This window comes from Notamacropus eugenii, chromosome 3, assembly GCF_028372415.1.
Source record: "Notamacropus eugenii isolate mMacEug1 chromosome 3, mMacEug1.pri_v2, whole genome shotgun sequence".
Taxonomy (NCBI): domain Eukaryota; kingdom Metazoa; phylum Chordata; class Mammalia; order Diprotodontia; family Macropodidae; genus Notamacropus; species Notamacropus eugenii.
This window is the reverse complement of record NC_092874.1, coordinates 21,921,188-21,993,276: the sequence shown is the minus strand read 5'-3', so window position 1 is coordinate 21,993,276 and position 72,089 is coordinate 21,921,188. Positions and strand designations below refer to the sequence as shown.

At 43.1% G+C, this 72,089-nt stretch overlaps 1 protein-coding gene and 1 long non-coding RNA gene across 2 annotated transcripts; both read right to left on the bottom strand.

Moving 5' to 3' along the window:
* Positions 1-2,907: 2,907 nt before the first annotated feature.
* Positions 2,908-9,592, bottom strand: LOC140532532 (uncharacterized). The gene is made up of 3 exons (XR_011976561.1): positions 9,173-9,592; positions 8,981-9,068; positions 2,908-4,377 (listed from the first exon to the last, which is right to left on the bottom strand). It is a non-coding gene; the product is annotated as an uncharacterized lncRNA (long non-coding RNA).
* Positions 9,593-29,507: 19,915 nt separating this feature from the next.
* On the bottom strand, positions 29,508-64,016 carry ABHD5 (abhydrolase domain containing 5, lysophosphatidic acid acyltransferase). Its single transcript, XM_072651088.1, has 7 exons — positions 63,725-64,016; positions 49,597-49,682; positions 44,781-45,153; positions 36,316-36,470; positions 35,394-35,505; positions 33,143-33,329; positions 29,508-32,103 (listed from the first exon to the last, which is right to left on the bottom strand). Exons 1-7 carry the CDS (start codon positions 63,763-63,765, stop codon positions 32,014-32,016), a joined length of 1,044 nt encoding a protein of 347 aa, XP_072507189.1. The 5' UTR covers positions 63,766-64,016; the 3' UTR covers positions 29,508-32,013.
* Positions 64,017-72,089: the final 8,073 nt, after the last annotated feature.

The following is a 72,089-nucleotide window of genomic DNA, read 5'->3' as shown; positions in this document are numbered from 1 at the left end:
TAATTCTTCTCCAAAGCCCCTTTGGCCCTAGCAACTGATTCCCAAAAATCTGCCATTTTCCACAATCTCTTGAGTGGTCCAACAATCACATGTACCTTCTCTTTCAGTCTCCCCAGGATGCAGCATTTCTGGGATGATTTCATGAATATGTCAAGGTCAAGAGGTGGGTCCCTACTTATCTTGGGTAGCTTCTCTCAATGTGACAATTTTATTTTGTTCTTTCTAGTCTAAGTGGCATTCTCCTTGACCAAGAAAACCTAGGGAGGGTAGAGTTGCTCAAATCTTATTTCATTTCTGTTATCAGGAAGCTTTCTCCCATCTGCCAAGTAGCTATCCTTTGTTCCTCTTCTTTTCTCCAGTAACTAAAAAACCTATCATATTTTATCCTATCCAGCATTAACTCACTTCAAGCTTTACTATCCCTGTCCCTACTCTTACAGGACCGCATATCACAATTTTGTATTTATTCTCATTTACTACCTGCCTTTTGGAAATCTACATTCATTGGTGAGTTCCCTGTGCATCTTCATCAGTGTCTCCAGTACAGAGCACTGGCTCTGGAGTCAGAGGAACTTAGCTCAAGTCCCACCTCTACTGCTTGCTCCCTGTGGGAATCTGATTAAATCCTTAACCTCTCTAGGCCTCAGTTTCTTCATCTGTAAAATAAGGGAAATTAATTAGGTGGCCTCTGATATCCCTTCCAGCCTTAGATCTCTGATCTTAATACAATTCTTCCCTTGACTATTTCCCTTTTGTGTCTTCAAAATTTCATTCCTAAACAGCAACTGTCCCTTGAAATTTTCATTCTTCAAATGATCTGTTCCTTTTCTGAAATCCTACAGATTGGATCACTTACTTATACACTGACTCGTGTCCCTAAAGACACAACAGGTGATGAAATAACTATAATGTCATGTTTGTGGTTCTTACCTTCCTCAACTAGACTGTCAGCTCCTCAAGGGCAAGGGCCATGCCCTCTGCTGCTTCTTTATTGTCCACAGTGCTCAGCATGGTGCTGAAAACTTAACAGATTCTCATTAAATGTTTTTGCACTCCAGTTAAAAAAAAGCAAAACTTTTTTTTGTTGTTCCCCTTTCCTCAGAAAGAAAGAAGGAAAGGAAAAAAAGGAAGGGAGGAAGAAAGGAAGGAAGGAAGGGAGAAGGAAGAAAGAAAGAAATGGAAAAAGAAAGAAAGAAAGAAAGAAAGAAAGAAAGAAAGAAAGAAAGAAAGAAAGAAAGAAAGAAAGAAAGAAAGGAAGGAAGGAAGGAAGGAAGGAAGGAAGAAAGGAAGAAAGAGGAAGGAAGGAAGGAGTGAAAGAGGAGGAAGAAGGAAGGAAGAGAGAAAGGGAGGAGGGAGGAAAAGAGGGAGGAAGGAAAGAAGGACCTAAAGAGGTGAAATTGCTTTGGCCGAGCTGAAGAACAGGCAGTGTGAAGCTGGACCTCTTTTTCTCTAATCTGACGTCCATATGTCCGACCCCAAGTCCCATGCCTTCACACTACACCATAATGCCACAGATTAAAATAATTCTAAAAAAACCGATGTACATATGTATGAATGTTTGTATGTTTGTATTGCCAAGGGCATATTTCATAGCTTCTCCTTTCCAGATTGGGTAAGAAAAGCTCCCAGACCTCAGGAGCTATGCGCTCCCCCCTTCCTTTTCTATCCCCACTTTCCTTTTGTCTTAGAATATTATGCTCAGTCTCTGAACTCCCATCTATTCCCACTTCAAACTTGATTCCTTTTTCTCATATCACAGAGAAAAAGCACCTTTCAACATTTCCATCCACTTGCTAATTAGCAAGAGCTTATCATCTTTCTCCAGAGGTCATTCACCCAAAAGTACTAGTAAAGACCATGGCTCTCCAAAGCCCCTAGTGCGTTGAGTTCTTGGCCTCTCTAACAGCCCCTGAGCATGCAGCCCAGACTACCTGGCATCTCATCTCCTCTTACCTGAATTCTCAGATAAGTAATACCAAGTTGCTCTATTTTCCATCAATTTTCAGAACTGAGGGGGGCCTTATACTTTCTATTCCTTGAATCTGGAATAATATCTAGCCTCAAATTCATTAAGCATTCTCTCTCCCTTTTCATAAACACCAAAACTCTCTCCCTTTCCATGAAAGTTTCTCTGATCATGTGAGAGTAACTTACTCATATGGGCCTCAGTCTGTGACTGTCAATTTGTACAACAAAGAGGTGCTGGTTACTCATTGGGCTCCCTCTTATTATTATGTCATTATGTGGTAGCAATGATTAAAATATTTAGTATTGGCCTACTATGTGCTAGTTACCAAGGACAGTGGGGATCTAAAACGACAAATGAAACTAGTCCTTTCCTTCATGGAGCCTGCATCCCACCTGGGGATGGGGAGGGTATGACCTCGGGGCTGAGGTGAATTGGGATGTTGGCAGGGGAGGCTTATAGCAAGGAGGTCAGTTTGGCTGAGCAAAGACTAAGAGTGAATAGTATATAATTATCATGGAAACCAGGCTGGGCCCAGTCGTGAAGGGGATGAGGCCACAGTGGAGTGGTTCATGTCATGTCCTTCAAAAATCTTAACCTCTCCAAAGCAAAGCACTTCCTGTATTGGTACAAATCTCCTAGTAAAATGGGGAACAGCTCCTTGTGGATGCACCTAATGTCAAAAGTTCCCAGCACAATAGATGTCTCTTGTAATTCATTTTGCATAGTACTCACTCCTTTGTAACACATGGCCCAGGCTTGATGCCTTAAATAGTCAGGATCCCAGGGACATATGGTTGTCAATAACTGAAATCCTTCCCCCTGCCACCCTCCCAGATTCCTGTCTAGGACCATGTGTCACTCAAACTCTGGCTTGGCTCCCACCTACTTGGCTGCCCAGACCAAAATGTTATTTCAGTTACCTCCACTCAAAGTCAAAGTCATGGTTAGACAACAGTTTAATTAGCTTGGGTAAAAAGTGTAATAAAATGCAAAGGAAAAAGACATATGTATTGCAAAGCACAACATTCTTCTGTATCCCAGATCTAATCTCCACGCCCCCACCAAGACAAGAAAACTGTCATTAGGCTCAGCATCAGTTTCTCCTGGGTGCAGCCTTCTAGACTTGGTCTGGACCATGAGATCTCTGGCATCAGTTTCTGGTCCCAATCATTCTGGCTGCCAGCTGCTTTGTGGGCCACAGCCCACACTCATCAGGACAACAGTGGCTTCAGGTCTAGAAGGCTCTTTTGTATGGCTTTGTGATCACTTTGGCTACAAGAGTCAATTTGCTCTGCAAGCTCTGCTCATATTTCATTGAACAGCACCATGGTAGGGATGCTGGCGTGGCTGTGGCATCTGTCTCTCATTTCTGCCCATCTCTTTACATATAAAAACCTGCACCCATCCAGTATCAGGCACCCTCCTTTGCCAGCTGGGTCACCCCCGACACCAGATGCTAGACATCTCAGGAAGCTAAGTGGGCAGCCAAGCTATGGCAGGACGTCCCAGGGCTAAGATGGCCCTTTTACACATTCAGTCATTCAACTATCATCCATCAAGCACCTACTATGTGCAGAGCACTGTGGAAAGATACGAGACAAATAGAGCATGGTTCCTGCCCACAAGGAGTTTAGCAGAGATAAGACACATGTGAAGAGTTTTTGTTGTTCAGTTGTTTTAGTCAGGTCTGACTCTCTGTGACTCCATTTGGGGTTCTCTTGGCAAAGTTTCCTGGAGTGGCTGGCCATTTCCTTCTCCAACTCATTTTTACAGATGAGGAAACTGAGGCAAACAGGGTGAAGTGATTTGCCCAGGGTCACATGGCTAGTAAGTGTCTGATGCCAGATTTGAACTCAGGAAGAGGAGTCTTCCTGACTCCCAGGCCAGGTGCTCTGTGCACTACGGTGCCCCCTACCTGCCCTACATAGAGAATAATAATATAAATTAAGAATCTGACAAGTGTGTGAGACAGCAGAATTTATATTCTTCTAATGGTTACAAAGCCCTTTGTGTAGATTATTTTACTGACACATCCACTGCATAAGGCAGCTAGTAGAGTTGTTGCTGTTGTCTTAGCTTTCATTTTTTTCTTTTGAGTTCCAAACTCTCTCTCCTCCTCTCTCCCTCCCGTTAGTAAAGCCTCTTTTACAGATGAGAAAACAGCATGAAGGGGAGGGGACTGACTTACAGTCACACAGCAAAGTGAAACTTGGCCCTAAGAGCTGTGACTTGAGAGTCGGTGATACTTCCACTACCATACGATTCCCTCCCATAACCTGGAAGCTCACAGGAAGGAGAGCTTGCATCCAGCTGGGAACATCATATAATCGAAGAGGACTGAGGCATACACTGGAGCATCAATCAATCCATCAGCACCTATTCTTGTGCCAGAGGAGCTGACATTGTATCTGAGAGAGACAACATAGACACATATAAATATATATGAAATGAATACAAGGCACTTTGGAAGGAAGACCCCTCCAGAAGATCTGAGTTCAAATCCTACCTCAAAAACTTGCTAGCAGCATGACCCTGCTCTAGTCACTCCTCTCTGGGCCTTCTTGGTGGTCTCTAAGGACCCTTCCAGTGCTAGAGCTGAGATTTTGTGCATTAGACACTGGGAGCTTGGAAATAAAATCCAGCCAAACACCAAGTCTGGCCACTGTTTGGTGACTAACTCGGAGCTCTCACTGGGTCCAGAGTAGTGGGGGTGGGGGGTGGGGGCGGCAGGGGACATGAACTGAGCTGTGCTTTGGGACAATAACTTTGGCAGAGTGTGGAAGCTGGGTGGAAGTGGGTGGAGCCTGAGGCCAATAGTCTTGCATTACATATCTGTCACCACACAGTTTTCAGACTCATCCAGAACCCTTGAATAGGCAGCCAAGAGCTCTGAGAAAAGAAGGTGGGGTCCCACGTCTTCCTATGTTTTTCATGAGAAGACTAGCTCTGGCAAAATCTACGGACCACTTCTCGGAATAACGTTTTTAAATGCATGGGGTTACAAAGGAACCCAACTGTAGAGGAAAACAATCATCAACATCTTTTCAAAACAAGTTCACTGACCCCAGAAAAAGAACCCCTGTTACAGACCATTAAGTATAAAGAAATAATACAGGATGGTGGCTTATCCCAGGACCATTTCTATTGACCCTCTTGAAAAAGGAGAAGAATGAGATCATTAGAATAATAAACAATAACTTCTATTTATGATACTTTGATTTTGCAAACACTTTCCGTACTTTATTTCATTTGATCCCAGAACCTGAGCTAGAAGGGACCTTGGAGGCCGACTGGTCCCACAGACATGAACAAGAGTCTCTTCTACAAAGGACCGTTCAGACTTTGCTTTGCAGACCTCTAAATGAGGGGGGCTCCCTGCACGAAGCCCACTCAGATGTTGGACAGCTCTCATTGTCTCTTTGTAACTTTCACCCACTGCTCCTGGTTCTGGCCCCCTACACACCCCCAGCCAGGCATAACCAGTCCAATCTCTCCTACACAAGACAGCCCTTCAGAGGCTTAATCCTAACTGTCATGTTCCACCCCCACCCCCACCATACACATTTCTGATCCTCAGAACTAAAGTGAGTATTTCTTCAAAACTACCAGGATCTGTGGTTACATCAGCAGGGGCTTCAAATCTGTCTTCGCGTGCTCCAAGTCCAAGAGCAGAAGGGTAGAAATGGACCCCAGGACTCTTGTTTTCCCCTCCCATGGTCCCCTAAGCCCTGTATATAGGTCACTATTAGATCTTGGCTCCAATGAGTCACCACTCTACCTCTGCAGTCACTGAATAAGGAACACAGGCCATTAAGAAATGGAACTAATTAGCTAAGTGGGAGGCACAAAGAAATTCCATATTCAATAGTTCAGTACTAATAAATCATAGATGATTTCTCTCTCTCTCTCTCTCTCTCTCTCTCTCTCTCTCTCTCTGTCTCTCTCTGTCTCTCTCTGTCTCTCTCTGTCTCTCTCTGTCTCTCCTCTCTCTCTCTCTCTCTCTCTCTCTCTCTCCCCCCCCCCCCCTTCTTCCCTCCCTCTGACTCCCGATTTCCTCTGTGTCTGTCTCTGCCTATAACCCATCTGGGAGGCAAGGGCACAAGATCTAGGACAGGGTTATTTGGGAGATCTGATCTGATCTGAACTACTATTACTAATGTAATAGTAAGGCAGGGAGCCCTCCCCGCCAAAGCTTGCTCACTGCTCTGAGCTCTCACTGGGTGGTACCTGACAGGATTCATTCATCTCAGTGGTAAATATCCAGACTCTAAGAGCTGGCCAACTGGACCTGTAATGTGCCGCTTTCTCCTTGCTCCAACATGGAGAAATGCTTTGATGCTCATTCCCAGACAGGCCAGCCGGGTGCTCTCACCCTCTGCCAGCCCACTAGAGCTGTTCACATATACAAAATATGCCTCAGTGTCTTGAGGTCTCTGGAAATGAAATGAGATGGTTTTTCTGTAACAGAAAAGCACTGGATTTGGCATCAAAGAACCGGGGTTTGAATTAGGGTGCAGTTACTGCCTGTGTGACCTTGAGCAAGTCATTTATCCTCGTCTGTGAAATGGAGGACAGTAATACAGCACCCTCTCTCTGGAAATTTCCCCAGCTCAGCACCTGTATGGGGGTGGTGCTCAGGGGGTGGTTCCTACTACTTCTCTCTCAGGGTTCCAGGGATAACTCTAAGGAACTGGGTTTCTAGTGCTCTCTCTTGAGCCCCTCCTGGTCTGCTTCCCATCAATAAGTAGTGAGACATAATTAGCTTTTCTCTTTTCCTTTTTTGAGAAAAAACATTTACTAAGGCTATAAAGGAAGAGAATTTGGTACAAAATCATTTCTCCACTCCAAAAACGAAAGTCTGGGGCACAGTTCCCACAAATCTCCAGAGTACCCAGGGAGAGTAGGCATAAATTTAAAGTAGTGAGGCACACACATACAAAAGCAAAAGGTAATTAACAACTGCTGGGTACTGGAAGTACTTTTCTCCCTTTATAGAATCCTCATGAATTTCTCTGCTGGACCTCAAGGGTAAATGCTTCTGTAGCCAACACTTCTCTCCAGGGCCAGGAATCTGTTCCCTACCTTAGCTGGCTGTCCTTCTGCACCTGAAATACTCCACGTTTGACCATCTTTATCCTCAGTGTGTCTCCTTTTGCTCATAGCCTCTCTAATAACATGGTCAATGGCAGGGTGTAGAGGAGAGTTTTCTCTCTCTCCTTCCCCCAAAAGCAAATCCCTCTTAGGGGCTTGATCCTCCAGTTCCTAAAGTGGAGGTCTTTCACCACTAGCCTGGTTTACCCCTTGACTGGCCATCTTTTATACATAGAATAAATAGTTGGGACAGATCTTCTCAGTTAATCACATCGATTTCTGTTTATACCCAAGAGGTTCACACCTTATAAAGAACTCACAGAGCATAAACCATCTTATTTACACATTTAAAACTTCAACACATCTCTTGCCTGATTATACTTCGTTGAGTTTTGAAGGGACACCCTCCCTTACAATAAGATCATAGATTTTGGATGGGAAGGGACCCTTAGGGTCATCCCAATGCCTTCACCGTTCATTACCTTCTTACAAACTATCTTGGGTCCATTTTTTCTCTACCTGTATATCTTATTTTCTCCAGCTCCATTGTAAGCTTGTTAAGGGTAGAGATTGCTTTAACTTTTGTCTTTGCATCTCCAATGCTTCATATACAGTAGACACAATAAATGTTTGTTGCTTGGCTGATCTAGTTCAACACCCTCATTTTTAGTTGAAGAAACTGAGACCCTGTATGTGTAGAACCCATATAAGACTGCATGCGTCTCAGGGAGGGAGGGGGAAGGGAAAGGGAGAAAATTTAAGACTTATGGAAGTGATTGTTGAAAACTGGAAACAAATAAATTAATTTTTAAAAAAATAAAGAAATAAAGAAACTGAGACCCTGAGAGATGAGTGACTTGCCCATCATGGCATAGCTAGTGATTGCTGGAGTTGGAATTGGAATCTGTATCCTGTGACTCCAAGACTGGTGCTCTTTCCATTACACCAGGCTAGACTAGATGATGTCAAAAGTCTCTTCCTGAGATTCTAGGATCACAAAACAGACAATCAACATGACCTGGAACTGGCAAGAAGAGAGACCCCCCCCAAGAATGTCTTGAAGGCACCATTTGGTTTTTGTCTTTATGTCTCCTGTGTATGGCACCTAGTAGATGGTTAGAAAATGCCCATTAAATTGAATGTCACTGGTGAAAGAAATATCATTGCTGCCATTTCCTTTTCTTTTTCCTTTTGGTGGAAAGAGTATTACCACTAAGCTGTCAAGGCTTTCTCATCACTGCCCAAACAGCCCAGCAAGAACTTCCTTGCAGGTATGAGGAGGACTGAGAAGTGAAATGGGGTGAGAAAGTACAACTTTGCAGGTGGGGAAGGACTATGGGCAGTGGAGCTGGTAAGGCAGCTCAGAGACCCAGGGCTCCCCCTGCTGCCCCTAGCTGGCCATGTGGCCTGACCAAGAAAGGTTTAAGGATGGGGGCCAACTGAGGAAGAGGAGAGAGCAGGGAGGACTCACTAACTGACTGGTTGCTGTTGCCAATGCATTCCCACCCATTCCTACCCCCACAGCCGGAGACTTTTGCTTCAACCTCAGCAAACATATTAATTTGATACTTCCTTTGTGGGTCTCTCCAGTTCTAGAGAGAATGCAAAGGAATTGTGCAAGCCTCTGGGGCCTTGAAATGGAACTTGTGTCTCAAAGGTGAAGAGAGAACAGGGCAGAAGGGGAAAGGGACTAAAAGGAGGGAGAACCTCATAGTGGTGGGATGGGTGTCGGGGTGGTGGGTCAAAGTGAGGGAAAGGACCTGAGTGATGAATGAAATTAGCTTTCACGGTACCAGACCATTTGAACTAGAAAGATCCCTGATTCTGGAGCCAGAAGACCTATGTTCAAATCTTCCCTCTGATGCTTACTGCCCTTGTGACCTTAGGTAAAAAAGCCTCCCTGAACCCCAGTTTCCTTACCTGTAAAATTAGGAAAAGGTGGAATGAGATGGCCTCTAGGTTCCTGCCAGCTCCAGGTCTCTGATCCCATAATCCCATCAAAATGTCCCTGAACATTGAGAGACAACGGGAGGAAATAAAGAAGACATGCTGACCTTGGGTCAGGAAGCTGGAGGTTCCAATCATGCTTTTGAGGGGCATGAGTTGGATTACCTGGGGAGAAGTCACTGACCCTCTCTGAGCTCCAGTTTCCTCATCTGTAAAATAGAGGTATTAACAGCCCCAGTCTCCTAGAGTTGTGAGGATCAAATGAGGAGATATGCGAGGATCGATTTGCAAGCCTTCCACATGTGTTAGAAGAATCAAATGGTCTCAGACCTGAGGAGAGAAGAGCCCGAGCTCTAGGAAAGGGAACAGAGGTGCCAATGGGTCTTTACTGTATACCAGGAGCACCTTTCATTCATTGGCTGTGTTTCTACAGAGCTGCATGGGAAGAATGCTGGACAGTCACAGGATAACAGATTTTGAGACAGAGGGACCTCAGAGGACAGCCTCTGGCTTCCCTCAGGCTCACCTTGACTGCCTCTTGTAGGGATCTTGATCCCTCCCACAGCCCCCAGGAATAACAGGTGTGTGTATACACATATATACACATGCAAAAATATATGTATTATATATTGTAAATGCATTATACACAATACTTATACTGTATAATTATAGATTATATGTAACACATGCATATAACATATCATATACACAATATATTATAAAATATATAATACACACACACACACATAAACTCAGGTCATAGGACCATTGATCTAGAACTGAAGAGCACCTTTAAGGTCACTGAGTTGAAACCCCTCATTTTATAGATTAGGGTGCAGAGGCTCATAGAGGTTAAATGACTTGCCTGGGGTCACCTAGCTAGTCAGTGTCTGGAGACTTGGAACAACAGGATACAGGGTTCCTTCCACTGTGACCCAGCTGGGCGGCGTCGGTTCTCACTGTTCCTACTAACCCACTTGTGTTCCTAACTTGGAGAGCTTTTCCTCTTTCTTCCCCCCACCCACACCGATTACTCAACAGTGACTTGGCCAAATTCTGCCATCAGTCATTAGGGCACAGCTCCTACTCGAGTCTGAGGTCAAGATTTCTCCAAGAAGCTGACCAAAGGGACCAACTCATCCACTAGACAGAGTCTGGGCATCCATATTTGTAACATCCAGGAATCTGGGGTCCCAGTAGACCTTTTACCCTCATGCTTATTTCTCCTTTTGAATAGTTCCACATTCCCAGTCCCTTCCCCCACCAATGCATAATAAAGTTAAAGGAAGGGGAGAAAAAGGACCTTTCTGGTAAATCCCTTCAGTTCTCCTGATTAACATGCAGAACTAGCTGCTTTTTTGGCAGGGACCCGGTGGTGATAAAACCGGAGGCTTCTTAACACAACATATATTTAATCTGACGACTTCGCTTCCACACAAAATGGAATCAGATATTTTAAGGGAATTGACAGGGGCTCTCAGATGGAGCTGTGAACAAATGCTGTGACAGTTCCATGTTGGGTGCCAAGGTGATATTAAATAAGGGAGGGCAAAGGGTAGAATTCAGGGAATTAGTTTATCATGAAATGGGGGTTAACCATTTATTGGCAGTCACTAAGTGACCTTTGAGGCTGTGACGTGGAAGGGTGATTAACCTTAATCTCCTTGGTCTGGGAGGGCAGGAAGAACAATGGGTGTAAAGTGCAGAGGCAAAGGTTTCATTTCCCAAGAGTGGCTGGAAGTCTCCCCTAAGGTGCTGGCATCCACAGGAACACTTTCTCCAGACAGTGGCTTTACAATCTTCTGCTGTCCAACTCCAGGGGAAGGGGGAATCTCTGATTTTATCTGTTATCAGAGTAGGAGGGAGGTTAATACCTCTGTAAGACAATCATGTGATATACTGGGAAGTGTGTTGGCCTGAAAGTCAGGAAGGCTGTTCGACCCCTCCACACCTGCTTCCTCATCTAGAAAATTGAAGTGTTTGTCTAGATGATTTTCAAGGTCTTCTCCAGTTTTAAGAGTTTCATGCCAGTTGCCATATCATATGGGTCAATCAAATCAGTTAGATCAGTGTTTGCAAATGGAGATGCTTCTAGCTCCTACTTGACTGAGTTTTGTGGATTAAATTAAATAATATGAGTAAATCCTTGTGCAAACCTTCCTGAAGGTTCCACATTAACCATTCTTATTATTATTGGTTGATGGTGATCATAGGATCACAGATCTGCATCTCCCAGAACTCTAGGGAGCCACACCCTCATTTTACAGATGAGGAAAATTAGGCTGGACAAAGGTTAATGGATTAAGTGTCAAAGACAGGATTTGAACCCAGGTCCTCTGGTTTGAGGGCCAGAGCTTTTTCCACCCTGCCTGACTGCTTCTCATCATCCAACTGTCTTTAGGGTGCTCAGAATGGCACCAGGATGATGGTTTACAGCAATGACCACTGCAAAGACATGAGCCATTGGATGGGTGCTAGGCCCAGTGTTTTGTCCTGTAGCCACCACATGGGACTTTGGACTCCTTACAGCAGGGATGCCCACCACCACACCCCTCCATTATGTCAAGCGGAGGGCATCAGAGCAGGACACACTTATTTTTTTACTAACCCTGAGATTTTATTAGTACAGGGAATTCCCCCTGGGGAGTTAGCAAACCAGCATGGATTAGCAAACACCAAGACGTTTTTTACCTTAAGGGACTGAGGAAGTAGAAAGATTTGCCTGGAGGTCGGCCTGTCACCTCAGGGCCAATTGTATCCTGTCTCCATGTAGGTGCCTCTATAAGAGAAAAAACAAATTGATAAGGATGTTTTGCCTCACCAAGAATAGTCTTCCAAGATCTTAACCCATAATCCTACCTCCAGTGACCAAAGTCTAGGAGGTTGTTTCTTGCTGGGTTTTCACCCTCAGACATTCCAGGATAAGGTCAAGATAGAGCTAGCTGAAATCTTGGCCCATCAGATCACAGATCTGGGATCCTTCTGTGTGATGGTCTTCCACAGTTGGTCTGAAAAATCATGTCTCCTTTTTTATTTGTTTCCTGGCATTGGCCTGGGACAGAATTGCAAGTGGGAGAACCACCAAGCATAGGAATGATGTGGCTCCATAGGCAAAGAGCCCAAAGGAGCCACAAGATCCTCCCTCGAGATTCAGAATTGAACCCAGGTGCTGTGATCAAAGTGTAGGCTCCACAAAGAATATGGAGAATTGAAGTCAAAGGGAAAAACAGGATTGTAGAAGGCCTTGGCTACGAGGCAATTGCATGGCCCAGAGGGTACACAGCTGAATTGTGAGTTTGAATCCTGCCTTCCCACCCTTTTCACTCAGCTGTACAATGAGAGGTTGGAATGAGATGACCTCTAAGCTCCCTTCCAATTCTAGATTCTACAGTTCTAAGAGAAGCACAAAGTGAGGTCTAAAGGAAGGAATAAGAATGATTTCTAACCAGCAGCCTCCAGGAAGGCTGCAGGGAAGACGTGCTGTTTGAGCTGTGTGAATGGATTTCATTTCAACAAAACTGAAGGAGGAAGGGGGAAAGGGGATAGAATGAGTCAAGGGAAGGGAATGAGCATTTGTTAAGTACCTACTATGTGACAGGAATGATCTCATTTGATCCTCCCCAGCATCCTTGGGAAGTAGGTGTCAGTATTGCTCCCATTTTACAGATGAGGAAACTGAGGCAAGCCAAGGTTTAAATGACATCTCCAAGATCACATAGTCAGTAAAGATCTGAAGGAGAACTTGATTTCAAGGCTTCCTGATGTGAGGAACACTTCTCTAACCACTGCACCAGTTGGCTTTCTACCAGTTGGCAACTACAGTCTTAATAGAGCAGAGGTTAAGTGAGAGCTACTAAGTCTTTTTATTTGAATGAAATGAATGAATGGATAGATGAATAAATGAATGGGAAAAGCATTTATTAAGCACATACTACATGCCAAGCTCTGTGCTAAGCCAAGGACACAGAGGGGTCTGAGAACATGGAGGTGAGCCATACAATAAGCCTGGATCTGGAATCAGAAGGTTTGGGTTCAGATTTTGTCTCTGCAAATAACACCTACATGCCTTTGGACTTTGCTCACTTTGTTCAGAGTGGCCAGACTAGGTGAGCTGCTAAGGCTGTTCATTCTCTCCAGTTTTTCCTGTATACAGTTGGTTGTCTCCCACATTACTGCCTTTTGCCTTTCTTGGTTCCTTTGGTACTTAGCACAGTGCCTCACACATAGTAAGTGCTTCATAAATGCTCCTACTTGTCCCTTGCAGCATTAATCCCAAGATCCTATTAGGGCATTTCCAGGTGCCAGGGTCTCCTTCAGAGCTAACCATAAGGCAGAAGAGGAGACAGGAAGGTAGGAAGCAGAAACTTCTGCTCCGTTAGACTTGGCCAGGACCACTGCTCTGAGGCTTCTGGGGGACTCACAAAACAGAGGGTGGGAAGCTCTAGCACTCAGACGCTCATGAAGAAGAATGCCTTCATGAGATTGAAAACTGCCAGGGAACCTCAGAGAGTACCTCCCACCCCTCATTTTACAGATGAGACCCAGGGGGAGGGAGCAGCTTGGATTTTGTAGGTCTAACCTCCTCCTCTCCCCATCATCAAGAAGACATCTTGTCCAACCCTCTCATTTTTACAGATGGGGAAATTGAGGCTTAGGAAGGTTGAGTTACTTGCCTAAGGTCAGTAAGTGTCAGATGTGGGATCTGAACCCAAGTCCTCTGACATGGGCTGATTTTACTGCATCTGTTTCCAATTGGTCCTCACTTAAATCCTTTACCTCTCTAATGATCCAGAGCACCCAATTCCCTCCAGCAAATCACTCATAATTTAGAAAGTAGGTATTTTCACTGTTATTTTAATGACCATGAGGAGTTCCCAGGAAAGGTGGGTCCTGTTCTTCAGAATCACTTATTATCCAGGCAGGTGACAACAGCCTTTGTATGTACCATAGCCTAGCAGTCTCAGCTGTCATAGAAGGCCTGTGACTTTGATGAGCTGGCCCATGTCATGACCTCATGCCTCATAAAGTGTCTCCAACTCCAGAGTTGAGGGACATCCTTCCCTGAGCCCAGGAGGTAAAGTGTCTTCCTGGGTAGTTCACTAAGTCTGCCTCAAAATCCAGTCTTGTTTTGACAAAGAGTGCACTCCTAGCCTTTACCTGGGGCTGAATGGGGAGTGGGGAAGAAACAGACTTGACCCAAGAGAACTAAATGACTTACCCAACATGTAGGTGCCTGCTGCAAACCACTTGGCTTAGCAAAGTGGTGCAGGAGGGAGAAGACCTGGATTTAAACCTCACCATGTCACTCGATATCTGCGTGACATCGACCAAGTCATCTTTCCTCTCCTAGCCTCAGTGTCCTTATCTAGTAAGAAGGCATCTGAGGTCCCTTCCAGCTCTAAATCTATGATCCTAGAAATTCAACAAGAAATCTCTCTGCCAAATGAATGTAAATTCATCGATCAAAAAGCAGCTCTTCTCTCTCTTTTTTGGCTAACAAATTCCTGAATGTGGCTGTTTTAAGGGGGAGCTGTCAAACTGATGGGTGTGTGTCTCTGACACCGATGAATTCATATCTCTCGCAGTTCCTCCTACACAGAGAGAGAGAGAGAGAGAGAGAGAGAGAGAGAGAAGGAGAGAGAGAGAGAGAGGGAGAGAGAGAGAGAGGAGAGATGGAGGGAGGGAGGAAGAAAAAAGAAAGAAAGGAAAGAAAGAAAGAAGGAGGGAGGGAGGAAGGAAGGAAAGAAGGAAGGAAGGGAGGAAGGAAGGAAGGAAAATTAGTACTCCATGTCATTTGTCATTGTCAGCTTCTATAGAGGAAAGCGATAAGGAAATGTCAAAATGGTCTAAAGAGGTGGCTGGAGGCAGGCCAGAAGAAAACCTTTTTGCACCCACCCCCTGGTCCCACCCCAATTAAGAAATGTTGCAGCTCCTGCTTCCTGGCCAACATTGCTATGAAAAGAAAGACAGCACAGTTTCCCGTCAAACCAGACGTCTCCTCTGCCAGGATCTGAAAGCCTCCAGTTGTGGGGACAAAGCTGCCTAATCATCAGCCATCACCTTTCAGGGAAACAGAAATAGTTGCTGAGTCAGCTCTAGTCCCCACTAGAGCCCTGGGCTTGTTACTGTTATTAAAATGCTATAAAATGCAAGCTATTAGTCAGTGCTGAGCTCCCTATCACTAGAGGCCTCCAAGATAAAGCAGAATGATTGACCACGCAATCCATCAACAAACATTTACCAAGTACCTGCTGTGTGCCAAGCATGGTGCTAAGTGCTGAAGACACAAACACACACACATGTGTATACATGCATGTAAAATATGTGTGTACACACATAATGACTACATGCATACATACAGATGCACGTAACAATAGGAGACACCACCTAGGGGAATCAAGGAAAAGTCTCTTACAGGAATGGGCTAGAGCTTGAGCTAAGCCTTCAAGGGGACCAGAGACTAGAAAGGAGGGCATTCTAGACAGAGAGGACTGCCTATGCAGGGGATGGAGTGTCATTTTAATGGAACAGCAAGCGGACCAGTTTGGCTGAAACACATAGTGTGTGAGGAAGAGTCAAGTGAAAATAAGTCTGGGAAGACAGTTTGAAGCCAGATTGTGAAGGGGTTTAAATGCCAAACAGAGGAGTTTGTATTTTATCCTAGAGGTAATTGGTAGCCACTGGAGTTTCTTAACAAAAGAATGTGAAAGTTCTATGCTTTAAGAATATCAATTTCATGAATGTGTGGAGGATAAATTGTACAACGGATAGACTGAATACAGAGAGACCAGATTTAAAAACAGAACAAAACTACTGTCGCTGGTAAAGATGGCAAAGATAAAAATAGTCAGTGTTGCAGGGGTTGCTGAAACATAGGCGCACTAATACTCTGTTGATGGAACTGTGGGTTGAGCTAACCATTCTGGAAAGCAACTTGGGATTATTTCTAAAAAGGGCCCAAAATGTCCACATCCTTTGACTACGAGATCCCACTGATAAGTATGTTCCCCCAAAGAGGTTAAAGATGGAAAGGTGTATTATACACCAAAACATTCACAGCAGAACATTTCATGATAGCAAAGAATCAGATGCAAAGTATATGCTCATCAACTGGAGAGTTGCTGCACAAATTTGGCGATGTAATGGAACATACTATACTGAAAGAAACAACAAGTATGAAGAATTTAGAGAAGCAGGTAGAGATTTAGTTGAACAGATGCAAAGGTAAGTGAGCAGAACCAGGAAAACAATGTACATCATGACTGCAGAACGCAAATGTTAAAAACAAGCCAGAAACCTCAACTGAAAACTGTGTACTTGTAATGTCCAAAGAAGGGGTGAAACAACGTGCCTTTTCCTTTCAGTGATGAAGGACTTAGAATGCTGTCCATGGTAAGCTGACTGATGGGCTTATCACTTCTGCTAAACTGCTTTGTTTTTCTCTTTGTTCTTTGTTACAAAATATGGTTTGCACAATAATGGGGGACAAAGGGCTATGTTTGGAAAAGAAAGTGATATAAGAACAAAAGATATCAATTAAAAGAAAATTTATGAAGATTGTTGCAATAGTCCAGGTGAGGGGTGATGAGAGCTTGAAACAGGGTTGTTTGATTTCTAACTCAAAATATTAGTAAATGGAAGTTTCCACTTTGCATTGGGAATAGTGCACTAAGTGGGAGGAGACCACAGGAAGGTGAAGTAAGGCTGCCGGTAAAGGATCAAACTGTTGTGGCAATCAGAGGAACTGAACTGCCCCCTCCCTCTACCAGGCTTTGATCACTTTTCAAAATTTGTCTGAGGAAAATGGGAATTTGGGCAGTTAACAGCTCTACCCTCCCTCTTCCAACGTTGCTAAGTTCCTCCTCACCTTTTGGGTAATTGGCAAGATTCTGGTTCTAGTTCCTAAGGAAATAGTGGCAACTGGGAGGAATTCCCTTGCCCCAACCTCTCAGGGCTATCTGGGGGACTCCCAGTTGAGGGTGTGCGAAGCAAGCTGACAAATCTCTTGGCTATTCTTGTCAGACTTCGGAAAGTGACTAGTAAAAGGACTGAAAAAAAATGTGTTGATTAGTCCCCAGGCACATTGCTTAGGGCAATCTCAGCGAGAATCAATTGCATTCCTTTTATGAAATAATAAACCCCACCAACAGATGACAACTCCAACAGACGGCAACTGAAGCTTGCCAGAAAAGCCGAAAACATCCATTTGAAAGGCAGAGGAAAAATAGCAGCTATGGGAGCCGAAAGGAATGAGTTAGTCTTGGCTGCTTGCTGGCAGGCCAAGCAATGAGAGAAGGTTCAGTTGCAAGGCCAAGAGTGTAAGTTGCTCAGGGTATGTTCTTCTACTAGTGAGATAACCCATGAGAAAGAGACTCCAGATCCCTACCAAGATGGTTTATTGGGATGTGGTTGCTGGCCACATGGGCCACAGCTGGGCATACTACAGCTTCCTGGAGTCACAGGTGAGAGCAGAGTGCCAGGTGGACTCCAAAGTTGGGTGAATAGCCCCAAATGAATGGAGTGTAGAGATGGGGAGGTGGTAGGGTGAGATCAAGCTAAAAGAGGGGAGAGGTCCTTGAATGCCAAGCTAAGGAATTTAAATTTTATCCTAAAGGTAACAGGGAGCCACTGAAAGATTTTGAACAGAGAAGTGACATGGGCAGGTCTATGGCTCATCCTTCTGTTCTCATCTATCCTACCCCTCTACTCAGGTTCCAAAACCCCACCACCTTCCAGGTCCTGACCCTTCATAGTTTTCTCTCTTGATAAGCTGAAAAGAAATAGCACTCCCAGGGTTTTTAGTGATTTAGGCCCTCCTTAGAAGGCGGCAAGTCCAATTCTTGCCAGAATGCCTGTTACATTTGACCAATAACATTGGCAGGTTATGCAAAATAATCAGATTATCAGCTGTAGTAAGAAGGCAGTGAGGAAAAGGGCCCCAGCAGGAGACTTGCGCTGATGCAACCAGTTGTACCCACCCCCTCAAGGGCAGTGTCAAGAAAAGCTGTGATCTTTCCCCAACTTCCCTTCCTGCTGCCTATTAACAGACATTCCAATATTCTCTGATGCTACCTTTCCCAAATGTTTCCAGTAAACTTGAATTTGCCTCAAATAAAAAGAGGCCAGGATTTAGAAAGAAAGAAATATAAATGTGAATTCAACCAGAGAGCCCAACCTATATCTAAGTATTAGGGATTTTCCTAACTGGGGGTTTGGAGCAATTGTGATAGTATTATTTTCATTTCTATCAATTCCTTACTAAAATGACAGAGAAGGAAACTATATAGACCTGATGGGCCATTGTATTGCCCCAGACTCAAAATAAACAGGGTATTACATAACAATCAGCCACTTCCCCAATTTTTCTATGTAAAAAATGCTTAAGCAATTCTTGATGCTACAAGGTGCTGAGAAACACTAACAAAAAAGGCCGTTGTGAGGTCTGGTCTAAGGCCCAGTTCAGAAGACTCATACGGGTCCTCCTACTTTTCCCATAGCATCTAGGAGATGGATCAGCTCATGTCTTCCATTACATTCAATTATCATGTGTTGGTATGATTTAAGGCTATAAAGAATCCACTTGTCCAGACGGAACGTGGCAGGGCCAGTTAAATGGTGGCCACGAGAATACATTTCATAAAGTGTAGTCTTGTAGCTGCAAGAACCCTTTGTATTACGGATAAAAGAATATATTTGTGACATGGGATTTTTACAATTACACATGCCATCCTTCCTGTTTGGATGAACTGACCTGGCTTGCCACGTGACATATCAAAAAAAAAGCCATAAACGTCTAAACAAAAGCCTTACTGACTTTTACCCAAATTGCCTCCAGGCCATTTCTCTTGGCAGTGGTCAAACTATTTCCCTGAAGTCTGAGGGAGGAGGTTCTCAAAGCCACTGCAGCTGGCATTAATCATTGTTAATGAGGTATTTAATTGATCATCCTGACCCTGATCTCTTTATGGGGCACAAATTAACCACACCTATAAGGAATCCTTTTGTAATATCCCTGACAAAGTGGTCAAGGGGCCTCTGCTTGAGTACCTCTAAAGAAGCAGGAACCCCCAACTTCTTTGAGTGGCCCATCCCTCTGTGGGATAACTTTCACTGGGAGGTGGTTTTTTCTCATTTTTTTCTTCATATTTGACACAATTTTTCATCAAAAGTAATGTCATTCTTCAGGTTGTAGTCTGCTTAGATTAATTTAACCAATAAATATGATGGCAAGGACCATTATGACTTCTGCATACATTTCTTTCCAGTCTCCGTGTTTGGCATTTTATTACGAAAATGAACCCTGGATAGGCCTCGATTTCCTTATCCATAAAATGAAACATTAGACTGCAGGCAGTATGGAGTTAGGAAGGTTTGGGTTCAAATCTTGATTCAGACACTTGCCAGCTGCGTAACCCTGGGCCTCAGTTTCCTCATCTGTGAAAATGAGAGCATTGCCCTAGACGGCCAAGTTCTCTTCTGATTCTAGAACTAGGATGGATGGTCAGTTTTCCCATTTGTAAATGGAGATCATGGTAACAGTGAGCACTTCACAACGTTGTTGGGAGGATCAGATGAAATGAAGGCTGTCCATCATTTTGCACAAACATTCCATAAACAGGAGCTGTCATCAGCAGATAAGCCCACACCCCTTCCTGTTCACACCCAAGATCTTATCTCCTGGCTCTGATGTTCTGTGACTTCACTTAGCTGGCTACTCCATTTCCTTCTGCTCCTTTTTCTTCATCGACTTTATAGTTCTCCTATAAAGCTCTAGTTAAGCAATCCAGGTCACTAGAGAAGAGACAAACCTGATGCATATCCTCTGTCCTTAGTAGGGCTATGGTAAAGAGCCCTTGGATTTTTCCAGAAACTTTTAAAAAAATAAAAATCCTGAAATTCAGGTCTGTAAGCATTTATTAAGTGCCTACTGTTTACAAAGTGTGAATCAGAGGAAGTTTTACAGAGGAGATGGTTATCAGAGTCGAATTTTCATAGATGGGCAGGATTTTTAAAGGGAGGTTTTCCCATGGTTTTTTTCCCCTAACCTTATTTAGGCCACAGAGGAGTTATACCTCAGATGATGGGTGGCTGTGAAAATAACAGGCTGGGGACCTAGGCAGTCTAGGAAACCTAGGTTGGGCTAGGAGAGCTAATGGAGAGTCCTGCTTCTCTTGGGCCTAAAGGCCCGCAAAGTACAGCTGACCTGGCTGATGGTCTCTTCTTATTGCAGTATTGGGGAGGTCTAATTTCATTATGGTCAAGAATCCTTGGGAATGCAGACTCCCACCCAAAGTGTCAGACTAGCAACTTCCAAGGGTGGGGAACTCAAGGCTTTGAGGTCACATGTGGCCTTCTAGGTCCTTGGGTGAGGCCTTTCGAAAGAGTCCAAGTTTTACAGAACAAATTCCTTTATTACAGGGATTTCTTCTGTGAAGTTTGGATTCAAAGGGAGGCATTTGAGGACCTTGGAGCCATGAGTGTGTAACTTATGGTTGGGAGCCAGTGATCCACTGAGGATCTGGGTTCATTCACATGACCTGACAAGGTATCTCTGAGTGCAGTCTGTGTGCGTGCAAAACAACCTAGCTTGGGTTATGACACCCCCTGTTGCTGCCATCTCTTGGATTGCCTAAATGGTCATCTGCTTTGGGGGACCTGAGGTCTTAATAAGTAAGAGATAGTTGCTATGGGCAGCCCCTCCTTCTCTAGATTGGGGTTAGTCAAGGTTGCGCAGTCCACCATTCCCTGCCCGCAAAGGCCAATTCCAGATAAAGGAAGCTTATGTTTCACTTTCATTATGTGCTTAGGTCTGATGAGGTTATCTCCCAATCATGCCACTAGTTTAAGGCGAAGGTCAGCTCCACTCCCTGTGGTTCCCATGTGGTCCCCAGTTTATGGAGGGACTTGGGAAGCAGGGACTGTGACTTTCTTAACCATTCTCTCAGGTGTCTGGCCCTGGCCAAAGGCCACCTTTGTTCTCTGGCATTGTACCCTTCCAAAGTGGCCTCTGCTGGCCAGGTGACTCCACAGTGCTACAGGCAGAAGTGATTTTTGGAAGATGCCGGGCCGCTCCCTCCTTTCCCATGGGTCCTTTGTCCCATGGTTCATAAATGTCTGGTGACCTCCTGCGATAGTTCACAGAATTAAGAGCTAGAAGAGACTTGACCTTCAAGATCATTTAGCCTAAACCTCTCATTTTATGAATGAGGAAACTGAGTCAGCAGGGAAGTGAGTTGCCCAAGATTTTCCAGGTAGCCTGTGATATCAGAGCTCATGTCCTCAAATTCCCAATGGACATTCCTCATAAGGCTGGAGACCCAGAATGAGCTGATTTTTCTTTTTGTGGGTGAATTTGGGTCAAATGAAGTTGACCCACCCCCACCCCACCAAATCTCTCTTCTGCCTCCTCTTCTTCAACATGAGGTCCTTTAGTCAGTGACTCAGAGCCAGGCACTGTGACACCTCAACCCAGGTTTATCCTTCTCAGCTATGCTTACAACCCAAATCACTTTTTCCTCCTCTCTTCCCTAAGAAAAGTCTCACATAAGTGGGGAAAACCTCAACTAGAACAAGGCAAGCTGATACACCTGAGGCTCACGTCCTGGTGAAGTGACTTAACATCAAGAAGTAGGTATTTAGCAGAGGTCTGACACAAATCAGTCTTTAAGTGGCATAATCTCAGGCAGTGACATGAAGCAACATGAGAAACTTTCAACAGTATTTTAGGGGATAGGGGATCCTTTGAAGATCCTGGCTCAGTGTATTTTAGAATCTATCACCACAGTTTGTAGATAACAAATTGCCTTGTCTCTCCTTAAAAGGTTCCAGACCACAAGTCCAGCCATTTGTCAGCTGATCAACCAGGTGAGCCTGAGCTCTTTGCCTACAGGTATATGAGGAACATGACCCAGGGATGCCCCAGGGTCCTGGGAATGGAGGTCTAGCTCCAGGCCCACCTACTTCTGATAATCTGAGGCCCTGACAGAGGGAGGAGATGAAGTAGAAGGCCACAGGTCATCCCTAACCGAACTCCAAAGCACCCATCTTCTCCCACATTCAATCTTTCCCCAAAACTACTTATACAAAGCAACATTGATTGCCCACTTGAGAACAGGGATCAGAAAGATGGAAGCCCACATCTATCTATAGCAAGGCTCTCTGACTGAGTTGGCACCAGGCCTGCCCTTATCAGTGATCCTGTTGGCCCTTCCAACTTCTGGGCAGGGGCCACCAAGAAAGTTTGTCCTTCTTCAGCAATCTGCTTATCAAGGGCATCTCCCAGCCTGGTGTTGGGGACAGAATACTGATCTTGAAGAGTGGAAGGACCATCTCCAGCACTAGTTAGCTGTGTGACCTTGGACAAAATCCTTTCCAACTTTCTGGGCCTCAGTTTCCTCATTTGTAAAATGAAGGGGTTGGCCCTAATAGCCTCTGAGGTTCCCTCAAGATCTACAACCCTTCATTCTTCATGATGACATCCTATTTATTACTCTGGGGAAATAGAAATGGTTGCAATCTTAAGTAAATTCAATAATCCTTTTCTTAAGTATTTGTTATATCTGAGGCCCTGTACAAGGCATGGGGGAGGCAGAGGTTCAAAGACTAAAAATGGACAAATCCCTATTGCTCAAGAACTTGGGCTCCCACTTGGGCGAGGGTGGGAAATGAGAAATAAAACCTACGCAAATAAAACCTGGGCAAGTCATCCCATCCAGGACCTCTTTCCTCCTTGGTAGAACAGGGAAAATAGCACATACCTTACACATGTATGAGAATTAGAGGGAATAACATCCGTAAAGCACCTCGAACACCCAAGGTGTTCTCTCCTCCTCCTTTCTCTCTGTCTCTCACCAAGAAGTTATGTGACTTGTCCAGGATCACACAACCAGGGTATGTTAGTGTGCTTGAAACAGGTCCATGGGACCCTGGCTTTGGAGCTGCAGGGGACTCAGAATCCATCTACTCCAATTCCCTTCCTTCCCCCCCATTTCAAAAATGAAGGAACTGAGGCTCAGAGACAAGTGACCTGTCTAAGATCACATAGGCCACAAGTAGGAGTTCAGGATCTGAACTCAGGTCCTCTGACTCCAAGTGTAATGACCACACCTCTCCTATACTCTCTCCTGCCCTACAACCCCGAGTAAGATTGTTAATGCCAAATTGACCATTTATACCTCAGAAATCAGCAAATGCTACAAATCAGGTTTCTTGTTTTCTTGATTGTCTAGACTTAAGAATGGGATGGAGAAAATGTCAATAAGGGATATGATAGGTGGACATATGGACAGGTAGATGAAAGACAGAGAAGGACAGATGGATGGACAGACAGACCTAAATACAAGTTGTAGAAGAGATTCAAGGCTTCATTCACAGTCCTTGATTTCTGTTTTCATGTTCATATATATCAAGTTTGTAATAAATAATAAGGGAAATATTTTTAAAAGAGGAAAGTACTGTGGATTTGCATCTGAGAACCTAGGTTTTCAGTCTAGGACCTAGCTGAGACTGAGCCATGAAATCCGAGACAAGTCACTTAACCAGTTTGGTCCTTAGTTTCCCCATCTATAACATGAGGAGGATCAAATCATCTTTAATGTTCCTTTCAACTTGAAATCCTATAATCTTTTTGAATGATTAGTTTTTTAATTGAAATTGTTCTAACATACCCCACACACTTCTCTCCCCTTCTGAGCATAATTAACCCATCTCTGATGACCCAAGAACATCATTAAATTCAATTATTGTACCACATTGTCACTGTAACAAATCCCTACACCGAGGCTTACAGTCTACGCTGTTTTGGGTGTTATGGTTCTATCGGTTTCCTTGTTTTTTTCTTCACTGAGTTTGATTAGGTCTTGCTGTAACCAGTATTTCTGCTTTTCCTTCTGTCTCCTTCCCCTTCCCCCCTCGCCAAATTTGCTGCTTTCTATTAAGACACAAAGGTTAAGTGACTTCTCTGTGGTCACACCACTAAGCATTGTAGCTAGAATTTCCACCTAGCCCTCTTGTCCTTGGATATTCAGCGACCTGGATCCAGCTGGCTTCCTTGATTGAGGCCTGTGCTTTCACCTAGAGGCCTTCCCAGGAAGCCTGCCCATTTTTGGCCTCTCTCTATGTCTCTGCATCAGCCCCAGGTCCAGCTTGCTTTCCTGTCCTGTCCTTGTTCCTGACTCTTCTCCAAAGGGCCTCACAGCAGCCAGGCAATCCTGGACACTTCTCTAATCAATTCACTATCCCACTGGCCAGAGCAGTTTTTCATCTCTTCAAACTTCCTGTGGCATTCCTTTCTCTGACCCTTTCAGCTGACAACCTCTCCTCATATTTTACTGAAAAATGGAGGCCATTCAATGTGAGCTCCATCTTCTCTGCCCTTTCTCAGATGCCTTCCTCCGCTACTCAATGTTCCTTCCCTCCTGTCTCAAATGAAGAGGTGATCTTTCTCTACTCTACCTCTCCATGTAACCTTGAGACTACCCTTCTAGGAATCCCCACACCATCACGTATCTTCAGTCTCTTCCTGTCTACAGTATGGTTTCCTGCTGCTTACCAACATACCCATGTCTCCCCCACCCTAAAAATAAAGATTTAAAAAAATAAAAATACAGACATAAATGAACAAATAAATAAACCTCACTTAATCTGACTACCCCTGCTAGCCATGGTCTTCTATCTGTTCTCCCTTTTAAGGCTAAACTCCTCGGAAATCCTTAAGACGGGTCCTATGACTTCCTCCCTTTTCCAAACTCCCTACAATCTGGTTTCTAATCTCATCATTCCATCCAAAGTGCTCCCTCCAAAGCTGCCCATTCTCTCGGAACTGCCAGATCCAATTCATCCTTGACCTCTCCGTAGGCTTTGAGGCTGGGGCTCACCCCCTTCTCTCTGGGTTTTCATGTCACTGATCTTCCCTATCTCCTACCTAACCACCACTCCTCAATCTTCAGAGCTTCATCCAGGCCCACGAGCCATGGGTGTTCCCCAAGGTTATGTGGCAGGCCCTCTTTTGATATTATTTCACATGGTGATTCATCAACTCCCAGATTCAATGATCTCTGTACTAATAATTCTCAGATATACTTCTCCAGTCCTAAGCACTCTCTTGACCTATCTGCCTATCAGACACTTTATACTTAACATGTCATAAACTAGACAGACTCATCTTTCCTCCCTCTTTCTAATTTCCCTGTCCAAGACACCACTGTCCTCCTAGTCATTTCAGCTCAGTCTAGGTGTCTTCCTCAACACCTCACATTCATTTATCTACTCTGTTGCCCAGTCTTATTGATTTTACCTTCATAACCTCTCTGTATGTACCTTGCTCTCTATCACAGCTGCCAGGCTGGAGCAGGTCCTCATTGCCTCATGGACTAGACAATGTAATGGGCTGCTAGTTGGCCTGTCTGCCTCAAGTCTCTCCCTATTCTAGTCCACCTCCTACTCAACTAACTCCAGTGACTCCTACTGCCTCCAGACCAAACATAAAATTGTTTGGCTTTTTAAACTTTTCCAGTCTTCTTCCATGTATGATTCAATGACTATGGTCTTGCTTTTCTTCATACAGGACATCTCCCAAACCTAAGCACAGAATGGCTTTGTCTCTGTCATTTTTCTTCAACTCTGCTCAACTCCTACCTTCTGCAAGAAACCTTTAGAATGGGAGCTCCTTAAACAGGAAGATGACAAACGTTGGAGAAGATGTGGGAGTGTTGGAACACTAATTCACTGTTGGTGGAGCTGTGAACTGATCCAACTATTCTGGAGAGCAATTTGGAACTATGCCCAAAGGACTACAAAAATGTGCATGCCCTCTGACCCAGCAATACCGCTTCTAGGAAGGACTGTTTCCCCAAGAGATCATAAAAAAGGGGGAAGAGTCCCACATGTACAAAAATATTTATAGCAGCTCTCTTTGTGGTGGCCAAAAACTGGAAATCAAGGGGATGCCCATCAATTGAGGAATGGCTAAATAAATTGTGGTATATGAATGTGGTATATGAATAATAATGAATACTATTGTGCTATAAGAAATGATGAACAGGAAGACTTCAGAGAGGCCTGGAAAGACTTCTATGAATTGATGCTGAGAGAAAGAAGCAGAACCAGGAGAACTTTGTACACAGCAACAACCATAGTGCGGGAGGAATTTTTCTAGTAGACTTAGTACTTCATTGCAATGCAAGGATTTAAATAATTCACAATGGTCTCTTAAGGCAAAATGCCTTCCACATCCAGAGAAAGAACTGTGGAATTCTATCGCAGAATGTAGCTGATCATTTTCTTTTGTATCATGTTTTGTTTTGTTATATGATTTCTCCCATTCATTTTAATTCTTCTATGCAACATGATTAAGGTGAAAATGTATTTAATAGGAATATATGTGTATAACCTATATAAAACTGTATGGCATCTCAGGGAGGGAGTGGGGAGGTGGGGGAAGGGAAGAGGGAGGGGAAAAATCTAAGATATATGGGAGTGATTGTAGAACACTAGAAACAAATAAAAAAAAGAATGGGGACTCATGGAGGGCAGATTTTTTGCTTTTCATGTATCAGTAGCACTTAGCACAGTGTCTGGCATACAGTAAATGATTAATAACTGAGACTAGAAGCCTGGCACTATCTCCACTGCACTATGCTGATGCTCAGATTACGATTTAATTAAAATGAGTCAAATAATGGTTTCCAAATGATGTGACCAGAGGATTTTTCTTCTTCAGCTTTTTTTGTCTTTATGAGATTAATAAATTTCATCCAAAGATCTGTCCCTTAATACCATTTTTAGGACCACAAAATTAGGAACCAAACAATTCACTCTTAATATCTGCATTAAAGGGTTTAGGAAAAATTCCCCAGCTTACAATATTATCTACCTAACTTTTCCCTGTTGTCCCTATAATCCTGTGTGCTTACTGACCAACCACCAGGCTTTTCTCCTTGTATGTCACCAGTCCATATAATGACACATCTCTCACTTTTTGCTTGACTCATCAGCATACACATCACCTACTGGTATCTAACCCACACTACCCGCACTGACTATACCCACCCCTGCCCACAGCCACAGCTCTCACAGACTCAAACCCTGAGAAAGCAGGCCACTTAGACATCTCAAGGACAAAGGTCATTTGGAATGTTGTCATTAGACCATCATGCACAGACAGAGCTGCCAGATGGGTTAAGCAGTGACTGGGATTGCAGAGTTTAGAACAATCTAGGCCTGGCTGTTTAGAGAAAGGGGTTACCTTAGGTTATTGAGGAAATGGGTAGAGACCCACGTGGGTAGTCAGCAGGGCAACAGCTGACCTGAGGAGATTAAAAGCTTTCAAAGTGCCATGCAGAAATGATTAGTGCCAACCCAAAGACACAGATAACATCCCCAAACAAACCTTAGGCCAGTATTCTATATTTATGTGGAAATAACAACTCACAGTCCTTTACAGGAAACTCTAGGACTAGATGTATGTCTGGTCCAAAAAAATCCTACCAGTCAGGCTGTTGTGGGATGTAGCCTCCCCTCCCCCTTCTGCTTCTGATATAGATGGGGAACTTAGGACAGAGCTGGAAGTTCATCCCAACTTTACCTTCAGGACACCTTTAAGGTGAATTGAAATCTCATCTATGGGCAAGAAGTCTGAGGAGTGTGAAGACTTGGGTTCCAGTTCTGCTTAGGATGCTATGGGACTCTGGGCAGGTCATGCTTTCTGGTGTGGTTTCCTCATCTGTAGAATGGGTATAGTGCCCCCACTGCTTGTTGCACTGGGTCACAGGGAGGGGAGTGTCTTTTGTAACCCATCCAGCACTCCATGGTTTCTTATTAAAGGACCTAGCTGAGCATGTCCCTCTGGGAGCCTGGGGGCTCCGTGTCCTTCTCTAGCCCTAACACCTAAGATCAAACCTGCTCACTAGAGTGAGGGTGTACAGGCTATATAGTTCACAGGCACAGGGGTATAGAAAGCAACAGAATCTGAGGCAGGCTACCTCAGAGAAGCCCGAACTCAAGTAAACCATCTGGCTTCCAATAGCTGAGCCATGGGGAAGTCGGCTGGCCTCAGAAAGGGAATGCCCTCACCAGTCCTTCCTCACTGTAGTCTTGGAAATGTCTTTGGATTGTTCCATTGCTGCGATTTCTAATTATAAAAAGCTGAGGCTTAGTCATGTCCTGTGGAGCACATTGAGAAGATGGTGGGCACATACCTACGCCATCAGCACCCATCAGCTGACCCTTGTCATTTTCATAAGTGTGCTCCTATGTAGCCTAATTTTACAAATGCGTACTCACAGAACAGAATCACTAAGCCGTTTACTCTGTGTCATTGCAACTGGTATAATGAGAATGAGAACACTCAGCCCTCAAGTTGCCACAGTGAGTCAGTCTCTGCAGACCTCTGGGTCAGAGGAAATTCTATTTGAAAGTGGACCAAATCAACATGCCCTCCCATAATGCTCTTTGGCCTTCAAAGACTTTTTAAATTAAGTTTGAAAATACATCCACCTCACAAACAACAAAAAAACCTGCCTCTTTCCTTTGAACATTTTAAATATACTAAGGAAGCTGGATTAGTTCTAAATGAAAAGATTTAGCAGCTTTCTAACACCGTGCTCTGTATCTCCAAACACAGACTTCTAACGTTGATTTTTGGGAACCCAAATGTAAGACTTTACGTTTATTTCTATTAAATCCAATTTAATACATTTACTCTGGAAAAATCTTTTGTATCCTGTCATCCAGTGTTAATCTGTCATAGTTTTGTGTAACCTGTAAATTTGATAAACACCATTCTGTGTGTTTATCTCAGTCATCACTGAAAGTATAAAGTAGCACAGGGAGAAGGCAGCTCCCTGGGGCACTCCATAGGGACCTCTTTCTGACGTGGAACCAACTCTTCATGATATTTGGGGTATCCACATTTACCACAAGAAATGTGTTGCTAAAACTGAAGTAAACTCCACGGATGGCATTCCCTGCATCTACGAAATTAAAAACCTCATCACAAAGGGACATGTGGTTGGTCCGGCATGACTCTTGCTGGTAAAGACGTGGCTCTTGATGATTACTGTTTCCTTCCTTAGGTGCCCAATAACTGCCCCTTTAGAAATGCATCCTCGAATTTCGCCCTGATTGAAGTCATGCTGGCTAGCCTGTGCTTTGCAGACTCTGGACATTTCCCTTTCACCTATCCTGAAGTACGCCCCCTAATGGCCACAATGTTGCAAGGATCATTGACACCAGCAGTTCAGGAATCACAATGGCTAATTTTTTCAGTTCCCTATGATACAGGTCAACTAGGCCTGGTGACTTTAACCTGTCAAGGGTAGTGAGGTACGATTTCACAGTCTCCCTGCTTGTCTTGGGTAAAAGTTCCCTGTCAGTCATGAACAATTATATATTCTAGGCAAGTTCTCCATGCACGGCACTATAGTTAATTGCTTAAAATAAACATTTGTTCATTAAACTTAGAGCCAAAAAATGTATACAGTTTTAAATAAGTCACATCATATTTAATAAGGTAAATTTTGTTTAATGAGACAAAATATATTAGAAAACTAGAGCATTTCCACTCCTCCAGTCCTACAACTCTGCACATTTTCCACCATCTTTCAAACAATCATTCAGTGGTTAGCACACAGAAGAAATTATGGGATGCCTTCTTCAGAAAGCATCTGTGTAATTGGTTATACATATACATCAGTAAAAAGGATAGGTTAAAGTAATATCAAGAGGTTACAACAAACTTAGCCAGACTGCACATAATCACTTCCATTTTGTCCCCAAATGTCAAACAGTTCTGACCTCAGAGGCGAGACGTGGCTTCACTCCAAAGTGCCAGAACTTTTACAGTTTTAACTAGTACGAGATGTCACACAGCAAAGTTTAAGAAAGTCTGATTTTCTTTTTTTGGCACTCCTTAAATCCTAAAAATAAACCAAAAACCTAAAAAAAAACCCTTTCAAGACTACAAAAGGTAATCTGATGATTCAAGATGACACTTCTAACAATAATAGTATTTCTTGAAAACAAAATGTCTCATCTCCTAACCACCCCGCACCTAACTGCTTTTATTTGACTGGTGGAAGGAACCATTCATTACCGAGCCAAATTAACCTGTAATAAATTCACCTCCTAAGGCTGAAAAACAGAATGGTCTATTTGCTAAGAGGTAGAACCCAACATTTTATTATTATTACAGATTGTGATCGAACATATTAAGGCATCACTTGTTAAATTTTTCAAGTTTTTACTTCAATTTGCCTCTCCTAAAAGTTTAACACCACATACAAGTGAAGTCCAGATGTCTCATCTAGTAACTCTTTCCCAGTTTTCCTGTTTTCCATGAAGAGATATTTTGGCAAACAGGTACTGTACAGCCGAAGTGTTCAGTCTCAATGAGATTAAAAACATCGTAGCAAGAAAGTATCATCTAGGGCAGTTATCTAAAGCTTGGGGGTTTTAAAAATGTGAGTGTGTGTGTGAGTGTGTGAGCGTGTGTGTGAATGTGTGTGTGTGAGTGTGTGTGTGAGCGTGTGTGAGCATGTGTGTGTGTGTCTCTGTGTGTTAGTGTGTGAGCATGTGTGTGAGTGTCTCTGTGTGTGTGAGTGTGTGTGTGTGCGTGTGTGTGTGTATAGTTTTACATTTTTAAAAGTACTCCAATGTGATAATGATGAATGTTTAAAACAATTTTAGACACACCCTGAACTTTCACTAGAGAATGAGCTGCTTATTTTTCAGGGCTGCTTTAGGGGTCATGATGAAAATGTGACACCATTTGTTGCAACACTATAATAAGGTTGTAGTTCAAAGATGGATGCCTTGATATTCCAAGTGAAGAAAACCTTCTGCTCTGAGAACCATTGTTGGAACAGGGCAGGCAGTTTGGGCTCATTAATTAACACAATATCTTATAAGAATCTAATTATAACAAAGACAGGTTGTACAGGTAAATCCTTTCACCCTTTTCAAAGTACCAAGGTATTAAAACCTTTGTTATTGGGGAAACATAAGAAGAAGAAGAATTTATATTGCACTTTTCCAAGGTTTCCCAAACACTTTACACATCTTCTCATGTGATCCTCACAATGGTTCTGGGAGGCAAGTGCCATTATAAATAGCCTTTGAATAGATGAGAAAACTGAGGCTCAGAGAGAATAAGTGAATTGTTCAAGCACAGCTAGAAAATGTCAGAAATGGGATTTGAACCCAAGTCCTCACAGCTTCAAGTTCAGTGCTCTTTCCACTATGCTGCAGTGCCTGTCCTATGTGCTAACATTCACATCTTAAAAGTTAAATAACAAACAACCGTGCCCGCAATAGACTCAGCAAGTTTTAAAGAAATGGGCACCTGCAAAGGCCCTGATCTACTGCCCCAGTGACCTGGAAATAGGAAACATGGCACCTTAGTTCTCAGCTTTGTTCCTTTCAGCCCTTTCCTTCTCTCCCTCCCTTCCCTGCCTGTCACAACACCATCAAGGACCATGTGGGAACTTTCGATACAAAAATTTGCTATTTCTCAATACATGTTGAGAAAGGACATGGCTAACCCAAAGGCAAACACACGTTAATCATATGCAGACATAAATAAAGTAAATTGCACCTTTATAATACATTAACATGACGATAAAGCAAAGTCTTTATAGAGGAAAGGTAGACTCCAACATAAAGAGTATTCCATATATCAAAGTTCTATCGGAAATCTTCCAGTTAAAAAATCACAATATTTCCACTATGTTAGGGAGGCAAGAAATCTTTTATTTAAAGGTATTCATTTCTGAGATTTCTGTATGTATTTAAAATGAATTTCTAATTAAAAAGGGGTTCCCATCCCAAAAGGCACTATGTGGTATAAATGTGCAAGTGACTTCATAGAAGAGATGCCAAATGTGCAAAATAAGAGGCAAGAGGACCGCTCAGTTTCTTGTGTTGGTTTCCTGATTCTTCATCACATTTTCTAAGTTATCAGGAAGGAGTTGCATCCATCACCAGATGTGTCCACTGAGATCCGAATGGGGTCAGTCCACAGAATCACAAATCTCCTTTACTTTTTGGTTGAATTCTTCTGGTTGGTCAGCATACACATAATGTCCCGCGCCAAGGATAGCCTGGGTAAGAATAGTGTAAGTCAGTGGGCGTCACCTTAGCCCAGGCATAGGGCAATGTGTTAGGTGGCTGACAGAATCCCTTAACTGAGTCCTCACCCTGTTTTTAGGCTGTCGGTAGTAGTAAACTCCAATGCTATCTATCCAACTTACTTATTTGTTTTTACCACATCTATGACTTGACAGGTGCAGGGGCTCCCGGGCAGGAAACTTCCTCTATCAATATAAATCAACACCTGCCAATATCTCTGCCTGCTTCAGAGAGATACCTGGGACAGACTAAAGACTTCCAGCCCTCTACTCACTTGGCCATGCTGCCCTCCCAAAAAAGAACAGGGATCTTACTAAATTTTAATTAGAATAAGGATACTTCTTGCCAGATGTAAAACCAGCCTGGGTACTGCCCTAGTACCCTCAAAATTATGCAGAATGTAAAAAGGGCTACAAGGTCAGCCTCTAACATGTATCAGCTAACTCTCTGTGGATGAGATAGAATGACACTTCACAGAATCACACAGGATGAAGACTTTTACAATGGACACATTCCCATCAATGGAAAGAGAACCCCTAGCAGTGAGACCACAGACTCACTGAAGGACTTAAGTGTGTGCAAAGACCTGTTTTTATGCAGTTAAAAAGTGGATTTTGGTAAAAAACCAGATGAGTGGGTGAGAACTGGAGAACTTTTTTTTTTTTTTTAAGCATTCTTTAGGTTTTCCTTTGAGCTCCAAAAAATAAAGAGATTAGAAAAAAGATCTTGTCAAAAGGATTCTTATATGTAAGCCCTGGGAATTCCTGTCTTTTCTTTACAATAGTGAGAGAAATGAGGATATCACTCCCCAAACCAAAGTCCCTGCCCCCCCACAATCCATGTTAGATCTTCTCATCAGAGTGCACTCCATAAAGGTTGCATCTGCTCTACTGGATCCCTGACACATAGCTTAATTCCTGGCACACAGTAGGGGATTTTGAAATGCTTGCTGATCGACCCATAAACAATTATACACCATACACAAGGGAAAACCTCAATCCAAACACTCACGATAGTCTTCACATATGAATGCGGCCGTAAGGAGTGAATGGTATTGCCAGAATTGCCGTCTATGCAAGATCGGGCTCCGTAGATTACAGAAATGGGAATGTCCGGGTCCATCTTACCAATTCGCAAGAGCATTGGTCTTTTTGCCCATCCATAAGGAATAGTCATATTTCTAAAAGCGGTTTCACCACTTAAAAGTAAAGGAGAAAGTCATGTTAAGATTTAAGCAATTAAACAAAATAAGTTATTTCATTAGATGCTAAATAAATGCAAATATAAGACGCCCAAAAAATAAGAACTGACTAAAAGTAAAAGGTACGTTATTAGATAGACATAAGTTGCCTAGAATTTTATTAAGAAAATCAGAATCATCTCTTCCATCCTTTCCAAAATAAACATCTTATCAAGCTCCAGTAAAGATATATCTAATGGAAATTTTCATAGAGATGAAAGAAGGCCTTTTCTTTGGTATTAATTTGATATTAATAATAAACAATAAAAAAATAATTAGGTATTAATTCTGGACTAATTCAAAATATGGAACTTATAAGGAGGAGGGGAGAGGGAAGTGTTAATGGTAGAACCCATGAATGTTAGTGGGAGAGAAGTCCATCCCTCCCACCCCATCCCACAATTTAATCCTTTAAAAAAGTCATGAAATGATACAAACTTGACCCACTACAAATTCCTACTAAATACAGCCTGCCATTTCTTTTATTTTTACCTTCTGTTGCCTCTAGCACACTTGAAAGGCTTCTTTGCTATCCCAAGACCTCCATCTCCCTCTTTCAAAATGTCTTGCTGAAAAAATCGAGGCTGTCCACTTAGCTCCCCTTCACATACACTTCCAGGATGATCTCTGTGTCTACAAGCAGCCCCTCATGTGACTGACTCTCTAGTCTAAAAAGACACTGGCCTGCTCCTCTGAGAGGCACTGGGCTGGAGAGCTTTCCCAGCTCTACCAGAATTGGGTCTTAGCTGGCTAGTTTGTGACTGCAACAACTCATCAATGTTTGCTGATGGGACTCATCCCATGACATTTGATTGGTGGCTACTATAACTTTCCCCATAATATAGAAGGACTTTTGAAACTGCAAGAGCTATTTCATTCCTTTGTGAAGTTGAACTATTCTACTTATTCTTAGGAAACATATCCACATATGGCTGTGCAGATGCTATCCTTTCCCCCATGTTCCCTTCCTTTTGTATATTAGTAAGTGGGAGTTTTCCCCTGCCAGTTAGGGTCGTTTAAAATTCCCCTACTTAAAAGTCAAACTACATTAATGTACAAAATTTCAATAAGTGACAGTCCCTTTTAGCAAAGGCTCTACTGTCTTTGCCTCCAAGGCCATGGAGAAAAGGCCTCTGGGCACTAGTCACCCAGGAGAAATAAAGAGGGAAAACTCCTAGGCTGAGGGTAAGGCACATGAAACATATACCTTGGCAACTGTATGGTTCCACACAGTTTTTCTTCCATGTTTCCAAACCAATGAGATCTTTGGTTTCCCAAAACTATGTTTCATACATGGTAACAATCTGACCCAAATAGAAGACTCCTTTATCGTACCCTAGACTGCTTTATAAACCCCTTCCACTCCCCTTGCCCACCTTTCCACCTTATTGTTCACTATTTTTCTACACAAACCAACTATGGCCAAGATGATTTAGGCAGTATTTCAAGAACATGCCCGTATCCATATTTGTCTCCTTGCCTAGGTTCAGAGCAGTGTCCTCTTCCTATAATTCCTAAAATGCCCATTTAAATGTCCCCTATCTTTCCAGGAACAGAGAGCTTAAAAACCAACCTCTTCCATGAAACTTTTTCAAACCATTTCAATCAGTGATGTTCACTCCTTTGCAATCCTAATCCATGGACCCTCTGGTACCACCCACTTGGAGACATTTACTATATGACATTACCCTTAAACTCCATAAAGGGAAAGAATATATCTTAATTATGTTTTTACTTTGCTTAGCACTCAACACAATGCTTTACATGTAAGGGCTGAAGAAATGATTGCTAAAATTTTTCCATCTTGTTTTCTTATTATTTTAAGATTATAAGTTCTTTGAGGGTGATAACTTTGACATATAATAGTGTGAAAAGTATTTTTTATGTAGTAGGTCCTAATGGTATTTGTTGAATGATTTGCAACTGAGTTAAAGGTTATTGATACTCTTGAAAATTTCCAAACGCTTTTCTGTCGTACTTATTTTATAGAATCATAATCAATTTCAGAAACGTAAAGTTTACCTGGGCGTCTGTACATTACAGTGGTAGATATACTCTGTCACGGTATCATCTTCAAACATTGATGCATACTTTCTTTTAAAATCAGGCCTTAAACGCTGCACAAGGCTTAAGCCTGAGTAATAATAGAGAACACAACAGTTTATCCTTTAAAGTCTACCAAAAGCCTAAATCTAACAGCAGGTCTTAGCACTAATTTGCATGAAGACTGCTTATGACAGATATACAGATGTTAACCTCAAATGTGAAAACAAACAAAAAGTAGATCCTAGGTGCTACTCTCCAAAAGTCACACCCAGCAGGGTCAAACATAACTGACGCAGCCTATACTGAATGTCAGCTCACATGCCAATGTTGTTATCTGACAATACGCAATGTAAGACTGAGTGTTAATGAAAACCAGGGAAGGAAGAAGGGCAGGTGGTGGTGTTTACTTGGCTAGCACAGAGCAGGTAAGGCTTCACAATCAACTAGCAGGGGCCTTAGACGGAAATGCACATAAGATAAACCCTCCTAAATATAACATGTTAATCAGGAAATGTAGGGGGAAAAACCACTAACTCAAAAGCATATTTATTAGTAAAATGAGTGTCAGGGTCTACGATTAGGCATCAGACACACTATACATTGGCTGTATAATGAAGACATTTTAGAATTTCCATATGAGGTGGTAGTAGATGAGAGATTCTGCTTGACCTATAACCTATACAATAATTTAAAGAATAAACCATAATTATTATTAATCAATAGGCAATATCAGGGTGACTATTTTTTCCAAACAAAGTAAAAGTTGTTTGAAGATATTACTAATGGTTTAAAAAAAAGGCAATTTTTTAAAAAAAGTGTTCTCATTTGGTTTCACTGAAATCTAAACCAAAATATTTATAGATGCATGTCTTTACTTTCCTAGAATGCAAGTACTTACCAAAGGGTCCTGCAATTCTGAGGCCAGCTAATGGGTTAAAAGGTGTCAACACAGCTCCCAAGGCTTTGATCCACACTGGAATTGGCCTATCTTGATCAGCACTATCAGGTCTCTCTGGAAAACCCCATGGCTCCACTAAGATAAGATGCTTTACCCTATTGGGAAAATAAGACTTTTCAGATATAATGCATTTGTTGGGAGCAGATCCAACATCGATTTGCTCTAAGATCACTGAAGTCACTTAAATTCTTTGGGTTTTGCCTTTCTCATCTGTAAAAAGGGACAGTAATATCTGTAAGACCACAACCTCACCAGACTGTCATGGAGAATCAAAGAAGATAATGTACAATTGGTCAACAAGCATTTATTACGTGTTTAATGTGTGACAGGCAAGTGCCAAGTGTTGAAGACGCAAAGGCAAAAACATGCTTCTTGCCCCCAAGGATCTCACATTCTAACTGGAAAGATGGAATGCAAATGACTGTACACTCAAGATCTATGTGTACATCAATATGTACAAATGCAGCATAATCTAAGGAAAAGACTACAAGGAAAGGGACTGGAAAACCTTACTAAATGTCACATACGGCAAACTGAAGGTATATTCAAGTAGAGCTCATTTGGAAAATGGCAAAAAAAATTTTTACAGACGACTCTAAGAAAAAGTTCATGATGTACACTTCATGTATGGGGGGTGGCCTGGTGGTATCCAAGAGATGAAAGTGACATGATTCTTTGCAGGGAAATGATGGTATATTTTTGCTATGTGTTTGTGGGTGCTCACTTACAAGTCATGCTAACTAAGCAGCTCTAGGGTTCCCACTGGTTTTGGCAACCCCCAGAAGGAAAAGCAAGCCATAATATTAATAAGCTTCCTAGGGGAAATGGTGTAAACGTAACAGGGCAGCAGCAGAATAAACCTTATTAATTTCTCCCTCTCTAGCTGGTCCAATCTGAACAAGGTGACAGTAAATGTTGCCTCTGGCGAAGGTCAGTGCTCAGACCTTTGCTCCTTCTCTGACACCACTGTAGTGGGCCAGGAAGAGGAGGAGTAGGCCACCTCTCCTGGTCCACTGGTCTCTAGGGGACTTCTTTTTGAAGTAGTTCAATACCTAGCTCCCAGTCTTAGTCCCCAAACCTATCCTTGTATCTTGGGCTGTCAACATGTTTGGTGAAACCTCAGCATACTGAGGCTGGCCTCAACCACCCACCCATGCTTCGCAGATATCTTCCTGACATGGCACTGCCTGAGTTTCTACAAACCTCCTATCCATGTCTTCTGGAAAGGGCACATTAATCAAATGACTGATGGTTCACCATCCCTGTGCCTGCCAGACCAAAACACCCTTCCCAGGCTACCACTCATTAGAGGGGTTTTCTTCAGACTTTGCCACCATGCCTCAGATGCCATCCCTCAGCCCCTTTCAGCTTCCTTCTTCCACTGGTGACTTCCTCTTTGAACCTTCAATTTAAGAAAGGATCCATCATGCTTCAGTCCTCTCCCATCTCTGCTTCTAGCTCTCTGGACCACCCTCCCTTTGCCTTCCCACCACCCAGCCTTGAGGGTCCCTTTATGTGTCTTTCCCCTTAGAATCTGGGCCATTCCTCTGATGGCAGAGCAGTGAGTCTTTGGGTTAATATCTATGTTCCCAGCGCTTGGTTAGGCCTGGCCCACACAGGTGCCTAACAAATGCATGACTTCTTGTCAAATTGTCTTACCTTACAGAGTGTAAGCTCTTTGAGGGCAGGGACTGGTTTTTTAAATTCAAAGCTCAATTCTCAGTCCAGTATCTGCTATATAGTAAGTGCTTAATGCTTCCTTTTTTCATTCATTCAAATCTATGGGTGTCCCATTGAACACTGAATATAGTTTGATGCCCACCTCTTTTCTAGTTCTGTCTTTTCATAGGCTTATTTCCACAGCAGAGGAGGAAAAACAGGAAAACAGTTATTTTTTTTCCTCTTCCCCATCTCCCAACTTGGTCAGGGTAGGGTAGGCCTATAAATACCAAGTTATTTCACCCAAAATTCTAAGTCTATGGACCTTCAGCATATAAGTTTTGGAGGGCTGAACATAATTTCTTGGGCATGAGTAACTGATTTGGTAAATCTGTAATTACTCAATTAAGTGTGCAATGAAGAGAAACCATTACAATTCATGTATGTGCCTCTAAAATTATACCTCTAACAAAAAATGAAGCTTGGACAAGTACATTTCCTTCACTAAACATTATCTCCATTGTCACCAAAATGATCTCACTTGAATATCAGAGATCTGTTCTTATGGCCAAATGGAAAGACCCCATAGTGACAGCCAACATTTTCTGAGGTGATCTGATTAATCTTTGTAAGCTACCTTCTTCTGAGATGCTATCATCCTTATTTGAATGGGAAAATTGATTCCAAAACCAAATATTTTGTTCAGATTAGAATGCATTGAGCCAAAATGAATACAGAAGTGAAGATATATTGTAAGAGTCATCGGTGTCAAGTAGTGAATAATTCTGTCCTTAAACATATTGAAGTACTGGATCCTTTTCACAGTAAACACTATCTTCTGCACCTGGACTGTCAAATGCGATCGGCTTACATGGATGATGAGTGACAATCAGAACCACAGGCTCATCTAACTTAAAAACTCAAAGGTGCTTCTGAGGGCAATATGGTAAGTGGGAATACTAGCACAGGGCACCTGGCCTCAGACTCTTGGTAGCTATTGGGCCTCAGTTTTGTCACGACTGGTAGGACCCCATGGCCTCTGAGGTACTCTCTAGTTCAATATCCATGTTTCTGACCCTAAAGCTGGCTCCCATGCTTGCTTCACACCTTCCTCACTTGTGAAAGGGATGAGTTAGTGACAGAAAACAGGGAAGCTAGAAAACGGGAAAGTGAGGTCACTCGAGAACAAGAGGTAAATTGTCATTTTTCTCCAGATGTGAGATAAGAACAAATAATAAAGGAAAGTCCACACTATGTCGAAGAGGCTAGGGAAACTGAGCCAAGGCACATAAGAAGTGAAGGAGCTTGATCTCCCAGTGGTATTCAAGGTAGCCATGGTTATTGGCTGGAGTCTCTATCAGAAAAGAACCACCATGCCACAGAGAATACTAGGTTTATCTGGACAATGGATAAAAGTAATAGAGTGAAGTGACAACGCCAGCGACAGAGGCATTTGTAAGGACAAGACAACTGGCCTAAAGGCACTGGAATTACTTTGAGTCAGGATCTCCTGCAGATACCAGGAGCCAATAAGGCCTCAGCAGAGTAGGACCTCTCTCCAGAGTTCTGAGGGATCAACAGAAATGAGCAGTCGGGACACAGGACCGGACTAAATCAGAAAGAGATAAGACGAATACTCAAGGCACAGGGTAAGGACAGTTGATTTCCCACATGGGAATGGCCAAACAGATGTAGCACCAGTATCAGGTTTTGATATAATAAGGTCTAGATGAGCTTCAATGTTTTTGATACTGTCATTCAAGGGACTTCCCACATGCCCCTGACCCTAAGTTTGCAGTAAACACCTCAGATCTGGAGTGGTCCAAGAGGGCAATGGACAGTGATGTGGAGGGTGGAAGGAGGCCAAAGTCTATGACCAACAATGACCTGCTCAACAAGCAGTGCTATCAAAGATGGGCAACCCAAGTGGCAGCCATGCTGCTGACAACAAGCTCAATGGCCTTGAGGAGACCTGCAGTACTTCTGACAGATCCTCTCAGAAGGATTCATGGGAAAATACGGATGAGGATCACACAAGATGAGACTGCTGGGTGGGTTAAGATCTTCAATGCTGAAGGGAGTATCCCCATGGATGAGATGACAGATTGAAATACTGATTATCTATTGCTACTTAGAGGAAGAGAGCAGTACCCCATAAGGAAATTTAAAAAAGACTTTCATCTTCCATGGCCCAAAGGGAGAACCATGGTTCTCCAAGTAATAACTCAGAAAGTCAAATGGGCAGAGTAACTCTCAGGAAGAGAACCATGTACAAAGGGGTAAGGCAGCTCTCTTCCTTCCCTGAATGCTATTATTATTATTAAGATAATGAGAATAAGAAGGAACAATGAACCTACCACAAAATAGAAATATTGTTTGGAGTAAAACTGTACCACGGGTTTGAAGTTATTAAATAAGACGCAGGCTAAATATTCTAAGAGTCTAATCGTCATCTTTTATCAAATATTGTCAAAAAGAGGATTTGTGTTAGGTTTTTTGGGGAGATCCTATGAATGCACAGACTTAAAAGAGGAACAAGTTTAAAGTTCTGCAGTTCCTTGACAAGTCTATTTAGTTACTAGAAATCAATGTCAACTGAGAGAAAGCAGGAACCAACTTTATTCCTACTAGCTTTTGCTTTTGTAACTGTGATATTCCAAAGTCAGCTGGAAACCCCTGGCATTAGAGAAGGTATATTAACATTTGCATTACTCAAATGTATTTTCACCTTGAAGAAAAAATTCTTAGGGAAAGGAAAAAGAATAATTACAACTGGAACATGCTACTCTTCAACACCTTTATATAGAAATACTTCTGTATTTCTCACCTTCTATAAAGTGAGAAAAAACCCAAAGTGGCCTGAGAAGGTGAATTAAAACATGGCTCATATCATTAACATTTTTAAAAAAAAATTTATTTGAATAGAGTGGGCTTTGTCCATGATTCTTCAACTTCCTAGATGTGATGGAAGGAGAAACAGGAGAGGAAATTATAAAAGAGATTCGAAGGGCTTGGGGATTATGAAGGAGGCCAGAGCTGTGTTTAAAAGGAAAATCTGAAAAGTTGGGCGGGGGGAGTGCTAGAACTGAAGAAAAAAGACTTGACGTGAAGGAACAAACAGGGAAATGAGAAGTCTCAGAGTTCAAGGCAGTCAGGAAGCAAGGATAGGGCAAGTTTTGAAGCCAAGGGAAAAAATGAGGTTAGTAAGAACAGGTGGGTTAGGTGAGGTCAGGAAGAGGAGGAGGAGGCCAAGAGCCAAGGCTGGCTGTCAGAGTTCTAAGTGCTAAGAAGGAAAATTAGAGCATCAGAGTCCAAGGATCCCACAGGCAATGGAAGACAACAGATTGAGTAGAAAGGACTAAGAATCTCACTTCCCACAAGCAGGAGAGGGGGAATTGTGCAGTTCACTTGCATCTTGAGAGTATGCCATGTTTGCTATTTCTCCACTGATCAAAAGACTTACTTATGTTCAAAGTTCCAACTGGTCTCCTTGCTGGAAGGCAGCAAAAGAAGTGTTTCATCCAACTGGGATTAGGGAAGTCCCAGGGGTAAATAAAGAAAAACTTTTCACCAATTAGAACAATCCCAAGTAGAATGTTTCAGGAGGCAGTGGGCTCTGCCCACTGAAAGTTGGGAAATTTACCCTGCAACTGCCACTGAGACTTGGAAGGACAAGACCCAAGTTGGGAATATGAGCACATCTTACTCCAAAGGTGAAAGATAAGTAAAAGTGGGTGGTGTGGAGGGAGACAGCCAGAGAAGAGAGAGAAGATGACTGCACTGAAATGAGGAAATCCACAAAGCCCAGGGGGCATGCCATAGAAAGGCTCAACGGAGGCAGTCTCATCAATGACATTACTGAGACAGAAAGAAGTAGATGAGGAGCTTGAGAAACAAGTCACAAGCTGCCACCAAAGCTAGCAACTCCTACTTGGGGACTGTGATAACTTGAGCCCTCCAATTTAGGGAGGACTTTGATAACCTGATCGAGAGAGGAAGGCCATCAAGCTGGTAAACAGCCTCAGTTATTTCCTGGGCAAACTGGCTGAAGGAACCAGGATGGGTTTAACCTAAAGAGGCAGCCTGAGGGGAGGGGTATATGCCAGTCTCTATGGTATTCCAAGGGCTGGTCCTTGGAACATGGATTAGACCTACTTTGTTTGATGCCAGAGGGCAATACTGGGAGCAATGGATGGAATTACAGGAGCAGGTTTAGGCTTGACACAAGGACAAACCAAACAATCAGAAAGTTACTCAAAGGTGGGATGAACTATCTCAAGAGATGGTAGGCTGGGACACCTTAGGTGGAGATGTAAAGCATGCTATAAGCCTTAAAGTGCTGAATAAATGTGAGCTGTCATTATTATTAATATAGTATGAAGTATTAATAAAAATTAAGTTACTCAAAACAATATCCAGCGGGACCAAGAGGGCCCGCCCGCCCCCCCCCCTCCCCTGAGTATACAGGAAGAATCAAAGCCTTGCCCTGACAAAAACTCCTAATTTAGGAAGTCAACAATCTGGAAATATGAACAGGCAGAAGAAGATACTGCTAATAAATACATTTTACAGCTCTAGGGATGTCCAAAACACAAAGCTAGTGACTAAGGAAGAGCTAATACCAAAACTATGGCTTGGTCACAAAGTCTAGAGTTCCTGGAAAGGATGAAACAAGAAAAAAATATCTTTTTTTAGAAGAAAAGGACATTATAAATGAAGTGAAAACTAGAGAAAAGTACTAGAAAAAAAAGAATAAGGTGTAAAATCTTGCATACGTAACCAACTCCCTAAAAGTTTATATACAGAATCAAAGACTCAATGAAATACAAGAAACAAGGACAAAATTCAGTAAGACTGAAGAAAATGTAAGGTGTATCTCCTATTAAAAACAACTGGCCTAGAAACAGAAAAGAGACAAGGAGAGAAGAGTCTAAGAACCATCTATCTGGCCACCTGAAAACCACAAAAGGAGCCTGGAACAAGAGATTATAAATGAAAACTGCCCAGACATACTGAAGTCAGAAGCTCCATTTCTTTGTTGGGCGAACACATTCAAATGGTGTCTCCTGAAAAGCCAATATGGGGATGTTTTCCCTTGTTCTTTAGATTCTCTTCCTTCACATTTATTATCCAAAAGACTCTGTGGCATGTATGAAATGGCCAGGAATTCACTTGTGGATCCTGGAAGTTACATGTCATCCCTAACAGTATTTTTTACTTTCCTGGAGAGGATGGTATAACGGTTAGAAGGTTGGCTTAAGTGAAGATGATGATGACAATAACAACAGCTGGTCTTTATATAGTTCTTTAAGGTTTGCACAGTATTTTCCAAGTGTAAACAAGCCTGTGAGGAGTTAAATGTATTATCCTCACTTTTACAGATGAGAAAAGTACAGCTACGAAGCAGCTCAGTGCCTTGCCCAGGGCGAGCAGCTAAGGAAGTGCAGTGGCAGGAGCTGACCTCAGGTCTTCCTCCTTCGCAGTCCAGTATCCTAACCCCTCAGCCACCCTAAGATGAAGAATTCATCCAGTTTTTAAAAGTCAGCCATGAGAAAATCCCATTTTCCACACCTCTTAGCTACACTCAAATCCTTCTGGGTTGTACCAATATTTTTCAGACTAGACCTCTTAATTCCAACAACCTCAGACATGTCTCCCCAACTTTGAGATTCATCATATTTTCCTTCCATAGCCCAGATGGCTTATGTGTAACCTGGTCATCCTGTTGGAAATTATTTTATATAATTAATGTAACCACAGCAAACATTACAGCTTCCCTTCAGAGTTGATATAACTCATCAATGGAATGGTTTGTTACTTAAAGCAATTCAAAAAGATGTCTTAACAAATCAGTCGGGGTCCAAATAGTCTATAAGGCTGTATCCAGCCCAAATTTTATGTGACGACATAATTGTTGACAACACTTAATTAACATCTGAAATTAGTGAATAAGTTTCTTCTCTTCTTTACCACTCTTGTTTCTTTACTGAAATGTTGACAAATATGACATAATAAAATGATTCAGAGACTAGTTAAATAAGAGGGATGAGAAACAAGGCAATTTACACATGAAATAAATGTTTTTCTATGCAAAAATGTCTAGTCAAGGATTTTATAGTACGTACAAACAATACTTCTCATAAACAGGAAAGCCCTCTCCTAATTCCTACATCATTCCAACAGGGTATTCTGAAGAAGGAAAGGACCACCTGGTAGGTGTGACATTCTGTCTGGCTGATCACAGAGCACTAGAAATGCAAATGCAACAGATCCAAGGTGAGTTTACTCAGAGTCAAGGACAAGCAGTGCCAGGTAGCACACTGCTCTGGCTTCAATCTTGCACATTCAGAGCCCAAACATGTCCTTCTTAACCCCTTCTAGGAAAAAGACAATCTTTTCTTCAAGCTTCCAACCTCCACAGAGCAAACATTGCAGAATTTGGGCCAACCAGAAGAGGTGACTATAACCTTTGGAAAGACCCTGGAGGGGAAATTTCCACATTTCATCTTCCCGGGAATTTTTTTTTTAATGACAAGCACTTACTCTGACTGGCTCACACATTTCACTGCCCTGATAAAAGAAAGCCAAGACCCAATTATGTTTTTGTTACTAATATGATGAAGTATGTTTCTAATTTTCCTAATATTGAAGCAGCCCTGCAATGCTAGTGTAAATCTGGTCTGACAAATGAATGATGTGATCTCTTCCAGCTTTATGATTCTATGACTCTGCTGCCCTCACTTTACCTTGATGGATACTTCAGTGCATAAGCAGCAGCCAAGAATCCACCCAGATTGTGTCCGAGCAAGATCACTGTGTCCACACCTAGAGCACATCTCCACTCTTCAATTGCGTCCACAAACTGGTCCTCAGCTTCTACTGCGTCAGCACCAAACTGTGGTCTGCTACTCCGCCCAAATCCCAGCAGGTCCAGAGCATACACGGGTCTGTTTTCACAAAGATCTGCAAAGTTGAGTGCCCAGAGTCCGACACCACCTCCAAAACCATGGAGGAGGACAAGCGGAGTCTTCTGTACAATGTCCTGAGAAAATTTTAGGGTCCATATTTTATTTCCACTGGATATGCAAACAGATTCTTTTTTGTATGGACAGGGCACACCTGAAGAAAACAGAAAACAAGAGAAATTTTGCTTAATTTAACCACACTATTTTTGGGAAAGAGAATATACTCTTAATTAACATCTAAAAATATATATCCCATTGTAAGATCACTGATTTATACTAATTCTAATAGCTTAAATATAAAACTTGTACAACAGCTAGTTGTTGAAACAATGACTTTAAATATGAGAAAGGCCTAGATGGTGGTCTCCTGTTCCTCTCTAGAGTGCTGTACTTTGAGCATAAAAATCTGGTTGAGTCTCTAGATTTAGACAATGTTCATCATGCTTTGGTCCAGAGAAAAATCAACAAGCATTTATTGAGTACCTACTATGTGCCAGGCATTGTCTTTTTAAATAAACCCAGACCTAAAAATACAGGACAATCCTCATAAAAATATGGGGCAAGGTAGAATATGAAAAAGAAGACTTTGTATTAAAATCTAACCAAGAAGTTTCAGTATTTTAAAAATAGAGATCAAACAAAGTAGTTCAGAACTAGGAGAAAGAGCAATGAACAAGAAACCTGGGGTTCAGTTTCAGCTCTGCTACTAACCCACTATGTGGCCTTTGGGTAAATCAACTCCTTGGGGCTTCAGTTTTTCTCATTGATAAAATGGCAGGGACAGGCTAGTTGGAAGAGCTTTAAGGTCCCTTTTGGTTCTAAAATTCAGTGCTTCTGAATCAGCAGGTGTATCTGATGAATGGAAAACTGTAAGGGGAACCAGCAGCATTCTAAGTGGGAGAGATGTGTGGCCCACATATCAGATGCCCAAGGGGATGCACACCTGGAGAAAAACAATGTTGCCGAGGAACTAAATGGAAGAAAAATTTCATATAAACTCCAAGAAAATTCAAAGGTGAGAGGTGTAGAACAAAACAGAAAGAATCAGAGGGTATTCAAGCTATTTTAGTCCAGCAATAAAGAGTTCTGTCATCTAGAAGGGCCTATGACACCCAGTGAAGAGGAGTTTCATTAAAAAAAAAAAAAAAAAAAGGTGGTAGTGAAAGGTGGAAAGAGAGGACCATGAAGACAACTATAGCCACTGGCCTTGGGGAGGTGGCTAACTTAATGGGCATGGACAACCACTGCTCTTAGGAGAAGATTTAATCCTTTAAAACCATGGGGCACAGTCACTGCCTCAGTTAGGAAATAAAGCTGAGTTAAAGACTACCTAACCATAAAACTGCAACACGACAAACTTCAATTGCACACTTTGGGCCATGAAATGGCCACCCCCTAAGTTCTGTAACTCTGCTAGTACTGTGGAGGTACAGAAAAGAGCAGGGAGCTAAGGAAGAAGGGCCAGCCCAGAGCCACTGCCTCTTCTGCAGCTAAGGGTTCCGTCCCATTTCATCACACAACTCAAAGAAAACTCCTTCTATTCAGCAATCCGAACAACTGGCGCTGGATTAAGGAAGGCCATTCAGAATAGAGAATGGGAGACCATGTTTTCAGTTCACAGGCTAAAGCAGTTTGAACAGAACGCTACCTTAGATGTCCTACAAGCAAGTTCTCAAGACCAAGAAGCAGCACTTGGAACAATGCCACTCAAAACCTTTTCTGTTTTATGTAAAGCAGGATTTACAAAAGGATTTGTCAAACGCAAATTTCTATTCCAAGTGGAAAGAGGGCTGGACTTTGAGGCAGGAGGACCCTACTTAGAATCCTGCCTTGAACATTTACTAGCTGTGTGACCTTGGGGCAGTCACTTAATCTTTCCTGGCTTTAGTTTCCTCACCTGGAAAATGAGGAGGGCAAACCTGATCATCTCTAAGGTCCCTTCTAGCTCATAAATTATGATCCTGTCTTAAGTATATGAAGCTACTTCCAATCTATTTTCAAGTCATCACATAAATTAAGATTGCCCCACCTCTAGATAAAAAATGTCACTCACTCCTTCCCTATTCAAACATAAAAACAAAGAGATTCACACATAAATGCCATATCTCAAAATGCCTCATTGTCAATTTATTTGTATACTTTATGTTCTGAGTCTTTACTAAACTCCCTCCCTAACCCTCATCAGAGGGTGGTGTGGACCATGAATTCTCCAAAGCCCAAATTCTCTTACCCTAAATGCCAGCAGACTGGAAACCTTCCAAGGTATCCCAGATTCTCCAATATGGTCCCAGCACCTGACCACATCGGTCACAGGGCAAGAGCCTAGCTAAATTTGCAGAGTTTCACCACCAGAATGTTGGTGACAAAACAATGAATATTTCCAGCAACAGCAAAACATAAAGATTGTCTACAAAGTGAGAAGGAAGTACACACATTGCTGAAATCAAGGGATCACATCGACTTCAACACTCCCTCTAGCCCTGAAAGCAGATTAGGATCACAGAACAAGAACTGGAAGGGAGAGGCGAGAGCTAAACTATGACCGAATAATCAGAAAGTGCTTTTCGCCACTGTCACCAAGGCAGTCTGGTCTAACTTCTTTTCATTAATTTCACTAATTTCTCCCTGAAAGCTCCCAAAGAGCTGCCCATGCGGGGCTTAGCAAAGTTCACCTCTCACCAAGATATCAATACAGCAGGGCCATTCTGGGGTCTGCTGCCACTGGAGAGGGACAATACACTGTGCTGACCTCCAACACAGGAAGGAATCTCATTTAGTGTGTGAATGCAATTTTCCTTATTCCCTTTAGTGGCTCTTTGCAACACTACAAACTCAGGAAATATTCTGTCAGGTCTGTCAACCCTATTTCTTGCCTTGTAACCCACATGTGACTGTTCCAAACCTCTTCTTTGTCTTCCCAATGACACGTTCTCATCCCCCAAACTCAATTCATGCAGACAGCCTTATACTAGCACTGAGGCAGCTCATAAGGGTCCTTGGGTCTCCTTCCCCAAACCTCCTCAGCACATCTTCCAAACATCCCTCCAAGGCCACCCCAACACTATTGCCTCTACGTCTGTCCCACTGGGATTTTTCTCCACCAGATATGCCCTCTCTCATATATTCAATCATCCCTTTGTCACTGGTTCCTTCCTAGAAACATGCTCAGGACATCCTAATCAATCAACATTAACACTAGAAGGCTCCTTCTCCCTTGTCTAGTCACCAACCCTTCTCTCACCCTCCTCTGGGGAAAAGCTGTTGAGCTTTCACTCACTACCCTCTTGCCAACAGGTCTCTGACCTGAGCACTCTGATGAAATTGCTCTCTCCAAGATCACCAAAGACTGTCACCTGACTGCCAAATCTTGCTTTTTTTTAGCCCCATCCTCTTTGACCTGACACCAGCCTCTCCTGATTCTCCTCCTTTGTCTTGTCCTCATCCTGACCCTTTAACACAGGGGCTCCGGCCAGCTTTTATCCTCTCTCCTGCCATCTCATTCATTCTCTCTCACCACTTCAACTATCTCCTCCAAGTAGGTGACTTTCCAGGCCTGAAGTCTCAATACTAAATTCCAAATCTACCACCCCCAAATAACCTTGAGACCTCTTTTGAATGTTTTTGAATGTTCCATCCACAAGTTCATTGTCACACGTCCTAAATCCACTCCTTCTGAAGTCACTTATTTGTTGTGAATGTGTTCACCAATGTTTACCAGTCAAGTGTCCCAGGTCAGGAATTGCAGAATTCTCTCTAACTCTTTCCTCGCCAAGTCTAGTTGATCCCATCTTTTTAACATCTCTCACATCTGTTCTCTCCACTCCCCATCGTGCCTGTTCTAGTATTACCAGGGTCCATGCCACTGCCTTCTCATGCATGGGCATGGTCACGGCACTTATTCAACCCCAGTATGCAGACTTCTTCTGGCATGCCTACTGAGCAAAGTTCCCATTTCTCTGCCCACCTTTCAAGGCTCTCCACAACCTGGCACTTCCCTCTCTCTCTAGAGTTGTCCCCAAAGTCTTAGCACAGCCTGAAGTCTGAAGCCCTGTGCTCTTTGCTCCAACCAAACTGGACAGTTGCCTGATGCTAGATCTCTGCTCAGGCTGCTGCCTTTCCAGAACCACCAACCTTCCCTCATGGTTCCTACACGAATCCCAACTATCCCAAACATCCCATGAAAACTCAACTCCAATGCTGCTCTCCAAAGTGCTTTCTCTGTTAACTGCCACTTTTGAACTCCACTCCCCTTCACACCCTAGGACACTGTGAATGATAGCTTTCCATCTTGGTTTCTATTTCCCCTCATTAGATGAGAGGATATGGATAGCGCTGTATCTAAATGCTGTATCTCACCCATTGTCTAATACCTCGGTAAACAGCAGGCACTCCAAGAATATTTGATGCTGCTGAAACTGGAAAGGACTTTCTTAATTATCTAGTCCACTCCCTTCCTTTAACTGATGGAAAACTGAAGCCCAGACAAATGGAGAGATTCCTCCAAAATCTTAGCGATATGGAGGCCAATATGGCCATTGGTGCTGTACCACCACTTAATCTCCTTTAGGTCTGTGTCCCAAGAGGGCAAAAAACTCACATTTCAAGATCTTTTCCTCAGCTTGTTTCAGGAGGGATGAAGATGTTGGACACCAAGTGGGAAGCCAGCTGGTCAGCCATCCTGACCTGCACCAATGAAAACAGAATATAATAGATATGTTACAAGTCAGAAAGAAAGAATTCAAAAGTATGGTGAAGCCCATTTAGTCCTGCCCTGGCCAGTGGAGAGAGGGCTGGCCTTGGATCCAGGAAAGCCTGGCTTCCCCGACAGCTGCTTGGCCTTGGGCAAGTGACTAAACTTCTTGTTGCTCTAGGCAGAGAAGGTACAAGATCTGTGTGGGTGGAGGTTTTCTCATTTGAAACTGGCCAGTCTGCCAATGAAGTCACATCCGGGCCTTCAGGAATTCAGTCTACGTGGTGACGAGATTTGTTACATTCAGTATAGTCAGAGTCAGCCCCCATACCTGCATATAGTCTAGATCATAAAACCTACCTTGTTTTCCATCGATGGTTCCATTACGAAATAACAATGTAAACAAGGAGGAAGGCATCTTACAAAGCAAGTACGCCAGGTCCCCCCCTCCAAGTACACAGAATTATTATTATGTATATTAGAGTATGATGCCAAGGTCCCACAGTCACTAAACAAGCAGAATCCAGATGTGGACCCAAGACTTTTTATTCTTAAACCCAAACTCTTTCTAGTCTACTCTATTTCTTCACTAAAAAATGGGTAAAACAAGAGAGTGATAAAAAAAAGAGCCTTCCCTTGCTCTAGAGAAACATTCCTTCAATGTACAAAATGACTCATCAGAGTAGTAGCAGTAAAGGATAAACCAAAAAACCAGAGAGCCGAGCCTTGGGGAGACTGTTTGGTGGTTAAGCTGGTGCTTTAGGAAGGGGAGAGCAAGCTTGTGGCAGAAATAATGATTATGAATAATAATGACAATGCTAGCATTTTTATAGTACCAAAAGACATGGTGTAATAGGAGGAGCAGTGACCTTGGAGTCACAGACCTGAGCACTACTTAATCCTCCCCTGACATTTGGTACAGCTAGGGACCACAGCACTGGGTCAACCCAAAGGCCTCGATTAACTTCAGGCGCCATTACCCTTACCAGTACAAATGACCAACACACATATCAAAAGTTCAGATCTACCCTCAGTGTAAAGATTAAGAAAATTCCCAAACTGGTCTACGTAAAAACAAAAATGTATGTCTGTAAAATAAAATCTACTTGTGTGTGCTAGAGGGGGAGAGGGGTTGTGGGGAGGTGTGGGAGTAGGTGTGGGTGATGATATCTGATCCAGGGCTTAGCTAATTTTAAAAAAATTCTACTTCCATTGAGTTGAAAAAAGCACTCTACTGAAGACAATCAAGTTAGTAAGAGTCACTCTTTTTTCTGAATATGTTTTCTCTGCCCTTGACCAGAAGCACATGAGACAACTTCTCATGTTAGACCATATAAACATGGAGTCTTACCAAGAAGAAGGTATTTATGACTCCATCTCAACCACGTTCTTAAGCAAATAGGCTTCAAATCACAGCAAACTTCTCTGCCAGGGAGTAGCAGAGGTCAATACAGATCAAAATTAAAGTGAAAGAATGAAATTTAATTTATTATTATATTGCTCCACTGACCTGCAACCAAGAAATTACTGCAAAGAAAAGACCAGCACAATCTTTGTTCCAGTCTAAAACCATTAAAATAACTTTTTTCAACACCGCTGTCTAATATGGGAAACACTTACCCCTTCCTATTCAATCACATGGATGCTCTGGCACAAACGAGATTAATATTTTGAAAGAGCAAAGACATTATCATCTCCAAATTATTTTGATTGCCATGACTGACAACTCAAAAATATTTCTGCAATTTCCAGACTAACATTTTATTAAAACCTGTTACTCTTCAAATACGAAAAGAAAGTCAGACACTGGCTATTAACAATGCTTGTAAAGAAAAATTTTAAAACACAAGAAAATATCTAAACACAAATCTGTTTTTAATAAAAACACTAATCAAATACTGAATTTTTCACTTTAATTAAACAAAATAATGCTCTCTCCCCAATCCTTCAGGGTTTATTTTTTAGCATCAAGAAATCAGTCCATTTTACTTTAACCACCAGATTATAAACCACTTGAGTCTACAAATCTGCGCCCTCCTTTTATTGCCTTGCCTTCCATAAGTTCCTACTTCCCTCCGTCACCTACACAGTGACTTTAGCCTCATGATCTCTGGAGGTCTCTTTCAACTCTAACATTCTACGATTCTATAGAACAAAAATCTGGTAAATATTTTCTTCCCATAATCTACTGCTTCCTCATCTTATTGGAACCCTTTTGTCCCAACAGAAAGCCCATATTGCCTTGGTTTTCTGGACCTCTTTCAACCACTAGCACTTGGTTTCCTTCCCTCTGTTTTCCAGGTTCCTTTCTTTACTCGTGTGGATAGCAGAGTGAAAAAAGCATTCTGGGGACAAGCGTGAGAGAAGCATGACACGAGATCCTGCAATTCTTTTGAGAGCACAAAATCCACAAAAACAAATAAATCTCATGTAAAGAAAAGTAGTGAGCAAGCTCTCTGAAAGGTTCTTCTAGGCCTACCACTCAAGAATTATGTGGGAGAGCCAGGGCCATCATGTGAGAGTAAAAGTGATCTCGTTGTATTTGGGCAGATAGCTGAGGATACTTAAAGCATTTTCATTTATGGCTCAATCCTTGGGTCTGTCCATCCACAAAAGACAGAAGTACCCGAGAAATCTATCAGAGAAAGCCCACTTATCAATAGTACACAAAGTCCTACAAGTTTCTTCTTCATGAGAAAATCAAGTTTTACACTGGGCCCTAACCAGGAATAGGGTCAGGCTCACCAGTTAGACAGTGAGTCATGTTAGAACCACACCAAGGATCCAGGCTGCAAAGGGTTCTATCCAAAAACCCAAAACAAATGCGAATAGGGTTGGTCCTTTTAGTAAGCAGAAGTCCACAGCAATAAGGGTTTCTAAAAACTATCTTTGTAGTCATTGAAAGAGGTATAATTAGATGGAATAATATAAGTAAATTCTGTACTGACCTAACAGTAACAGATTAAGAGAAGGTATAAATAAGTAATTATTTACACTCAAGTTACTGTGCTGAAAATACTTTTTTTAGGAAAACAAAAGATTTCTCCTACAAAAGAATTGCTACCAAATATACTTTTTAAAGGTCTTTAACCCTGTAATATATTAACCCTAGTAATTTCTTTGTTTTGTTAAGTCAAGCTATTTGACAATCTAGAGCATTACTAAATCTGAATTACATAATCTATAGATATTATGAAAGAGTCAAAGATTTCGAAGAAAATGTTCACTCAGCAGGCTGGGTTACTTTCACAAGAAGGTCTTAAAGAACATATTTCTAATTATTTTATGAAATATCTTTCTAGTATTTTGGTTTTATTTTAAGTGGCCACTGTCTTTGGTACAATGCTGCTCATACCCACTATGGTTCTTTCTATAGCCTTTCAGGGCAGTTACCTGTTGGGGTTCGAGACGATGCTATTCCACAAGCTTTAAAAGGGGAGCTTTTATGGCAGTGAGGATCACAGGATCAGCCAGTCAGCCTCCTAGCATTTCTGAATCACTTACTATTTGTCATTCACTGTGGTAAACGCTGGGGATACAAGAAAGGACAAAAACACTGACCCTGCTGCCCTCAAGAAGCTCACAGCCTAATGGGGGGGAGAAACCATGCACATTACTGGGTACAAAGAAAGCATATAGGGGGTAGATTAGAAAGTAATCTCAGAGGGAAAAAGAAACAGAAAAGGGACCAGGAAGATGCTCCAAAGAAGTGGGGTTTCAGCTGAATCTTGAAGGAACTCAAAGGGGGACATTTCTGGGACATGGTGATGGAGTCTGTCATATCCCAAGAACTGTAAGACAGCCAGGGAAACCAGAGCACAGAGCAAGTGGAGAGCAATAAAAGGCAAGCGTGGAAAAGGCAGAAAGGCAGTAAGCTGCCAAGGGCTTTAAAAGCCAAACTGAACAGGGAGCCGATGGAGTTTACCGAGCAGAGGAGTAACCAGTCAGACTTCCCCTTTGGCAGCTGAATAAAGGATGGGGGAGAGTGAAGGGACTCAGGCCGGTGCTACAGTCCTGACTGTGTGACTGGAGAGAAGCAGACTGTGAAGGGTAAAAAGGTATCTGACGACAACAGACTGAGGAACTAAGGATGACAGCAAAGTTGTGAGCCTGGCAACAAGGAGAATGGTGGAGCATAGTGGTGTGCGGGGGGTACACCTCTGTTATGGGGGCTTGTGAGCCCTTTTCAGGGCTGCTCATCCACCTTTGGTATCCACCTGATTCACCCAACCCTCAATTGGGACTCCAAGAAGCTGTAGCATACACAACAGCCTCACCCCAGTAAATGGTCTTAGCAGACAGGCTAAAACTGGGTTGAGGGTAACCAACAGGCCTCAAACTCATTGGTGACTTAGGGGATATCTACCCCAAGCATGTAAAGACCTTTTCCTAGAGGAATGGGCAGACAAGGACAATTTGTTCCAGAACATGAGGTCAGATATCAAAGATGCCAAGGTCATCCACTGCATCCTGGGCCAGTCATCCTGACTTTTGCCCCGCTAATAATTCTATGACTCTGGAAGAGAGAATGAGGCTGACAACTTTGTGCAATTCTGCCTCGCTTAAAACCAATTCACTCAGGAGGCCAGGCATCACCCATGATGTCAATGGTTGTCTTAGAAAAGAAAGGACAGACAACAACAATAAGAAAGTACCTTGGACTATAACAGGAAAGTTGAAAAGAGAAAACAAAAATTAGGAAGAAGAAAGTTAAAGATGGAAAGAAAATTTCTGTTTTGAACATAAAATGAATTTGAGATGCCTATGGAACATCCAACTCAAGAATGCTTATGCAGGCCTGGCTATGGAGATGGGGTATCATCTGCAAAAAGATAAGATTAAGTCCATGGGGAAAGGGACTTCCAGGTGAAAGAGTCTAGAGGGAGAAGAGAAGAGGGTCCAGGACAAGGCTTTGTTAGTGGACATAACCTGGATGAAAAAGACACTGAGCAAAACAAACTCCAGCAAAGGAGAACCAAGGATGAACAGTTTCATAAAAACCCAGAGAGGAGAGGAATTTCAGAAGATGATGATCAATAATGTCAAAAGTTTCAGAAAGGTCAAGAAAGATGAGGAATGAAAAATAGGCATTAGATTTAGCAATTAACAGATCTCTGGTAACTCTGGAGAAAGGTCAGAAACCAGAATGCAGGAAGTTTGGAAACATGAGAGGAGAGAAACTGGAAGGGTCTAGTGTAGACAGCTTTCTTAAAGAATTTAGCTGAGATGAGAGTCATCACTGAGAACTTCAATTTTCCAAATTTGATCCAATCGAATTCTCTTGCCTACTCATTTCTCACTGTCACACTTAAAGGCTTGACTCAGGAAGCTGCCAGTTCAAACGCATGTTATCATCTACACAGTATGTGTCCTTCATCTGCTTTGCAGATGACCAGGCAGATCTCAAGCAGCCACAGAAACTATAACTAGGATCCCTTTTTTTGTAACCTGAAGTACCAAAGGCAATTGGGCTGTCAATATTCATGAAAATATCTGAATTTTTTTTCCAATAGTAAGGTTTTCTCTAAAAACCAGTAACATTTGAATGAAAGAACCATTTATTAAGCATTTATTGGGTACCAAGTCCTGCACTAAGCACCAGGGATACAATAAAAAAAGCCAGAGAGTGGTTGTTCTCAAGGAGCTCACATTCACTTGGGGGCAAAGGCTTATTAACTGGACGTGTCATTTCCTGTCCCTGAGTAAATGTTTGTGCCCAGAATGAATTCCCTTCTGGTCTCTGCTTTTCATGTTCAGCTAAGGAGCTACCTTATCTTCCTTCTCCCTCAGTGAAGTTTTCCTGTATCTCCCCATTTGATAGCAATATCTCCCTCCTCAAATGTCCCTAAAGAACCTTGCCTGGATCTTTCCTTTGTCCCTCTCACTCCAGACCTTTTATTATAGTTAAATGTGTACATGTGATATCCCACCTTTAATAGAATGTATTTCTAGAAGACAGGGAATGTCATTAAAAAAAACCCAACTTTGTTAATCATGAACTTGGGACATGTTGAGCCTACTAATTTCTTAAGTCTATTTTATCCTATGCAAAAAGAAAAAGGTTAGTCACAAGTGCACTTCTCTTTTTTTGCAGGAGTAGGGAACCTCTGATTTTAGCCATATGGGAAACTTTCATTCCGCAAACTCCTTTCATCAAAGCAGTTTGGCAACTGGTCTGTAACCTACTAGGCACAGAGTTGCCTTGGACACTGAGAAATAAAATGACTCTACGATCACACAACTTAGTGTTGGGGAAGACATGTGCCCAAGTCTGCTTACTCCTGAGGAGAACCATCTAGATGATATAGTTAAAACTCACATAATCCTTTAAGGTTTGCAAAGGACTTTACATATGTGATTTCACTTAAATTTAAAAAATCTTGTCAATCTAAATGAACAAGTGATGGCTTCTCTTTTAGATTAGTGGTAATCACAACAACATGACTTTGGAGTTACACTGGTACTCACTATCTTGCACGAGAGTCATATAACTACTGTATGGTCTCTAGAACTGGATAGAGAAATTGGTTGTAAGCTAAAAAGTCTCAAGCTAGAATGCCACAGGACAAATATTAAATGTATTTTAGGTGGTTCTGTTAAAAAATATATTCCCCTCCTTTACTGCTCAGCTTCCCTCTCACATCACTGACAACCATTCTGGAATCAAACATTTAAACAGTGTGTCACCCAACCATGCAAAAAGATGACATGTATTTTTTATTATCAAGTTGCTTAACAAGCCAATGACGTTTCTTTGGGTTAGTTTTGAAAATCAAGTTTCTTCCACACGATTGGCAAAAGGATAAAAACATAAGAGGCCTAAAGCTAATGTCTCATATGTTGAACATCTACTATTAATAACCATTCATCAAAATTCAGAAGGAAGGCTTCTTACTGACCACAATAGTGATGAATCAATGGATCAATTCCATGCTTTAAAAGATCAGTAAATTCTCAACTTGTTAGCTCACTGGGCAATACTATTCTTTGCTACAAAGAATCTGGAATGATTGGCATTTTTCTGCCATGCCACTGTTTCCACTCTCTACCTTTTAGTCCCTCCCTCCCTCCCTGAAGAGGTGCTCTCCTGACTGAGGATTACTCACCACATCTAGCCACCTGTTTTCCACCTTTTCTGGGAAGAAAAATCAAATCTCCACTCATTCCTGGAAATGGTGTGTATATTACTTGCCCTATGACTCCAGTCACCATCCCAGTGATTTCCCAATCCAAAACACCATCTCCCCCTTCCTTTACGTTTATATTTCTCCTTGAGAGAAAGGGCTCTCTTGTTTTTTTGTATCTGAATCCCTACCAGTTACTTCCTTAGCTCTGTGCCTGGCACATAGTAAGAGCTTAATACGTGCTTTTTCATTATTTTTACTCACATTCAGGAGCCAACAAAACAATTCTGGCAAAACTACAATGGCACAGCCTTTAAAATCATTACAGAACAATCTTCACAAGTTATACAGGTCAAATCCCAACTTCATGAATTCAAATTCCACTGAAATTCTTTTGTATCAAAGACTGTTCCAAATAAGAAGGCAATTAATTGTTGTTCATCTTTTGTTTACAAAGGGCTTTTCATTATATAATGAAATCTGATCTATACTTTCAGAACCGGAATTTTAAGAGACAGATGCAGTGGTCATCAATCGATCAACAATCACTCACTATCTGCCAGGCACTGTGCTTAGTGCTGAAGATACAAAGAGAGGCAAAAACATTACCCTTGCCCTCAAAAAGCTCACACTCTAAGGGCAGAGAAAATCTGTAAATAACTAGGTAACAGAGGGTGTTATCCATGATAACAGGTGGAGGGGAACAAAAGGAAGAAAGAACCCAAGCGGGGAGAGTGAGAGGAGAAAGCATGGGGGAAAAGGGGAAAGGCATAAGCATTTATATAGTGCCTCCTATGTATCAGACACTACTGAGGGCTTTACAAACATTATCTTCTTTGATCCTCCCAATTTCACAAAGTAGGAACTGTTACTGACTCCATTTTACAGCTGGAGCAAACAAGGGTTAAGTGACTCACCTCGGGTCAGTCACACAGAGAGTGTCGGATGTCGTACTTGAACACAGGACTTCCTGACTCCAGGCCCAGAGCTCCACTGAGAGACCACTCATTGATTTACTGGCCTCCTTGACTTCCTGTGTTGTTCAGTTGTGTCTGACTCTCTGTGACCCCATTTGCAGTTTCCTTGGCAAAGAAACTGGAATGGTTTGCCAGTTCCTTCTCCAGCTCATTTTACAGATGAGGAAACTGAGGCAAACAGGGACTTGTCCAGGGTTGACTCCAGGCCCAGGGTCTTCTCCACTGAGCCACCTAAACTACTAGATGACAGGAATGCTGTGGATACGTTTGCCTGGCAAAGTTTAAGTATCTCATACTATTCTTGCCGATTTTAAAAATAGACAGTAATACAATCTAATGGATTCAGAACTGATTAGATGGCCAGGATCCCAAAGAATCTGCTGATGGCTCAAAGTCATATTGACAAGAGGTCCTGAGAGGAATGCCCCAAGGATCAGGGCTTAGGCCATGTACTTTTAACCATTTTAATATAAAGGAATGCAGAGTAAGCTCACCAAATGTGCAGATGTCACAAAGCTGGGAGGGATAGTTAACACATCAGATGACTCAATCAGAATCCAAAAGGATGAAATTCAACAGGAATAAATGTAAAGTCTTACACTTTACCACAGTATATAAGAAGAGGAAGGCATGGAAAGACAGTAGTTCTGAAAAACAAGTCAAGTTTTAACTGGTGGACTGCAAGCTTAGAACAAGTCAGTAATGTGATGGAGTAGCCAGAAAAAGCTAATGAAGTCAAGGTCTCCATCAGGAGAATCACAGCTTACAGAAATAGTAAGGTGAAAATCCCATACACTGTGCCCTCAGAACTCAAGGGCTGTGCTCAGTTCTGGACACCATGGTTTAAGGAGGACATAGATAAGCTGGAAAATGTGCAGAGCAAGTCAACCTGGATGGTGAATAGCTCTGAGTCCATGACACAGGAGGATCAGCAGAAGGGACTGGGAATGGTCAGACTAGAGACTCAGGGGAAACATGACAGCTCTGTTTCTCTCTTATCTGCCCTTTGTTCCATATTCTGTACATTTCCTTTAAAAATCTAAATTCAGAGAGCAGCTAGGGAGGACACTGGATAAAGCACCAGTCCTGGAGTCAGGAGGAAGTGAGTTCAAATCCAGCCTCAGACACTTACTAGCTCTGGGGCTTTGGACAAATTACTTAACCCTGACTGTCACCCAGCCCCCCAAATAAATAACAAAAATCTGAATCTAGAGTATACCTGAGGCTAAGCCTGGTTTCTCTTCTCTATTATAGATTTTCAGTTAGAGTTGTCCCTTTCCATCCCAGCAGCTAGATCTTTGTTGCTGCTGAGAATCAGATCTAGAACAGAATTCCTTCTCCCTGAGTCTTCCATTTTTTGAAAGACAGACTATCAATAAGGTCAGACATTACTGAAGCTCTGCTTTCGGCAGAGAAAAACTCCAGTAGTTACCAGACACCTGAAGTCTCTCATCACAACTATATCCTATCTCCACACTAAACGTGATCTATTTCCAAAGCTTTTCATACTTTCTTCATTTTCTTTTCCAGGTGGTCTGAAAGGCTTAATGAAAACTGCTTCTGCCTCTGTTGATATTTACCCTTAAAGCTCCTGGCTCTAGTTCTTAGATTTCCTCCAGACTACATCTTCTCAAGAATCTACACTTAGTGCAGTTCCTACTTACTTACCTCTTTTCCTTTCCAGAGTCACTTTCTAATCACGTCACCTCCTAACAAGCCTCAGGACCTTCAGCTGATCTTACTTGTTTGCCCATATTTTGTACATCGGTGCATAGATGAAACTATGTGTTTTATTCCTGGCTCCTTTCATCTTGAATTTAGCTTACTCTGCACAAAATTAATGGGTGTCTTTGGTTATGATTCTGTCCACTTGTGGCTACCCTCTATGGCATCTAGTTTGGCAGCTATATATAGGTCATTTTCTTCTTTTCCCTTTTCAATTTACAGCACTTTTGATTATATTTGCAAGAGCCAAACAGCCATTCTCACCAGCCATTGCCAGGTACACACTGTCCCTACCCAGGAGTTCATCATCCTTATATCTTAGACCACAGCGGGCAGCTAGGTGGTGCAGTAGATAAAGCACCAGTGCAGGAGTCAGGAGGACCTGAGTTCAAATCTCACCTCAGACACTTGACACTCACTAGTTGTATGACCTTGGGCAAGTCACTTAACCCCAACTGCCTCATCTTGGGTCATCTCCAGTCATCCTGATGAATATCTGGCCACTGGATTCAGATGGCTCTGGGGAAGAAGTGAGGCTGGTGACCTGCACAGCCCTCCCTCACTCAAAACAAAGTCAAGTGCAAGTCATGTCATTATTTCTCTGATGGCACAGTCTTCTTTGGCAAGGAAGGATGAACACACACATCTTAGCCCAAGGTACAGAAATTAAAAACCCATTTCTCAGACACCATCTTCTTAAACAGTCAATCACTTCCTAAATTCACCTTTCTCTTCTGAAGCTCTTGCCTTTCATTGATCAAATGGAAGCTCCTTGAAGACAGAAACTGTTTCATCTGTTTTTCAATCCTCCAAAGTTCTCAGAACATAGTAGGTTATTAATAAAAGCTTATTGATTGGCTATAGAGATGAAAACACCACTTGTGCCCCTAAGATCTTCAATTTCTTCCTCATGAACTTGCAAACCTTAGCAATCCTGTCTAGATTCCTTTAGGAAGCATCATTTATGCCCAACTGACTCAGAGGAAGTAGGTAGTCATCACCTGGTTTGGCAAGTTGTGGGAGATTCCCCATCATATCCTAAACACATTCCTGATCTTCAGTACTGGTCTCCAGAAGACAAAGAGCTTCTCAAGGCCCTGAGCAGGGGGCCCCTCTTCTTCCATGCTGACTCTTGATGTTCCAGAGACCTGAGAGCCCAAGTGGATCAATGCGGTAAACAGGGCAGCACCTTCCTCTTCAGTGCCCAGCTCTCTTCTTCTCTAAGAATTTTTATTTATTTCCAAGGTTTACTTCCTTTGTCACTTTGTTCTACTCCCAATTTCCTCAAATATGCCAGAATTATTCTGTCTCTTTAGAATCTTTTTCTTTTCATTGTCCATATTGAAATTACCCCCCAACCTTTTTTAAAAGAAATCTTTCATTCTTCCTAATGGTTTGTTGAGTAGAGAGGCATTCCTAAAGTGTCTGTACCTTTTTTCTATAAGAGAGACCAGCTTTTCACTTCAAATATAAATGAGCAGTCATTGAGTTATGGCAGAAAAATGAAAATCACACACTATGCAAATATGGTCTAGTCTCCATATTTGCTGGAAATGAGATTTGTATAATAACACTCTGAAGTTTACCAAGCCCTTTTCCTCACAGCAGTCCTATGAGTTCAGTAGAAAAATTATGAAAGAACAAGTATTTTAAAACTATGTAGTCACTAATAATAAGAGATTGCAAAATGGAACCATTCGGAGCTACCACCTTCCACTCAGCCAATTATCTGAAGAAAAAAGATGAAAACAATTAGTGCTAGAGGGGCTGAAAAAGTCAAGCACAGTCAAACACTGCTGGCAGAGACTCACTGTTGGGAAGCATTGTAGAATTATAGGGGGGAAAAGTGACTAAAATATCCATACCCTTTGACCTAGAGAACTCAGTGCTCAGCACACACTTCAAGGGGGTTAATGACAGTAAGATCCTTTATACTGCTAAGCATTTATAGCAGAAGTTTTTTGTATCGAGAAACTGGAAAGTAGATGACTACCAATTGGGGTACGGTTAAACATGTTGGCACATGAAGAGAATGGACCTGATTCCTGTAAGAAACAAAGAATGTTCAGTGACTCATGGGAAAACTTACATAGGATGATGCAGAGAGAATTAAATAGAACCAAGGAAACAACATACATACAATGACAAGAATGTAAAATGGAAAAGAGGAAATAACATGAGGTTATTATAATGAAGAGTCGAGCAAATGCACTTCCCTCCACCTACATGGGGAGGATGTGGAACAACATATGTACTGTTAGGTCAGTTTGGTGATCTGTTTTGCTGAAATGCCTTTTGTCTTCTTTTTAAACATCTTTGTTCCGAGAGATGGTTCACTGGGTAGAAAAGGAAAATATCTGGAAACATTTTCCCACCACTCTGTATGTTAGTAGATGACCTTTGGCAGGTATCGTAGCTGAAAACCATCATGCTTCGGCCAACCTGATGACATGCTCTCGACTGAGCTGACCTGGTTCTCAGAAAGCCACAGTCTACCATCAACCCCAAATACAGATCGCCATATCCTGCAGGGAACAAGCATGCATTTCACTGGCATAACCTTCCAAAGTCTAAGGTCAGCAGCACCAGTGGGAGCAGATGCTCAGGGTTCGCTAGATTTTTAAACGAGTACCATTAAGTTACTTGGTGGCTTGTAAATACAAAGGGGTTCCACCAGCGATCTCATTTTCAAGACAACCATATTAGGTAGAAGTTGTGTAAATTAGAGAATCGGAGTTTCAGGATCGCATGGGACCTCTGGCAAATGGCCATCCAGGCCTGCATCAGCGTGAGCTCGGTGTTTCTACAATCTGAATAGGCCAGTCTTCACAAGGCTCAAGATCATCTTACCACTTGATGTATGTGTGGGGAAGCCTGTAGAAACGCAGTTAACTTCCCAATGTTGGGAAATAAGATGATGGTGTTCTCAAACTAGTTCTTAGTAAAAATGACCACACTGATTAACTATCAAGGGTCTGAATTTAAATGACAGTCCTTTATTTCTAATCTAACCAATCAAAAATGTTTTCCCACTGGACTGTGAAGCCGCAAGCTGCTATTAAAATTAAAACACCAAGAAAGGTAAAATAAATAAAGAATCTGGAGGCAAGAAACAAACCACCACCTCCAGCTGACGATTTACAGGGCTCCTGCCTTCTTCTGGTCACCGAAACTCAAAATGCACACCGAGCCCCTAAACCTCACTCAAAAGTTCGGGGGGGAATGAGGCTCTAGGAAATACGATTCTGAGGAATTAATTTAGTTCTTAGCAATCGGGCCATTTCTGGACAAAACCTGGTTCTTTCACGGCTTCGTGTCCTTAGAGCAAGTTTAAAATCACCCGAGGCGTCAGACGCAGCTGCGGGAGGGAGACCCCCTGGAGGGAGGCTCCGCCCCCGGCACGCCCCCAAGCTGCCCCACCCCCACCCCCACCGGCACGCGGGGATCTCCAGGTAACAACCCGCCGGCCCAACTCGACGCTCCGGAACCGGGCCTCTAGAGAGGCTCCGGAAGCAGAGGCCTCCCAGGCTGTCACAACACAGTCCCCGCCCGGGGGGCGAAGGGTGCCCACGCCCACCCAAAGGCCGGGTGACCCAGCCAGGGAGGGACGCCCCTCGGACGTCTTCCATTTCAGGAAGCGCCCAAGTTCACGGGCGAGGACTCCCCTCCTCCTCCCCCCCCCCTCCGCGGACCACCCGGTCGGCTCGGGCCAATCCTGGGCCTCCCCGAAGCTCGAGCCCCGCCCCCAGCTCCCGGGGTTCCAACCCTCCCGGACTCCGGCTGAGACCTCTTCCCACTGGACGCCCCTCCCCCCAGCCCGGCGCCGGGTTGGGCCAATCGCCGTCAGCTCCCGAGGTTCCAGCCCCGCCCCTAGCCCCCGCTCCAGAGTTCTATCCCCCCCGACACACACACCGCCCCCTTAACGTTCCAACGCTCCCCCCTCCCGCGCCGGCTCCAGCCAATCCCGGGCCGCCCCCGGCACTGCGGCCCCGCCCCTTCCCAGCGCTCCGGCCCCACCGCCACCCAAGCCGGCCCGGGCAGGGTCACGGCACCTGCCCACCCCGCTCCCCCCGAGACCTCGCGCGAGGCCCGACCTTCCCTCGCCCCCTCCGCACGGCTCCCTCGGCCCTCGACGTTCCCTCCCTCGCTCGGGCAGTTCCCGGCGTCCGCCCCCGGGCCAAGCCGGCCGTAGCCCAGCCGGCCGCTCACCTCTCGGGGGTCTCCACAGCCTCGGTCTCTTCCTCCGCCATGTCCGCTCTCCCCTCGCTCGCCCCGGCCTGGCCGGGGCTCCGGCTGTCCCCGAAGAAATGGCCCAGCCTCGCCTGAGGCCGCACGCCACCGAACGAGCCGGCTGACAGGCCGACTGAGGAGGCGCCGCCGCCCGCGGCCGCGAGCCCTTAAGGACGCGCGCCCCCGAGGCCCGGCCCCGCACGTGGCCCTGGGTCATCCCCCTCCCGGCGCGCGCCCGAGCGCGACCTTGTGCTTTGCGCGCACGCGCAGCGGAGGAGGGCGGGGCCAGGGCCGAGCGTGGGAGGGGGCGGGGCACGGGATCCCATGCTGCGAGGGCTGGCTCCCGGAGGGAGTCCGGGACCGGTGACGGTGACCTTCCTGCCTGTACAGAGGGGGAAACTGAGGCTCGGGGAAGCGAGCCCCGCTCTGGGGCCGGAAGGGCCTCTGGCCGTCCGCCGGAGCAGAGGAGTGACCACTGCCCCGAACAGGAGGGATGTGGTGGGACCCACGTTGGGCGTGTCCGGTCCGTGGGGCGGGGCCGGAGTGGCCGAGGCCCGAGGTCGGAGGTCCGCCGAGCCTTGGCTGCACGCGTGGGGGAGAGCGGGGCTGGAGCAGGGAGGACAGAGGGGCTTCCTGAGAGCCGGAGCAGGGGGAGGAAGGGGGTCCCCCAGGCGCCGTCAGGAGCCCCCCAGGGTGTTGTCAGGAGCCGCCCCCTAGGGCGCCGTCCGGAGCCCCCCAGCCCCCCCGGGCGCCGTCAGGAGCCCCCCAGGAGTCCCCCCGGGCGCCGTCAGGAGCCCCCCCCAGGGCGCCGTCAGGAGCCCCCCAGGGTGTTGTCAGGAGCCGCCCCCTAGGGCGCCGTCCGGAGCCCCCCCGGGCGCCGTCAGGAGCCCCCCAGGGGTCCCCCAGGGCGCTGTCAGGAGCCCCCCCAGGACTTTGTCAGGAGCCCCCCAGGAGTCCCCCCGGGCGCCGTCAGGAGCCCCCCCCAGGGCGCCGTCAGGAGCCCCCCAGGAGTCCCCCAGGGCGCTGTCAGGAGCCCCCCCAGGACTTTGTCAGGAGCCCCCCAGGAGTCCCCCAGGGCGCTGTCAGGAGCCCCCCCAGGACTTTGTCAGGAGCCCCCCAGGAGTCCCCCCGGGCGCCGTCAGGAGCCCCCCAGGACTTTGTCAGGAGCCCCCCCGGGGCGCCGTCAGGAGCCCCCCAGCGACAGAAGGTGGGACGAGGTTTTGGAGGCTGTGCCTCCCAGTCCTGGCACCTGCACAGTCCAGCCCCAGGCCCCCTCCCTTGTCTTCCTGGACTTGTGACCTCATCGTCCTGGACGGAGCCGCTGTTAAACTCAGTCCCTTGATCCTCTGCCCTCTGCAGGCCAGAACCTCCCTGAAGACCTCCAGGCAGGGGGTCGCTCCCTCCTGGGGCACCTCATTTCTGCTTCTGTGCAGCCAGTGCCAAGATTTCTTCCTTATATCAAATCCAAACTTGTCTCTTGGTGAGGGGAGCCCTAGCAGGATCCTGGCTCCCCTCCTGGCCCTTCTACTCTCCACATGTAGGGTACTGGGTAAGTCACTTAACTTCACTCCCTGTAAGACAGAGGCTGTGCCACCTGACCTCCAGGGTTCACCCCTACATCTGTGGTCCTGCGGATTCTCTCCAGTTTCCCAGATTAGGGAAGTTAGGGTAAGCATCACAAAAGGTGTGAGGGTGTGGAGCTGGGCAAGACTGCAGATGGACTTTGTGAGCAGCCCCTGACCTGAGCGATGATGAGGCCGCTGACCTGGGCGTCCTTGTCAGTGAGTGACTGGCACCATCATCATGATGATTACAACTTCTGTCTCCCATGATGACGAGGAAGCTCTTAAATCTGGTCACACTGGCTGATTCCTGAGCAATTAGACTAGACCAAGAAGGAACCAACTTGTCGCTGTCCATCCCCAGTCTTTGATCACCAAACAGCCCCAAGCAAACACTTCGCACAAAGAAAACATCCTAGTGAGTGCTAACTTGAGAGGAAACATCAAGCAGCAAAATCTCTCTACATATATAGCACAACCACACAGACACCTCATGGTTTTCTAAATAAATTTAACTCAATATATTTAGAGGCCTTTGAGGTCACTTCCTTTATTGTAAAGATGAGAAAATTGAGTCCCAGAGTAGATAAGTGACTTGTACCATGTTGTACTGTGGCAAAGCCAGGAATGGAAGCCACATCGTGACTCCAGGTCCATTTCCTTTATCCAGCACTATGCCACCTCCTCTAATTCAGACGGTTGGCAGTCATTTGTTAAGCAACACTGTGTGTAAAGTAAGCGCCTTACTAAGTGCTAGAGGTACAAAGAAAGACCAAAGACAGTTCCTGCTCTCACAGAACTTAACAGTATAATGGGGAGACAACATGCAAACAACTCTACCAAGAACATATATACAGGATAAACCAGAGAAAAGGTCCTAGTATTAAGAAGGATCAGGAAAGGGACTCCAGGGAAGCCCACTGGCATAATGAAGAGAGAGAGGGTTCCAGGCACAAGAGATATGGAGTGAAAGTATGGGGAATCAGGAGCTGAAGTATCTAGTGAGAGCACTAGCAAGGAGGTTAGTGTCACTGGATGGCAAAATACATGGGATATGTAAGGTCTTAGAAGACTCAAAAGGTAAAAATGAGTCAGATTACAGGTGACTTTTAAAAGTGAAACAGAAAGTTTTATATTTGATACTAGAGATAATAGGAAACCAATGTAGTTGCTTGAATATAGATGGGGATGACATGGTCAGACTTGTGCTTTAGGAAGATCAGTTTTTCAGTTGAGGATGGGTTGGAGGGGGGAAAAAGACTTGAGGCAGGAAGACCCACCATCAGCTTTGCCCAGTACGGCATGAGGGGATAAGAGCCAGTACCAGAAGGGAGGAGGCATATATAAGGTATTCTAAAGGCAGAAATGGTAGGACTTGGCAAGTATTTGGATGTGGGATTGAGAGAGAGTAGTCAAGGAGGACACCTCTATTTGAATCAAGTGATTGGGAGGTACCTTCCACAGTTACAGGGAAGTTAGGAAGTGGGGTGTGTTTGGATAGAAGCCAAGGACCTGAAAAACAATAACCTTCATAGGCCAATTTTTTTTTCAATTATCAAGCATTTTTTTCTTTCCCACTTGCTGCCAACCCCCTCATCACTGGAAAAAAAGAAAACCAAACCTTTGTAACATATGCTTAATCAAGTGAAACAAATTCCCATGTTGACCATGCACAAAAATGTATCTCACCCTGCACATTTAGTCCTGGGGATAGTTCAGAAAAGGCAGTTTGCTGATCAAAAGAATTTCAAATAGGGCAGCCACCTTCAGTAAAATGATCCTAAATCCTGCCAAGTTGTAAAGATGGGGCAAAACAAAGATGATAAAATGCAGTTAAATAAGTGTAGTTTGACTCAATGTAGGAAACTTCTGTTAACAGTAAGAGCTGTCCAAAAGCGAAATGGGCCTCTTTAGTAGGTAGTGAGTTCTCTGTCTCTAGAAGTTGTCAAACAATAACTCAGTGACTACTTGCCATAGATATGAGACAGTCAACAAACTCGTTTATGAAGTGCGTACTCCATGCCAAATGCCGTACCAATACAAAGAAAAACTAGAGTGGGTAGCAGATTAGGGGCAGCCACCCAGCTGAACTCTCTCATCATTCCCCTTTAAACAAGACTTTAAAATAATGCCTCAGGTAAAATTTTACGGCACAGGGCCAACAAAATGTTGTGGTGAGACATTTTTCCTGGCCTAACAAACCTTTATGGGATTGGTAGGAAAAGTCTGTGATGCTGGGGTTGAAGCCTGTCCAGAGCCCACAAGTGGTAGTGGCAACAGTGGTTGCTGCAGCTTCAGGAGCTCTCAGCCCAGAGATAGTAAGGGGGTCGGAAAACTGGTCAAACAGGGATTACAGGACCCTTTGCTGGCACTCCATTGCCCATACGTAGTTGTGGGTCACAGTTGCAGAACAGAGAAGTATTTGTGGTCAGTCACAAGGGAGCAGTGGCCAAAGCTGAGAGGAGGACTAGCCATTGTGGCTTCAGTGGAGCAGGGGCTCTTCTTGGTAAAGACCAGAGCACTGACCAGGAAAGCAGTGACCATACCTCTGCCAGGATCATACCACCTTGGGAGCACTGAAAACTTTAAAGACTCCCACAACTAGCTCTGAAACAGCTGCACAAAAAAACCCTGAAGTTTGGGACAGTGCCTGCACATTCCCAGGTGAGCAGAACACAACTTTGTCTTTTTTTTCTCTTAATAGTATTTTTTTCCAATTACCTGTAAAGATAGGTTTCAACATTTTTGTAAGATTTTGAGTTCTAAATTTTTCTTCCTCCCTTCCCCTGCCTCCTCCCCAAGACAGCAAACAGTCTGATATAGGTTATACATATACAGTCATAATCATGTTAAACACATTTCCACATTAGTCATGTTAAAAAAGAAGAATCAGAACAAAAGGAAAAACCATGAGAAAGAAAAAACAACAAAAAAAGTGAAACCAGTCTGCTTCACTCTGCATTCAGTCTCCCTAGTTCTTTCTCTGGATGTGGACAGCATTTTCCATCATGAATCTTTTGGAATTGTCTTGGATTATTGCATTGCTGAGCAGAGCAAAGTCTGTCATAGTTGTTCATCACACAATGTTGCTGTTACTGTGTACAATGTTCTCCTGAAGAACCCAACTTTGACATAAAGTTCAAAGTCAAGAAAAAGGCTAGAAAAATGAGCAAACAACAAAAGAATGAATTTGGCAATAAGAAGCTACTATGTGATAGTGAATACCGAGATATACGCTCAGAGGACAACAATGTGAAAACAAATATAAAACAAGCTTCAAAGAAAAATGCTAATTGAACCCAAATACAACAAGAATTCCTTGAAGAATTAAAGAAAATAACATAAGAGTGGTAGATGAAAAACTGGGGAAAGAAATGAGAGTGATGCATTAAAATTATGAAAAGAAAATTGTTGCATTTGTCCTTCATTTTTGAAGAGGATTGTGACATCAGAGAAATAATGACATGACTTGAACTTGACTGTTTTGGGGGCAGTCTGTGCAAGGTCACCAGCCTCACTTCTCTTCCTGAGCCATGTGGATTCAGTGACCAGATATTCATCAGGATGACTGGAGACAACCCAGGATGTAATGGGAGACCTTAACCTTTTAGGCTAAGGCCTTTTCAGGTACTCACTTAAAGTAAGGTAATGCCCATTTAGTGAACAGGCCTCTTTAAAAAGTAGGCAGGGGGATGGCTCCTTTAATAGAAAGGAAAAGTATAGATAAATCACACTGGAAGGAGCAGGAGCTTCAGGGTTGTTGTTTTGAAGAGAAACTGTTTCTATTGTCATTTACTCTAAGCCAGGAGGGTCCAAAAACAGCCATTGAGTAGAGGTTGGTCTGGGACCAATTGTTGAATCCATGGGCTTCAGAGTGCACTGGGACTAAGGTTTTAGGGGAAGAAAGAGAGAGAGAAAGAAAGAGAAAGGAAGGAAGGAAAGAAAGAAAATTAACTGATTAGTAAAAGAGGCACAAAAAATGCTGAAGAAAACACCTTAAAAAACAGAATTGGCCAAGTGGTAAAAGAGGCACAAAAATCCACTGAAGAGGGGAACTTAAAAAGCAAAGCTGACCAAATGGAAAAGGAGGTACAAAATCTCACTGAAGAAAATAATTCCTTAAAAATTAGAATTGGGCAAGTAGAAACTAACAACTCTATGAGACATCAAGAAACAATAAAATCAAAAGGATGGGGGAGGGGAGAGAAAGGAAGGGAAATATGAAATGCCTCATCAAAAAAACAACTGATTTTAAAAATAGGTTGAAGACAGATAAATTAAAAATTAGTGAGCTACCTAAAAGTCGCAAACAAAGAGCAAGCCTAGACATCATATTTTTTAAAATTATCAAGGGAAAACTGCCCTGATATTTTAGATTCAGAGAGTAAAAGAAAAAATTTTTAAATTTGCCAATCACCTGAAAGAGATCTCAAAATGAAAACTCCCAGGAATATTATAGCCTAATTCCAGAGCTCCCGGGTCAAAGATAAATACTTCAAATAGGGGAAAAAAATCCAAATATGATGGAGCTACAGTCATGATCACACAAGATTCAGTGGCTTCCACATTAAAGGAGTAGAGGGCTTGGAATATGATTTTTCCAGAAGGCAAAGGACCTAGGATTACAACTAAGGATAACCTACCTAGCAAAAATCTTTTAGGGGAGAAAATGGATATTTAACGAAATAAAGGATTTTCAAGCATTCCCGATTAAAAAGGCAGCTCAGAATAGAGAATATGATATTCAAACAGAAAACAAGAGAAGCATAAAAAGATAAACATGGAATATTGAAAGGACTCAATAAAGTTAGACTTTACATTCTATATGGGAAGATAATACATGTAACTCCTAAGTATTTTATCTTTATTAAGGTCATAAAAGAATTTATATAGGCAGAAGACATGGGTGAGAGTTGATTATGTAGAAATGATATCCAAAAAACAATGAAGGATACAGAAAGAGGGATCCACTTGGAAAATGGGGAAGGAATGGTGGAATGGGAAAAATTTCTCACATAGAAGAGGTAGGCAAGGAAGAGCTTTTGGAAATGTAGGAGTGGGTGATGCTTGAATCTCTCTCTCATTGGAATTGGTTCAAAGAGGGAAGAACATACATATATTTATTTATATACATACTTAGTTGTATATAAAAATGTCACTTACCCAATATGGAAATAGGAGGAGAAGGAGATTGGAGAAAGGGGGAGGGAATGATAAAAGGGAGGGCAAATTAAGAGAGGCAATAGTTAGAAATTAAATAGACTTTGGGAGAAGGACAGAATAAAGAAATAGGAAGAAACATAAGAAAATGGGATGAGCTATGAATGTGAATGGGATGAGCTCACTTATAAAAGGAAAGTAGATAGCAGAATGGATTAGAAACCAGAATCCAACAAAATGTTATTTATAAGAGACACACTTAAAACAGACATGAAATAAAAGACTGGAGCAGAATCTAACATGCTTCAATTAAACTAAAAAAAGGCAATCTCAGACAAAGTAAAAGTAAAAATTGACCTAATTGAAAGGATAACCAAGGAACTATAGTTTGCTAAAAGGTGCCATAGATGATGGAGTAATGTCAAAAGTTTTTACAGCAAGTTGCTCTGATAAAGTTCTCATTTCTCAAATATATACTGAGTATAGAATTGAGTTAAATTTATAAAATAGAGCCATTCTCTGATGACAAGTTATTAAAGGATATGTAAACAGGCGGTTTTCAGAAGAAACCAAATATGTCTATGAGAAAATGTTCCAAATGACTATTGATTAGAGAAATTGGAATTAAAACAACTCTGAGGTATCACCCTGCACCTATCAGAAATGACGAGTGCTGAAGGGGATGATGGAAAAAAAGGTACAATAATGAATTGTTGATAAAGTAGTGAACTGATCCAACCATTCTAGAAAACATTAGCAACTGTGCCCAAAGTGCTATAAAACTGGGCTTGCTGGTTGACCTAGCAATACCACTAATAGGTCTGTTTCCCAAAGAGATCATATAAAAAGGAAAAGGAGTTCTATGTATAAAAATATTTATAGCAGCTCTTTTTATAGTGGCAAAGAATTGGAAATTGAGGGGATGCCCATCCATTAGGGAATAGCTGAATATGTTGTGGTATATGATTGTGATGGACAGCTGTTGTGCTGTATAACAAATGATGGGGGGAGGAGGAGTGGTTTCAGAAAAACATGGCAAGACCTTTGTGAAGTGAGAGCTGGGAAATCTTTGTGAAGTGAGAGCTGGGAGATCATTGTGTACTGTGACAGCAGTGTTGTCATGATGACCAGTTGTGAAAGACTTGGCTTGACTCTGATAAATACAATGATCCCAAATAATTCCAATGACTCTTGATGAAAAAATGCTATCCACCTCCAGAGAGAGAACTCACGAATTCTGTGTGCAAATTGAAGTGTAATGTTTTCCCTTTATTTTTCCTGCTTTTTATTGAAATATAGCTAATGTAGAAATATGTTTTGCATGCTATCACTTGTGTAGTTGATGTCGTGTTGCTTGCCTACTCAGTAGAGTGGCCAGGGAGAGGGTGGGAGGGAAGGAGAGAATTTGGAACTCCTCATTTAAAAAGAAAACCATTCTACTTGTCGTTATGTTTGTCCTTCGTTCTGGACGAGGACCATGACATCAAGATGATGACATGACTTCCAGCTGACAAATAAATAATAAATGTAAATGTTTTTTGTTTTTTTTTTAAAGGCCAAAACAGTCACTTCTGAGTAGGAGATTACAATTAAATGAAGGGGACAATATGTAAGTAGCTAAG

Excerpts from the sequence above, each read along its gene's own strand:
- ABHD5 (XM_072651088.1), bottom strand. The coding sequence starts at position 63,765 with ATGGCGGAGGAAGAGACCGAGGCTGTGGAGACCCCCGAGAG. Across the intron at positions 49,683-63,724 it reads GCTGTGGAGACCCCCGAGAG|GTCAGGATGGCTGACCAGCT; the intron begins GTGAGCGGCCGG and ends TCATTGGTGCAG. Across the intron at positions 32,104-33,142 it reads ATTCATATGTGAAGACTATC|GCTATCCTTGGCGCGGGACA; the intron begins GTGAGTGTTTGG and ends ATTCTTACCCAG.